This window comes from Diceros bicornis, chromosome 12 (assembly GCF_020826845.1).
Source record: "Diceros bicornis minor isolate mBicDic1 chromosome 12, mDicBic1.mat.cur, whole genome shotgun sequence".
Classification (NCBI taxonomy): Eukaryota; Metazoa; Chordata; class Mammalia; order Perissodactyla; family Rhinocerotidae; genus Diceros; species Diceros bicornis.
Window position 1 is genome coordinate 3,400,732 of NC_080751.1, and position 72,089 is coordinate 3,472,820.

At 38.5% G+C, this 72,089-nt stretch overlaps 1 protein-coding gene across 3 annotated transcripts; it reads left to right on the forward strand.

The window, feature by feature from the left end:
- Nucleotides 1-16,799: 16,799 nt before the first annotated feature.
- RNF103 (ring finger protein 103) lies at nt 16,800-44,119 on the forward strand. 3 transcript variants are annotated; one of them, XR_009221640.1, is made up of 4 exons: nt 16,801-17,903; nt 20,350-20,489; nt 33,446-33,517; nt 34,190-34,264. XR_009221640.1 is itself a non-coding variant. In XM_058550752.1 (4 exons), exons 1-4 carry the CDS (start codon nt 17,678-17,680, stop codon nt 43,678-43,680), a joined length of 2,058 nt encoding a protein of 685 aa, XP_058406735.1. In that variant the 5' UTR covers nt 16,806-17,677; the 3' UTR covers nt 43,681-44,119. The 3 variants fall into 3 exon arrangements, 2 of the variants coding, with proteins under 2 accessions (XP_058406736.1, XP_058406735.1); XM_058550752.1 differs by lacking the exon at nt 33,446-33,517 and adding an exon at nt 42,105-44,119 and having other exon boundaries at nt 16,806-17,903; nt 34,190-34,305; XM_058550753.1 differs by lacking the exons at nt 33,446-33,517; nt 34,190-34,264 and adding an exon at nt 22,046-22,239 and having other exon boundaries at nt 16,800-17,903.
- The last annotated feature ends 27,970 nt before the right edge of the window (nt 44,120-72,089 follow it).

Consider the following 72,089-nt stretch of genomic DNA (forward strand, 5'->3'; position numbering starts at 1 on the left):
AAGGGTGTTCTACATTGTGATAAATTCTTCTCTGAGCTCGGGACAAAGTGGGTTCTCCATATACACTTAGAGGCTCCTTTTTGTTCAACAACAGCAATAGCTGGAACTCAGAGAACACTTGCTGTGTACCAGACAGTCTCCTACATGCTTTTCATGGATTATTACTTTACACTCCTATCAACCTTATGAAATAGACACAAATAGTCTCTATTTTACAGATGATGACCTGAGACACAGAGAGATTAAATAATCTATGCTTCCCCCAAAGCAAAGACCAAGACAAAGACTTCTGGGTGAGTAGTTTAATTGGGAAAATGATCCTGGGGCAGAAATGAGGGATAGAGGGAGTGAAACGGGAAGAAAAGGAAACCAACACAAGGATGTGTATTGAGTTGACCAGCACTGTGGAAGACTGGTTGCTTAATCCTCTGAGAATTTTCCATCCAAGGGAGACAGAAGACAAATTTATCCATCAGCGGCCCCCAGGTCCCACTCCATTGGTCAAAGTTTGCCCCATAGTACATTAAGCACCATACTTCCAAGCTGCACATGAGTGAGAGCTGAGAGGAGTCCTGTAGACATACCACAAGGCATGTCAGAAAAGCGCCAGGACTGAAATCAAGAGGCATATGGCTTAGACAGTGTCAGGCTACACCATCTAGGCTTGCACGGCACTGGTCACCTCATCAATGGCCAAAATAAGAGGTGAGGCTGAGAGCTTTTGAAGTACACAAGAGGTACCCTGCTCAAGGTCCCACCACTAATATGCAGTGTAATATGACAGAGTGGGGATATGAATGCAAAGGCCTGTGGGAGCCCTTGCCAGGAACATGGCATTCTGGTTATGTTTCCCTCTTGCTGTTGCTGGGGAGACCGAGGGCGGGAGGTGGTAGGTGAGGGGGTGGGCAGTGGTGTGGTGACTTTAATCACCTTGTAATGTACTACAAGTGTACTACATCTGGTAGTCCCTGCTAGGCATTGCATCCCAAGTTGCCAGAGCAGCAAGATCTGCAAAGTTCACAAAAATCTACTGCAGGACCCAAAGTCCCCTGAGAGAGAGTCAGATACCTGCACCTGCAAAGCCACCTGAGGTGGGAGAGTGGACAGCAAGCACCGAGGCAGTGTGGACACTTTTACCATGACAAATGATTTTTCACACGACCCTCATGATTAGGCTGCCCCTCATTAGATCCTTTCAATACACAGGAGGTTTCTAAGTAAGCCCAGAGTCTCATGTTTTCTTCTACTTCAACTGTTCATGGGCTAGTACATGGTTTCTAGTAAAGTATTCCGCTTCCTCCCCCATCCCTTTGATTATTGTCTCCTGTCTTCCATTTTGTTTTAAATATTTTTAATTTTTTGCAGAAGCATTGACTTTGAATTCAGATAGATCTTGGTTGGAATCCCAGCTCCACTGCTTACTAGCTGTGTGACTGGCAAGTTACTTTCCTTACCTGTAAAATAAAAGCAGATCTTGTTCTAGAACCTGAAAACAGCCCCAAGTCTTGTTGGCTGTCAAAGTCCCTTACATTTATTCAACAAGTGTTTGAAGCAGGCATCTTTCTAGGTGTTGGAGATAGGGCAGTGAACAAGTCAGGCAACAGTTCTACCCTTTAGGAGTTTACATTCTAGTTGTGGGATATCAGACCAGACATATGTAAATGAGTAAATTAAAGATGGTAGTAAGTGCTACGGGAGAAAGAAAACAGGGCACTATATTAGAAAGCGACTTGAGGAAGAGGCAGGGCAGGAAGAAAGTTACTTTAGCTAGGATGGTTAGGAAAGCCCTCTCTGAGGAGGTGACACTTGAGCTGAGCCATGAAGGATGAGACTGAGCCAGCCATATGTATTAGTTATCTCTTGCTGCATAATGAATTACCCCAAAACTTAGCAGCTTAAAACTACTAACATTTATTACCTCATGGTTTCTGTGAACCAGTGATGAAGGCATGGCTTGGCTGGATGTCTCTGGCTCAGGGTCTCTCACAAGGCTAAAATCCAGGTATTAGCTGGGTCTGCAGTCAACTCAAGGCCCTTCTGGGGGAGGACTGACTTAAACCTTACCCACATGGCTGTTGGCAGGCCTCAGGTCCTTGCTGGCTGTTGGCCCGAGACATCAGTTCCTTGCCACGTGGGCCTCTGCATTGGACAGCTCCCAGTAAGTAGGCGGCTTCCCTCAGTGCAAGCCAGTGAGAGAGTGCACCCCAATGGGAACCACTTTCTTTTTGTAATCCATCACCTCTACTGCATTCTACTTGCTAAAAGCAAGTCACTAAATCCAACCCTTACTCTGGGGGGAGGATTACACAAATGTATGAATACCAGGAGGCAGTGATGATCCGGACCATCTTAGAAGCTATCTACCATGCCATGTGAAGAGCTGGGAAAGAGTGTCCAAGACAGAAGAAAGAGAAAATGCACAGGTCCTCAGTGGGGGAAACCCTAGTTACGTTTGAGGAAGTGAGAGGAAGCTAATGGAGGTAGAATGTCCTGAGTAAAGTAAAAAAATGGCAGGAGATGACGTAGTCAGAAGGCAGACCTTGCAGGGCCTGAAAAGAAGTTTCAATTTTATTCTAAGTGCAGTGGGCAGCCACTGAAGGGTTTTAAGCAAGGGAGTCAGTGATGTAATCCAACCACTTGACATTTTCCAGAGCTGTATGGTGGATGGAGCCCCACCAGGACTTGATAGAGCAGATGTGGCATGGGAAGTAAAAGAACTCTTCTGCTCCAAAGATCTCAATGGCACCCAAATCCCTATTCAACTAAGTATAAAGACCTCAGGATCCTATAAATTATTCCCCAAGCTATCCTTCCGGCCTTATCTTCCACCACGTCCTTCAACTCCTGTCAAAGTGAAGTTCCCCGACCATGTACTGTGTTTTCCTGTCTCAGAGCTTCTGCTGTTTCCTCTGCCTGGAGGGCTGTTCCCACCATCTCCGCCTGTCAAACTTGAACTCTTTTTGTCAAGATGCTTCTCACATGCCACCTCCTATGTGAAGCCTTTCCTGATTCTTTGAATCCCTGTTGTTCTTTGTTTCATTCACATTTGGAGTTTACCACGTCTTTCCTAGTATCAGTAGTTCAGGTCTAGACTGTAAATTCCTTGAGATTGGGCACTCTATTTTCCTTATTTTTGTAACCTGTGCAGTACCTTGGGCTAGAGCATATATAATCAGTGTTCAACAAATATTTGTCAACTTGAATTAAACTGGGAACTAGATGATTGCAGCACCTTTAGTTGGCTGTTAGGGCTTCCTGAGATATAACAATTTCCCTTTGGTTGACACTAAGTTTTAATTTTCCTATTACAACTGACAAACCATACAAAGTATGTTCAAGCTATACAAAGTATGTTCTTTGGCCATAATGGAATTAAATTAGATATTCATAACACAAATACTCTTAGAAAAATATCCACATATTTGCAAACTAAATAACACACTTCTAAATAACATATGGATGAAAGAGGAAGTTAAAAGGGTAATTAAAACTTATTTTGAACTGATAAAAATAAAAACAGCAAATCAAAATTTGTAAGAAGCTACTAAGGCCGTTTTGAAGGGGAAATTTATAGTATCAGACACCTATATTAGAATAGAAGAAAGGTTTCAAATCAGTGACCTTAAGACACTAGAAAAAGAAAAGCAAATTATATCCAAAGTAAGCAGAAGAAAGCAAATAATAAAGATCAAAGTATAAATCAATAAAATAGAAAGCAGAAAAACAATAGAAAAATCAATGAAACCAAAAGCTGCTTTCTTGAGAAACTCAATAAATTGATAAAACTCTTGCCAGACTTATTAGGAATAAGGAAAGAATACACAGATGACAAATATCAAGGACAAGAGAGATGACATCACTTCAGATTCTACGCAGATTAAAAAGGCAATAAGGGAGTATTATGACCAACTTTATGCCAATATATATGACAACTGAGATGAAATAGACAATTTCCTTGAATGACAAAAATTACCAAAGTTCACTCTAGAAGAAATAAATAATCTGAATAGCCCTATATCTATTTAGGAAAATGGCATAGTTCAAAACCCTCCTCCTAAGAAACTCCAGGCTGAGATGACTTCATGGGTAAATTCTATCAAACATTTAAAGAAGAAATACCAATTCTATACAAACTCTTCCAAAAATATCAAAGACAAGAGAATAATTCCCAACTTGCTCTAGGAGGCCAGGATTACCTTCAAAATGAAACAAGACAAAGACATTACAAGAGAATACTACAGACCAAAATCCCCCATGAACAAAAATTCTATACAAAATGTTAGCAAATTGAATTCAACAACATATTAAAAAGATAAAGCATCTTATGACCAAATGAGGTTTATCCTGGAAGCTGGAATGGAAAGTTGGTTTAACATTTGAAAATAAATCAATATACTTCAACATACAAAATAAAAATAAAAATCGTATGCTCATCTAAATAGATGCTGAAAAAGCATTTAACAAAATTCAACATTCATTTCTTTCTTTCTTTTTGGTGAGGAAGATTCACCCTGAGCTAACATCTGTTGTCAATCTTCCTCTATTTTGTAAATGGATCACTGCCACAGCATGGCTGACAAGTGGTGTAGGTCCATACCCAGGATCCAAACCCATGAACCCAGGCAGCTGAAGTGGAGCATGGTGAACTTAACCACTACACCCTGGGGCTGGCCCCCAAAACTTCTACTCTTTAAAAGACATACTTAGGATAAGGAAAAGACAAGACACAGATAGAAAAAGTCTTTGCAAAACAGGTGTCTAATAAAAGACTTGTATCTGGAATATATATTGTCAAAACTCAACAACAAGATAACAAACAAACTAATAAAAAACTGAGTAAAAGATTTGAACAGACAGTTTAAGATACACAGATGGCAAATAAACATAAGAAAATATGCTCAACATCATTAGTCGTTAGAAAAATGCAAATTAAAACCACAATGGGATAACACTACATAGCTATCAGAAAGGCTAAAATTAAAAAGACTTACCATACCAGGTGTTGATGAGGATGTAGAGGAACTGAAACTCTTGTGAACTTCTGGTGACAATGTCAATATTACAATCACTGTGGAACAATTTGGCAGTTTAAGAAGTTGAATATACAATATGACTGTATGATCCACCCAATCCACTCCTAGGTATTTACTCAAAAGAAAAAACAAATTTATGACCTTACAAAGACTGGTACACAAATGTTTACAGAAGCTTTATTTGTAATAGCCAAAAACTGGAAACAGCTTAACAGTCCATCATCATGTAAATGGATGAGCAAATTATGACATATTCATAAAACGGAATACAACTTAGCAATAAAAAAGAATGAACTATTGCTACATATAATAATATGAGTGAATCTTAAAATTATCATGCAGAGTGAAAGAAGCCAGCCAAAAAAGAGTACATACTGTATGATTAAACTGTAGAAAACTCAAAACAAATCTAACCTATAGCGACAGAAAGGAGATTGGTGGCTGCTTAGAGATAAAGGTATGGGAGGGAGGGATTACAAAAGTACAAGCAAAAACTTTTGAAGGAGATAGACATGTTCATTATCTTGATTGTAGGATGATTTAACGGGTGTATACACATGTAAAAATTGTACACTTTAAACGTGCAGTTTACTATAAGCTTTATATATAAACTTTAGTAAAATTTATATACATGTGAACTTTGTGTATATTGACATACAGTAAAATGTATATTAAACTTTTTTTTTTAAACGTAGGCCCAGAAGTAAAAATGTCACTTCCTGTCATGTTTCATTGGCCGGTGAAAGTCAAATGTCCACACCTAGCTCCAAAGGGGCAGGAAAGTGCAGTCTTACCACATGCCTAGAAGGAGAGAGGTGAATATTTGTGTATAGGCTTAATGCCTACCATACTCAGCAGTAAGCATGCTGGTTTTTTTAATAAATGGAACACTTGTCTCAGTTGTTACATAATAGAATTCACATTCATTTGCAGAACCACCAAACAACAGTAGATTTAGCAGCCGTTATTCAAAAGTCCTGCAAAGATTGGACTGTTTTGCTTATAATGGTGAGGAACACAGGTTAAATCAACTTGGCCAAGTTACCCAGACCTTTTCTTCCTAATTCTGAAATTAGTACTTTCTAGAATCTAAGAAAATTAATAGAACTAGGAAAAACATGAACAACCATTTGGACTAGCTCCTGTCCCCTAGCTGATTAAGTTTAATGTACATCACAGAAGAGAGATGGAGGGTCAGAGATTCCATAGCAACAAATTCCTTCTCCTGCATTTATTCTCTTCATGGTCAAGAAGTTGTTTCTCAAATCCAACTAAAAAAATTTTTTTTTCAATTTAAACAATTTTCTTTTTGTTCTGTTCTTAGCAGTCACTTTGATGAATTGGTCAGAAATATTAAAGCAAAATTTCTATGGCATAGAAAAAGGTTAGTATCCTTAACATTCAAAAAACTCTTGTACATCAGTATGGAAAAAAGACAAACATTTTACTTCCTTTTCTAGCAATATGTCAGATTGTGTTAATACAGCCCCTACCTCATCCCTAGCAGGACTTCTTTCTGAAAAATGCATAGAAATGCTGTGTATGCTATATTATTTTCCATACTTTTTATATGTACTTTTAAATATTTCTAATTTTTTTAAAGAAAAACAAGCATCTTAATTAAAAATGGTCAAAAGACACAGGCAATTCACAAAAGAAAAATATATATGAACAATAAACATAGGTGAGGATGGGGGCCAGCCCCGTGGCACACGCAGTTAAGTGCGCGGGCTCTGCTGTGGAGGCCTGGTGCGCACCGACGCACAGCTTGTCAAGCCATGCTGTGGCAGTGTCCCATATAAAGTGGAGGAAGATGGGCATGGATGTTACCCCAGGGCCAGTCTTCCTCAGCAAAAAAAGAGGAGGATTGGCAGATGTTAGCACAGGGCTGATCTTCCTCACAAAAAAAAACAAAAAAAACATAGGTGAGGAAAGAAGTAATTTATTATTCAAAAGAGCAATGTAAATCAAAATAGCAATGAGATGCCATTTCAGCTGTAAAATTGGCAAGCATTTTTAAAAATGAAAATGCCCAGTATTATCGAGAGTGTCAAACCTATATTTACAGTAGCATAATCAATTGGTACGCACTTGTTTGTTGTGTGAGAATGGTGGGACTGTGCATATTTCAAATTTTCTTTTTTTTGCTAATACGTATTTTCTAAGTTTTCTATAATAAACGTGTACTACTTTTGTAACAAAATATACCCTTAATTGAAAGCAATATTGCTATTTTAAAGTTATCTCTTACCTTTCTCTTCTCCATGCTAACCAACTGTAATTTCTTTCATCTTTCCTTACAAGGCCTATTTTCCTTCTAAAATCCGATTTATTAAGGTTTTCAGGACTTGCTTCATTTTCTCTACGTCCTTAATTCAATTGAGCTTACTTTCTGAATTATTCTACCCTAACAGGTCTAAATTTTTGAAAAATGTTTTTTTGGTTTCTCTTTTAAATAATAAAGTAATATTTGCATTGCACTTCACCTAAAGCACCCGTGAGCCAGACTGCCATTTTAAAACACGTTCGTACTGTGTTCTTTTGTCCAAAAAATAGACTTATTAAGTACCTTCTATGTACTCTGGTACTGTCCCTATGTGTCATAGCAGAGAGGTATGGGTATAAGGGTATGCGGGTAAACATATATATATGTGTCTGTCCATTTGTATAAAACATGTGCCAGGGGCCGGCCCGGTGGTGCAAGCGGTTAAGTGCACGCGCTCTGCTGCGGCGGCCCGGAGTTCGCCAGTTAGGATCCCAGGTGCACACCGACGCACCGCTTGGCAAGCCATGCTGTGGCGGTGTCCCATATAAAGTGGAGGCAGATGGGCACGGATGTTAGCCCAGGGCCAGTCTTCCTCAGCAAAAAAAACAAAGAGGAGGATTGGCAGATGTTAGCACAGGGCTGCTCTCCTCACCAAAAAAAAAAAACAAAACAAAAACATGTGCCAGTTGCTGGGTTTAGTGCCTTATAAGCTTTACTTCATTAAGTACTCACAACAATCCTAGGAGATTATTGTTATTATTTGTATTTTACAGGTAAGGCTTAGAGAGGGGCTGTAAAATGCCAGAGAAGAGCTGCTAAGAGTAGGATGCTAAGCGTTGCAGATTGCATCCAAGAAGGAAAGCAGGTTATGTACAGAAATAAAACTATACACAGGCAGCCTATGAGAAATGCCACAAATGTGATAAAAAATAAAGAATTTTCTGGACCTTCACTGATTTCAATAATTCCATCCCACACAACCGGCTTCAGGGGTGTGTGAACAGAGCGGTTGCACAGGACCCCATGTTTAGAAGGACCCTACACACTTGAAGTTTAATGCTCTGCAGTTGCCATCTTGAAATTCTAAATAATTTTTTCTTTGAGTCTGTGTTTTGTTAAGTGAAGTCTGATGAACATTGGAGTGTGTGCCAAGGGCTTGGAGACTTCAGCTCACATGCGGTCTGCCTGCTGTCAGCTCCCCTCCTCCTGGCAGCCAGCTCTCCATCTCCTTGGCAGCCAGCTTTCCATCATCTGGTGCCTGGGGCCCCGCCCAGCCTCACCCTCTCTACATCTGCCCTTCCCACTGCAAAGGGGGGCCAACCGGGTTGTGTCCGTGGTGTGGATGGGGGTAGATCCATGTTTTGCTGATGCCCTCTGCCCCTAGTGGGGCCCTGGGCTCAGGCCCAGGGAGGGTTTGGGTTGGGCACCTGCACCCCCAGGCGCTTCGTGCCAAGGCCTGGCAGCAGCTGTTCCTGCCGGGGGCCGGCAGCACCACAACTGTTTGTGGGGGGGACTTGCCAGGGACAGGCCTCTCGCTCACCGCCAATCCGGGTAATGGGCACGTCCTGGCGCTGAGGTTGCAATCCTTTCAGGGCCCACGTCTGCTGAGGGGGTCTTCAGCTGGAGAGACAGGGTCCAGGTACCTGTGGACCTGCACTTACCCTGCGGGTATCCCCTGCCTAAGAGAAAGTTACATTAAATAGCAAATTAAAAAACACCATGACAGGTCAAGAGATCCACCAAGAAAGAAAGAAAACGCTTTATACAGTGCCTTTAACGGCACTTTTTTCCTGCTTTTTGAACAAAGGGGAACATTTTTATTTTGTGCTGGATGGGAAATTATGGTATATAAATAGCCATAAGAGAGTAGCCAGGGGGCCGGCTGGTGGTGGAGCAAGTTAAGTTTGCGCGCTCTGCTTCACGGCCCAGGGTTCGCAGGTTCCAATCCCAGGCGCCGACAGATGCACCGCTTGTCAAGCCATGCTGCGGCGGCGTCCCATATAAAGTAGAGGAAGATGGGCACGGATGTTAGCCCAGGGCCGGTCTTCCTCAAGAAAAAAGAGGAGGATTGGCAACAGATGTTACCTCAGGGTTAATCTTCCTCACAAAAAAAAAAAAAAAAGGAAGAAAGAAAGTAGCCAGCCCTACTGTCCCGTGGTCAGACCATGCGTCACTGTAGTCTCAGAGGATCAGAGGAAGGAACAGTTTACTCCAGGAGGAAAGGTGACTTCTGATTTGCTTAGTCCACCCTTATTTACCTTTGTCTTCAAAGCGTTTATACAGAGTCCTACTGCTTGCTATTCCTGGTGTTGGAAGATGACAGCACTGGTCACTCTATCTGGCTGGCTGGCCAGAGCAGAAGGGCTGTTTATTACATGGATGGCGACGTACAAAGCAGAGCTGCCCCAGGGTGCAATCCTTTCAGCTGTATGGAAAGCCACTTTCTGCAGGTCTCTCTCTGGTGAAAAGAGGCTCCTCCTTTCGAAGATTTCAGCTTGAGTGCCAAATAGGTCTCTGAATACTGCTTCGAGACATCACTTAATCCTGCAGATAATAGCCTTAATACACTGGAAAAAGCAACTTGGTACCTATGCTGTGGTGACAGTCACCAGGGTCATCTCCACACAGAAAGGACAGGACAGACAGTTCTCACAATCACAGCAGGGGACATTCCTGGAGAAGGCACTCTTGGGCAAGTCTGGTTTTCTCACGGAAACAGTATAGTTAGGTAGCTACATCCCTAAGGGCTTAATATGAACTCTTCTCTTTTAATGACCATAAATACCATATTCAAATCAGCTATAAAGTATATAATTGTACACCATCTAATAGTAAGCTTTCGAAATGTAAATCAATTAGTCCGGTAATAAAGAAATAGATCATATAAATTTTCAGTTAACTTTGTTTAATTGTTTAGGAGATTCCTCAGGACAGGGACTTGTACAGGGATGGGACGTGTGGGAGGAGAAGGCCAAAAAAGGGCAGAGGAGCTACGGGCAGAGAGGGGAGAAGCCAGGGGGACAGTAGGCTTCAGGGAGTGGGATGTATGCGCTGCCTGGCATCATCTCATAAACGTGTGTGTCTGACAAAGAGCTCCCAGGAGAAATCGCAGAAGAGTGAGCTGCTCTAAGTCAGGGGCTACCCATATGAACCTTTTATTATGAGTTACTAATGAAATTAACATTTAAGGGGCCGGCCAGGTGGTGTAGCAGTTAAGTGCGCACGCTCCACTGCGGAGGCCCAGGGTTCGGATCTCAGGCGTGCAGGGACACACTGCTTGTCAAGCCTTGCTGTGGCGGCTTATATAATGGAGGAAGAAGGGCATAGATGTTAGCCCAGAGCCAGTCTTCCTCAGCAAAAAGAGAAGGACTGGTGACAGACGTTAGCTCAGGGCTGATCTTCCTCACAAAAAAAAAAAAAAAAGAAATTAACATTTATGTCCCTGAAATGAGAAATATCAAATATGTTTATATGCTAGAGACAGACTTAAAATCACTCCCTTACCTGCCTCAAATCTGTGCTTAGCTGGGTAGATCAACCAGACATAAGATGATAAACTAAACACCCAACCTATCTACATAGGACTTAGATTTCTAGCCATTTTTAAAACCATTCTAGCCATTTTAACTATTTTGTACCAAAATGTGTTCTTGATAATAGAGTAAGAGAGAAAAGTGAAGAAAATGGTGTTATTTCCTTTGCCTTTATCTGTCATTCTCCGTGCTGCCTCCAGAAGGCAAAGTAGCAAATGTGGGGATTCCTTTTCCTAGGTTCCCTGCCTACCACTCTGAGGTCCCTGCAAGTTCCACCCTTGCTCCTCTGGCTCTGTGGAATTGATCGTATCTTGGACGCAGAGAGATCTATAGTCAGAAAACAGAGGCAGAAGATAAGAACAAATCCCAGGGGCCCCAGGGCCTGCTACAGTGCAAAGGTCTCAGGGCTGTTCTCCCAGCCCGCCCCTCTCCCTGGCCACCCAATCTGGAGATGGCTGGAGGCTGTCTGTGAGGGCCAGGCCTGGAAGGGGTACATATTACCACTCCCTTCCCACTGGCCACAATTCAGTTGCTTATCCAAGCAACTGCAAGAAAGGCTAAAAGCTGTGGGCTGTCTAGATTCCCGGGAAGAGGCAATGGCATAGTGGACCTGCGGCACTGCCTCTGCCACACTAAACAGTTGGTGCCACAGAACCCGGGAAAAGTTCAGAGATTGGAAGCATGACACTTTGGAAGCCCACGGTGGTAGGTGGGGCTGAAAACTGGAGGATTTGTTAAAAGTTTCATAAAGTACAGTTAGACCCTGTGCAGTCAGGCACTTGCCCCTCTCCCACCTCAGAGGAAGATGGGAGGTTTGTCCTCTGAAGTGAACAGAGTGGCTCTGGACTTAGAAACACCCAGCACAGCTATGTGAAGGAGATGAGCAACCCCACTGAACACTGTGGTATTAAGTTCAGGCCTAATGGCTGAGACTTGATATTCCCAGCCTCCTTCGCCAAGTCAGTTCCAGGATGCTGACAGCCATACTTGAACTTTCCAGGATTCCTCTCTGAAGAAAGTAAACAGCCCAGGAGAAAAGACTTACGCATCCTGCTACAGAAATCGCTGGGCCCTGACCATTCACCCTACAGTGAGCCCCACTCGCTCTCAGAGAACTTCCAATGAGCTTTCCAGTGCCTCACATTCATGAATCTATGAACAAGGAGAGAGCCAAAAATTACCAAGTAATTAAAGAGAGCCTCTACCCTGAAGGACCAAGTCTGAAATAAACAAATAGAAAAGGAACCCAGGTCTAAGAGGCAATGCAAAGAGCAAAAGAAACTTGAGGGGGAAAACCACTGTTAACATCTTCAGAGAGATGTGAGAATGTATTGCATACATAAAACCAAAAGAACAGGATGCCATAGAAAAACACATCCCTGTGACAAGAAAGAGCTTTTGAGAAAATAGGCTGTGGACAAAATAAAGATTTCAGGAGAAGGGGTGGAAGATGAAGTTGAGGAAACCTCCCAGAAAGTAGAACAAAAGGAAAAGAGGAAAGCTGGAGAATGAAGAGAATAAAATGACGGGATCAGTTTAGGAGTTGCCACATCTCACCAATTGGAGTTCCAGAAAAGTGAGAAAATGGACAGAGGAAATTACCAAAGAATTTCTCAGAACTGCAGGTCATGAGTTGCCATATTGAAAGGGCCCTCTGGGCGCTCAGAACAATGAAGGAGAGGAGACTGTGCACTCAGGCACATCATCATAAAAGTTCAGAACACCAGGGACGAAAAGAAGAGTTGAAGAGCTTACAGAGATAACAAACAAGTCACAAGAGAAGCCAGGAGATAATGGATCGAGGCCTTCAAAATTCTGAGGGTAAATGATTTCCAACTTAGAATTCCATACTTGGCCTACCTATCATTCAAACCTGAAGGGTAACTGCAACTAACTCTTAAATGGGTCAAGAAAAAAATATGCATATACAATATAGAGAAAAGATGCAACAAAGCAAACACGGCAAAAACGTTAACAGTGACGGATTGGTGAAAGGTATAAAGGAGGTTTTGGTAATATTCTTGCAAGTCTTCTCTAAGTTTGAAAAAAAAAGAATGAGAATAGAATAAAGAAATTTTTAGACATGTAAGGTCTCCAAAGTTCATCCCCACGTCCACTTTTTTACTAAGTCGTTGCAGGATGGGACGTGTTCCAGGCAAACAAGGAAGGGAAAGAACAAAGCGTAACCATGGGATCAGGAAAACAGAATCCAACACAGAGGAGAAGTGGAGGGAAGTCCTGGGGTGACAGCAGCGCAATTGGTCTGGAGAGTAACCAGTGTAGCCTGGAGCCGGAGGACCGTGCTTTATTTCCAATAAAATATGGATTTGATAGATTAGCCTTTGAGTAGTTGTATAGTTCAGAGAGCTTGGGGATGAATAAGTGGACAGGGCCCTTAGAAAATAGAACAAACCAAAATTTGAGTTAATTATTAACTCCAGGGAAAATGAACACTTGTACCAGAAAGGAAATATAAATGATGTGGTTCAGCCATGAACAAGATTTATATGGTCATATTAATATAAAAATGAATATATAATATAATCACGTTGGGAATAAGGGGAGGGAAATGGTTTGTGAACGGAGGTATACAAGAGATCATTCCTCATCTTCCATGGCAAGAAATCAATAGATAATGTATAAAATGGAAAAGTCAAGAAAAGCAGTAGAAACCTATTATTTGGAAATACAGAGGTAAATATAAGAAAAGTGCTTAAAAGAAGGCAGTTCAATTCTTCAGTGCTTCTGAGGAATGGGCATCAGAGTGGGTAGGGATAAGCAGAGGGTCTGTTTTTTATAAGTAGCGTTTGTCTGGGACAGTCTCAGTTTATCCTTGTTTGTTTGACATAATTTTATTACCATTGCCCCTTTCGCTCTCAAAATTGTCCCAATTGGACAAAGCCTTGAAGTGTTGTTTGACTTTTTAAACTATGTATGGGTAATACTATGATGAAAATAAAATAAAAAGAGAGGGCTCTTTGGACCTTAAATAAAATAACTCTGTTTCATCTAGCTCAGCCAAAGACTTTAATTTTCTTTTCCCCTAAAATTAATTCTTTGTTTTAAATTAAATACAAGGAATACGTTTGTTTCAAAGCACTTTTTTACATTCACTACCTCATTTAATTCTTACAACTGCTTCATGTAAACATTCTGTCCCATTTTACAGATGGTAAAAATGAGGTTCAGAGAGGTCTTGTGACTTCCCAGCAAGGTGCCATAGCTAGTAGATGCTAGTCCACACTAGACCAGGCCCTCTGATGATGGTTCCCATGCTCTTGGCACAAAATCAATGATGAGGCACTGAAGCCATCCCACAAACAAAAAGAATCTAAGATGTAAAATCAACTACCCAGATTAACAGCCTAGCTGTTAGAAAAACAGATTATGAAAAACAATGAACAACTCAAATGTCCTTTTGTCAGCCTGGTCTTGTACAGAAATTCTAATTAGTCTGCCCAGGTAGGCATAGTGGAGACTGAAATCACTCTCATGGGAGGGCAGCCCACACTTCCCTTGGAGTCTCAGAGGGTGAATCCCTGCTGCTACACCTCCAGATCAGGGAGGCAGTCCTAGCCATGGTTTGATTTTTTAAAATACAATTGAAAATTATAAAAATAATTAATGATTATTTCAGAAAAATAATAAAGATAAAACACAAAATTTATGTCATCTAAGTCCTGTCACCTAAAGATGAATATGGTGAACATTGTAGTGTGATATATCTCTGTCTTTTTCTAATACAAATACAAAAATAGGATCATATCACGTAAACTTCTCAGTAACCTGCTTTTCCCCCGAAACATGGGGGAAATGTCCATAACCATATCCATAACCAATGATAACCCATCATTTCATGTCCATAACCATATGTCTATATCTTTCTTTTTGGTAGCTGCCTAATAGTTCATCATTTGGATTACTGTATTTCACCAATCCTCTGTTGCTAGATATTTGAGTTTTCTTTCTTTCTCTCTTTCTCTCTCTCTGTCTTTCTCTCTTTCTTTCTTGCTGTCTTTTTGTCTTTGTCTGTCTTTCTTTCTTCTGTCTTCTGTCTTTCTTTCTTCCTTCTTTCCTCCCTCCCTCTCTCCCTCCCTCCCTCCCTTTCTCTTCTTTCTCTCTCTCCTCCCTTCCTCCCTTCGTTCTTTCTCTCATTCTTTCTGTCTCTGGTTCTTTCTTTCTTTCATTCTTTCTGTCTCTTTCTCTCTCTCGTTCTTTCTTTCTTTCTTCTATTATTAACTTTACAGCAACAACAAAACTCTGCACACATATCTGTGTGGACATGTCCAATTACTTCCTCAGGATACTTTCTCAGTTCTCTTAGGTGAGATTACTGTGCCAAAGGGAGCCTTCTAACTCACATTGTAAATTGCCCTCCTGAAAGGTTCTACATTCCCATCAATAGAGGATGTAAATGTCCATATCCCTATACCTTGCCAACCATGTGTGTTCTTTTATCAGTGCTGTTATCTTTCCTAACAGCTAAGCCTTGAGGGAACAAGGCAAGTGGGTTGGGATAGGAGGCAGTTGAAACAAACAAGAAATGTCAAGAGTTCTTTAATCCCTCTTTCCAGTCCTGCCCACACTCTGATATTTTTCCAATTTGAAACTGTAGCCTAGCTGCCCTCTTTTATGTCGAGTTTGGGTCAGTCTTTAGTTAGAAGGAACTGTTTAATACAGTCTCCCACACTGATCTGCCAGTCATGGAAACAAAGCGGTAATTAACACACAGGAGCAGAGGCCAAGCCCTGGTCATACATTCCTACACCTCCTCCTCTGATTCTTTCTCCCCGCCTCCTGGGTCCATCCCCTCTGCGTCCTCCTCCACTAGCTGGGCACTGAAATGCCTTTGTTCACTTTTTTTTAAAGGGATACCGTTCTGAGGCTATGTTCTCACTCTCCATACTTTGCTTTCCAGTCCTCGTTTGCTCCAAGATTGAAGACCACACCCCCATTCTTTCTAAAATTTTACCCCTAGTTCAGGACATTTGACAGCTTTGCACAACGACTAAAGTTTCTCGGGTAATTCCTGGATCTTTTCCTTCCTCGTCAAGGAAGCCAGCCTTGTCTAGTTTATGTATGCAACCTCCTTCTTCCTCAAGACTGGCACAGAGATGGACATAAAGAGTATGCTCCACTGGGGTTAAATAAATACGGAATCGGATACTGCATGCTTGCCCACATTACTCATTTTATATAAATTCCTCTTGCTGGCGGTGGCCACACTCAGGGAGGGTAATGAAAGAAAACACAGGTAAACTTTGCACTGGGACATATCAACACTCAACAACCTTTGTCCTGGGAACTCAGCGCTTCAATATCTGGCTTTTAACACCCCCGAGACTGAGGTTGAGAGAAAGATTGTAACAGGCAGGGACAACTGGGCCTAGTTCTAACTCCCCTTTGGGCCAAACCTCTTCCAACACACATGTGCACAAACTACATTTTCACCTAGAGATGAAAAATCACTGTTTCCTGCGTTTCACTGTCTACCACCTCAAGCCAACTGTGCCAAAATTTTCCCAATTCACCAGACCTAGCATATACGTACTCTTTCTATTTTCACTGATTTTAAGAGGATAATCAAGTGCTTTATTTTTATAAAAAATACACAAAGTGACACAGTCCAAAATCCAACCTTGAGACAAAATCAATTACTAAACATCTGTAGGGCAAAAGGAAACAGAGCGGAGAAGGCATTGGACAGGCAACTTCGGGATTTCTCAGCAAGCGGCGTCAAGACTGCGGCTCCGCACTTCTCTCCCGCCCCCTGGCGTGCCCGCCGCATCTCCACCCCGCACGCTTTTCCCTCCGCCCGCCCGGCGCTCCCCTCCCGGCCCCGCCCCGCCGCCGACGTCAGTTGTTATGTCCCGGCTCGGGCCGCGGCCGCGTCTGATCTTCTGCTCCCGAGGCGAGGGCCGCGGACTCGCGAGGTGGCGTGGGCTTCGGGGACGGCGGCCGGGACTCGTTCGCGCCGCCCAGCCGAGCGGGGCGGGCGCTGCGTGGCCAGGAGGCGGCCGGAGAGCCGCCCCGGGAAGCCGTCTCGGGCCTCCTTTGCTTTTTTCCTCCGGGACCGTCGCCCCGCGCGCCCCACTTCCCTCTGCGGAGACAGCGACGCCCCCTCCCGGGCCTGGCCGCGGTCTGAGGCGCCGCCCGCCGGCCGGAGCGAACCTGGCTGGAGCCGCCGCCGCCGTGCCCGCCGCGCTTCTCGCGGACGCTGGGCGGCCGGCGGGGCCTGGGGCCTGCGCGTCAGGCGCGGCGCTGCGGCGGCCGCTCCTCCCCGCGCTGGGCCCCGGGCCTGGCCGGGCGGAGCGCCGCGCCCTCCTGACCCTCCGCCGCCGGCGCCCGGCCGCAGCCCGGCCGGCCCCAACCGCCTCGGCCTGCAGCCCGGGCCCCGCTTCCTTTGTGGATCTGAATTATTTCTTTGGCCTCCCCCTCCCTCTTGAGATTACGTTGCTGGAAGGCCGACCCCGTCGTCTCGTTCAGTGACCCCGGGCGGGGAAACGTGCCCCGATTTGTTCTGCCCCGCGGGCTGTCCCCGCGCCGCTCTCCTTTCGGTGTTTCATTGATGGGTTTTTTTAAGTTTTTTCCCTTTATTTTTCTCGCCTCTTGACTCGAGGCCCGGCGCGAGGCTCTGCGCCTCTGCCCCTGCTCGTCTTTTCCTCACCCCCGCACAGATCCCCCAGTCCACCTGCCTCCGGGCCGGGGATGGCCCGACAGTGACGGCGGAGGGCTGGACCACACGCCGAGACAGTGCCCTGCCCAGGCTGCGTGAACACCCGCCACCCTCTGCCCGCCTCTTTCTCGTGTTCTGAGCTCTCTGAAAAGAGAAGACGCAGGGGAAGATGTGGCTGAAGCTGTTTTTCTTGCTCCTTTATTTTCTGATCCTCTTCGTCCTGGCCAGGTTTTTTGAGGCCATTGTGTGGTATGAAACTGGCATCTTTGCCACCCAGCTGGTGGATCCGGTGGCGCTGAGCTTCAAGAAGCTGAAGACCATTCTGGAGTGCCGGGGGCTGGGATACTCGGGGCTGCCCGAGAAGAAGGATGTCCGGGAGCTGGTGGAAAAGTCAGGCGAGTATCGGGCTCCCCTAGGGTCCCCTCTACCCGGAGGAGGGGGCGACCTGTACTTCCTCGTACCTGGTGGCCCCCCAGAATCAGGCGTTACCTGCAAGGGTTAAGCAGACTACTCCGAGAGCTGCCCAGGTTTTCTACAAAAAAATATGTGCATCCGGTTTTGAGAAGGGGGCTGGAATTATTTGTAGCAGTTTTGGCGTGACTTTTTAAGGTTATTTTAAAATAACAGTTTAAGTGCAGCTTCTTAGCATTGTTTACTAAGTTGAGTGATTTTCGCAAAATTCAGGAATGTCAACCAGTTACAGACAAACTGGAAAGCATTATTTATCAGTTGAAATTCATCAGTTACAGACAAACTGGAAAGCATTATTTATCAGTTGAAATTCTTAAGAAAAACCCCAAAACGTTGTCTGTAGATAGCAGTATTTGTCACGATGGTAATAGCAAGTTACCCGGAGGGAAAAATATCGTTGGAATACTTAGTATCAAAGAAGCATTTAGGGCTAAGATTTAAATTTTAAGTAATGAGTTTAAATATAAAGTGTGCACTGTACAGTATTAGCTTTTAATACTTTAAGTTTGGTGAAAAATAAGGTGAATATTTTTGTGAATGCCTACCTTGTTTGTTTTGTTTGTGTTGAAAGAGTTTATTTGTATTTCTGTCAGGATTTTTTAAAAATCGTATCTCGGATGTCAACGTTTTTTTCCTTCTGTGTCACAGGTACTGCTGCATCAACTTAAATGGGCTGAGAAGTAGAATTGAAATAGTGTTGAGAGTATTTAACATCTTAAAGAATGCATTTTCAATAACTGTTAGTTTGAGGGTAGGATTGGGTGAGCAATATGGATAATTTTTTTCACCCCTGGACAAAGTGTATCTTTGTTTAGAGGCACTTCCTGGAAGGGGAATGTACCTTAATTTGAGAAAGGCATTCTGGGTTGCTGTAGGAAGCAGTTGAAATTGATGGTTATCTTTTTTGTTGTTTCTAGAATTACTGTCAGCTGTGTCTTTTACAAGACAAATTTTTTCTTTATTTACTACCTTATTAGCCATGTAGTGTGATAGACAAGCTTACTAACTCTGAAGTTCAGCACTCAGGAGTTTATCTGCAGGTTAAGGGGTATCAAACATATCTCACTCGTGAGGTAGAGGAGGAAACCTTCTCTGTAAAAGTGATACGTTTTTCTTTAGAGAAAACATAAAATTGTGTATTGTTGTTGCCTCTTGTTTACTGACTGGTTTATTTCTACCGCAGGGGGAGAAGAATGGAGTAAAGTAGATCTCTAATAAATAAACTCTTTAGGTTTAGAAATGAGAAGTGTCTTTACTGCCAAAGCCAAATCATTTTTCATGGTAAAATAATTTGATAACACATTTTTTTCTTTTGACTTTTATTTTGTGTTGCATTCCTTAGGGCCTAAAAATATTTGTCACGTTGAGTGTACAAGGAGTGCACGTATTTAAAGAATACAACCCACAAAAATATGACTCACATAGCACATTTTATAGCAGGGAAGTCTTGGTATAGCAATTTAACTTTATAACTTAAATATTCATTGAGAATGGTTCTGCTGCTATCCTGACACAGTGCTTGTTTTCTCGTTGTTTAATATTTAAGGCAAAAGTAAAATAATGTGACATTAGTGTTTTCCTTGACTTTTTATTTGATGATACAAGCTCTAAATTTACACAGTAAATTTGTGTGTGAATATGCAGTTTGTTCTTACAGGTAATCTTTTGTGTCTGCCTCCAAGTTGTGTAAGCCCTGTTGCTATTTTAAGCAGGTGGTGATTGCAAATTCTGTAAACCCTTTTCTGAATCTTCTAAGTAAGAAGTATGTAAATCATACTGTTTAAAAATTATCTGAAGACTGGACATGTTATATACAAAGCTAAATAATATTGGGATGGCTTTTTGGACTGGTATATGTTCAGTAGTTTCCTAATAAATTATGTGATGACCCCACTAGACTATAAGCCCCATGAGGAGATGGATTTTTGTCTGTTTTGTTCATTTTTGCCTGACATATAGTGGGTTCTTATTACATATTTACTGAATGTATGAATCTTAAATGGATGTATTCAGGTTCTACTCTTCTTTTCTTCTTCTTTTTTTTTTTTAAACATTTTATTTATTTTTTTTCCCCCAAAAGCCCCAGTAGATAGTTGTATGTCATAGCTGCACATCCTTCTAGTTGCTGTACGTGGGATGCGGCCTCAGCATGGCGGGAGAAGCCGTGCATCTGTGCGCGCCCGGGATCCGAACCCCGCCGCCAGCAGCGGAGCGCACGCACCCAACCGCTAAGCCACGGGGCCGGCCCTCTTCTTTTTTCCTATAGAGTGCAATGACGTGATTTTTAACAGTGTAAAATGGAATTAATCATTGAAGTTGGGAACGTGGGATTTTTGAAATCTCATTAGTGCTCTTTTTTCCTTTCTTCAGGTGACTTGATGGAAGGTGAGCTCTATTCTGCACTTAAGGAAGAAGAAGCAGCTGAATCTGTTTCTAGTACCAATTTCAGTGGTGAAATGCACTTCTATGAGCTTGTAGAAGACACAAAGGATGGCATCTGGTTGGTTCAGGTATCAGAAACAGTGATGGAAGTGAAATTATTTTTACCAAAATCGTATTCACCAGCTGGTGACAATTCTGTGTACTTGTGTCATGTTTCTTAGACATAACTCAGTTCTCAGAGGGAAACTCCAGTGTCCTCTTCAAGAGGTTTTGCAGACCAAGGAAGAGGAGGGTAGGGGGGAAGTGTTGGGGAAAGAGAGTTGACTGTTTTGTTTAGAATCAGCAGAAGCAAATCCATTTTAGTTAATAGATCTTAATTAAAGTAAGAAACACATATATATATTCCTTTTATTTAGTGATTTGCCCTATGGACTCAGTTTTTGTTAACTCCAGTTTTTAATTCAGTGATCCAAATAATTTTTGTATCTAAAGGAAAAACCCTAAAGTAAAAGTAAAGGAATCCTTCCATTAGGGAAATAGCCAACTTTGTGACTGTAGAGGAAGAGTTGTTGTGGGGAATGGTGGGAGGTGCTCCTTACTTTACTTATGAAATTGATGAGATTAGAATTTTAAACCCTAGCTCTTATGATAGCAAAACTGTGAGATTTAATTAGCATATTGGAATTTCAAAGCTATGAAGGGCCTTAAAATTAGTCTTTTATGCTTCCCAAAGTGTGATTTATGTACCACTCGTGGTAAATGAGTAGGCACACAGTATCATTTATGTATTTTAATGTAAATGAGAAAAATCAATATTTTATTGAACATGTAATTTCATAAATATTGCTTAGGGCAAGGCTAAAGTTATTTAAATTTTTTAAAATGTAAGTTCACTTAAGATGACATATCAAGTAAATTAGCAGCATGAATTTGGCTAAAATTATGATTATCAAACCAGGATCAATTCCCAGGTTCCCTGATTTCTTTTCCTTTTTTTTTTTTTTGTGAGGAAGATCAGCCCTGAGCTAACATCCATGCCAATCTTCCTCTTTTTGCTGAGGGAGACTGGCCCTGAGCTAACATCTATTGCCAATCCTCCTCCTTTTTTTTTTTTCCCTTTTTCTCCCCAAAGCCCCAGTAGATAGTTGGATGTCATAGTTACACATCCTTGTAGTTGCTGTATATGGGACGCCACCTCAGCATGGCTGGACAAGCATTACGTTGGTGCGCGCCTGGGATCTGAACCCAGGCCGCCAGTAGTGGAGCGCGCACTTAACCACTAAGCCACGGGGCCGACCCTTCCTGATTTCTTGTTCACTGTTCTTGTCATTTCACACTGGGGTTGGCAAAGTTTGATTCAGACTATTAAAAAAAAAATCAAAATAGCTGCTGCTTCACATTGCTGTCTGAGAACAGTGACTGCAAAATATGGTAGAAAAAGCTATGAGTTCAGAGACCTTAGTTGCAGATCTGGTCCTGTCACCGATTTGCAATATTATTGTAGACAGACAGACAGATCTGTTGCATATGGTCTTAAATAAATACATACACATCTAAGGATGGAATAATACTGTAGTCCGCTGAACTAAAGAGTTGAGGTTTGGGAATTCTTTAGATGATTGCATTGGATACCCATGACCTTTCCTTTACTTGCCAATCTCCTGTTTGATCTTTTACCTTCCAGATAATCGAAGTCAGTAATTTTTAAGTTCAGCAAAGGGAGAACGTGGGATGGTGTGGATACAGTCTGTACGTTATCCATCAAATTCTGGTTAATTATTCGGTAGAAAAATAAACTGTAGCATCTTTAAAGCTTTAATTTATAAGTAAATTGTTATTCTATTTCTTTTCGCAGGTATTTATTTCCAATGGTCTGATTGAGGAAGACTTAATTAGTTTTGATAATTTTAGTTTTATTACTAAGATTGAGTTGAATAGCCAGTCCCCCGTACTGTGTTCTGTTTCTAAATGTTTATCCACACATTGAATTATCCCATAGAGATGAACGTAAAGATGCTGAGCATCTTCCAAACTTGGGAAAGCCATGTCAAAAATCTGGAAATTCTTTTAGTATATAGGGTGCTGCCTATAGACAACAAACACATTCTGGTTCACTAATTAGTGATATATTCTTAGCTTATAAATGATCTACTATTTTTTGATGTTCTATTAAAGAGAACTATGGATTAAACTCCCTTAATATGTGACAAAATTTAAACTGTGTGTTCAGCAGATATGTGTGTGCCAGGCCCTAAAGATATACAGTAACATACACCAGGCTAAGTCTTTTCTCTCCCAGGCATCTCATGTTCTAGTTGGGAGAGGTAGGCACTCAATAAATAAATATTTAATATAACCTCAGTTAGTGGAAAGTGCTAAGAAGAGAAATAAGCAGAATAAGGAGACAGTGGCAAGGAATGCTCTAATCAGGTGACACTTGAATGAAGTACAGAGCAAATAATGATAGTATTATAAACTCTAATCACTAAATTGTTTTTCCCTGAAAATATTTTTTAAACCTTGTAGGTATTAATAGTTGACAAATGACTCCTAAGAAAAATGGAATGTATTTATGTGGTTTTCTGTGTGTTAATGGTATAGTAGAAGACACACTTAATAATTTTTCCAGTGACCTGCAAGATTTGCACTGATCACCCTTGTCTGGCTTGTGTTCCTTGGGGCAGTGGCTTACATCTGTCAAATGGGTGGCTTGGGTGGGAAGAACAATCTCTGGCACGACAGCTGAGAAGACTGAGATTGAAATCTTCCCTGGCACTCTGAACTCACCAGCTAAGCTAGCCAGCAGACGCTTTGCTTCAAGCTCTTGAAAGAAGACTGGGTGTGTGTGTGTTTGTTCTTAACTGAAAATATCTGCTAGAAACAGAAGAGAAATATTCTCTTGGTTGCTTGTCATTCTTTCAGCTCAGATCATATTTATCTAAATATTTATGTAATCTCTTGTAAAGGATAACTTTCAGGAATTCAGTTTTTAACAATTGGAATTACCATTCTTTTCTATTTATTTTAAAAGAAGCTAATTTCAGTTCGCTCTTTTTTTTTTTTTTAAATCTCTGAGGGTGCATACATCCTGACCAGTTCAATCCTCTTCACGTTGCCTTTATTTTAAGTATCCTGTGTAAGAAATATTTAAGCACGTCAAAGTTCTTTCTTCTTTTCCTCTTGGTTTTCTAATATCATTTTCTTACTCAAATAAATTGTAGTGTCCTTTTGTATTTATTGAGAAAAAATGTAGTTAGGTGGCATATAACTGATAATTAGCACTTTAGACTTCATGTATCATGTCACCGAAACGATGTCTGTATTTACTTATTTAGGGAAAATGTGACTTTAATAAATGGGTAAAAAAAAATGGTATATGACTTAGGTATCCCATCACTTTGTCAGTTCGTTATTTTTCTGGAACAGATTGGTAATCTAGGTTGATTATCTTTTTTGGTGACGCTACATGTGGAATGACACTACAAAAGGAAAAATGAATTTCTATAATTTATTTAATTCATCCTATATTCCTTATGATTTCTATCTTCTCTAACTAATGAGATACTTTCTGAGTAATAGATGTTGTCTTCAGATCTTTCGCTTCTTAATTGTTTTAAGATGTATTAGTGCTCATGAATTATGCTTACATTAGAGTATTAGGATACTCTTTTCCATGTCAAGCTTTTCAGTGATTATCCTCTGTTCTCTGTAATATGAAGTGGAAAGAACTAATTTAGTTTTCAAGGCAGCAACACATATGGGACATCTTTACCCAGAATACACTCTGTAATCCATGAAGAACCAAGTCCTGTTTTTTCCTGACAATCTTTCTAACATTCTGTTTTCCTGCTTTGTTCCTAACCTAAGCGCATATCTTGCATTAGCTATTTATTTTCCTGTGTTGTGGATTCTATGATTCTGCTGCCACCCGATCTTCTTAGCACCACAAATAGAAGACAGTTCCTTTTCTTTCAAAAGACTCTTCGAGAGGCAGATGGAACAGTGGCTAGGCTTCTGAAGTGGAAAAGTTGGCATATTTTATGGGTTTTATGGATTTATCCTTAACATTTCTATTTCTCTGTTTTGACTTTTGTTCAAAGAACTTTAAAGAAGGATGGTGATATTTTTTTCTCTACTGGCTTTGTCATGTCATAAGGAATTTTGTGTGTGTGTGTGTGTGTGTGTGTGTGTGTGTGTGTGTGTGAGGGAGATCAGCCCTGATCTCCGTGCTACATCTGTGCTAATCCTCCTCTTTTTGCTGAGGAAGACCGGCTCTGAGCTAACATCTATTGCCAATCCTCCTCCTTTTTTCCCCCAAAGCCCCCGTAGATAGTTGTATGTCATAGTTGCACATCCTTCTAGTTGCTGTATGTGGGACGCGGCCTCAGCATGGCAGGAGAAGCGGTGCATCGGTGTGTGCCCGGGATCCAAACCCGGGCCGCCAGCAGCGGAGCGTGAGCACTTAACCACTAAGCCACGGGCCGGCCCTCATAAGGAATTTAATGTCACTGGAATTGAGGTAGCAGTGAAGAGCATCATGTGATTTAAAGTAAAGCTTTGGGTCAATGTTTACTGAAGTTACTATGTTAATATATTTCCTATTTGGCTGAAAAGAGTTAATAGCTGTTTTAAAACTTGTTTATCTTTGCTCCTATACAATGGTGTTCTTCAGGGAGATTCTAACCTATTTCTTTCTTGACAGTACTCTAAAGGCGAAATACATGACAAGCCACTTTATCCTTTATTTTGTATTGGTGAAAAACTTTTATTTGTGTTTACTCATTAAGACAGCTTGTGAGGATACTGTAGAAATAATGCCATTGAGTTTTGTTTTTGTCAATCACTCATCCCCACTTTTAATAATTTTATGTAATTTGCATATATATATATTTAGGTTGGTCCATGATTTTAAAAGTAGAAACTCCCTGTTATAATAAAATATTGAGAGATGCAGAAACTATCGTAGCACAGCACTCTGGTTCTTTGAAGTTATTTGATTTAGCCTAGATGTTGTTGTATGGGGATTAACAATATTAAAAGGGATATGCCAGATGTTTTGATTAGTAATAAAGTAGGCAAAAGTGTGTGGTTTTTTCCTTATACCAATGTAACATCTATAATATGTGTGGAAGGGACTAGGCAATAACTGAAGCCCAGTTTTTCATTGTAAGTTTAACTGGACTACACAAGGTTGACATCAGAAATATGGGCACTTAGCATCACACGTCCAACTCAGTTCCCTCCAGTGGTGTGCTGGAGCCAGCTCTTACTGCTTCGAGAGGGCGATTGTTAACACCTCTTTCCAACTCCATGTTTAGAGGTGTCACATTGGTAACTTGAAATCAGCCATGTGGGAGTATTTACAACAAGGAAATCAGCAAATGATAGAAATCAGAGCTTCCTTTTTCTTCTGGAGAGCTAGTTGTTAAATATTTACCAGCAAACCACTGGTTTCATCCAACCATCCAACAAATATTTATTGAAACTGATGTGTGCCAGCTGAACCTCGTGACAAGCAGTGAGGGCACAAAGATGAATCACCTATGGTGTGTGTCATAAAACAGCTTACAGTTTGGTTTACTGGAATGTGTGGACCAGTAAAAATCTTATCCAGATGAGTTAGATGGTCCATGATGGTGCTAGCATTTTGAGAGATCTTAAAGAACTCTATTAGACAATGAAATGGAACCTAGGAAAATGGCAGTATTTCTTTTCTGAAAAAAGTGTATTTTTAAACACACTGAATTGAAAATCTTTATGTCTGACTCGGGTCAAGAATGTTGATGTGCAATTGCATATCGAGGTGTGCTATTTATGCTAATGTTTGTCGAGAAAACATTGCAGATGACAGGTTGCTGGGGAAGGGACTTTCATTACAATAGAAACCAAAAAGTTGGAGCCTTTAGAGAACCTGTATAAACACAAGTAGAAGAACGAGTTACTAAACCGTAAAAAGCTGAAAAGGTTTAGTTCAACCTAAATATTTAATGAGTACCCAAATGAGTTATAGAGGCACTATAGTGGCTGCAGGAAATACAGTGGTCAGCAAGTGTAGGGATGCCAGTTAGAGACAGATACCCTGAGAAGGGGGTGGAAAGATTTCTTCACTTCTAGCCCATGTTGCCAAGTCTGTTCCAGACTTGGAACTCAGGCTGTACTTTCATCTAGTTTTTTTTCTAGTCTCTGAAAATATTCGCCACAGAGAATTCAACATCCTTCCTGAACTGCCAAGGAATATGTCTTTCCTTTTAATAAGACCAGTGGTGTGAATGCCGCTCAGAATCATTGTGCATACTTTTGGATATGAGCTATAAGTTGGGAACTCTTACTGGTGTGACACAGTGATAATAGGCTTAGAGTATTTTGTTGTGCCATGTGACCCAGCCAGCTGAGTTATTTTGTGAAACATTTTTAGTGGTTGTCTAATTCAGCCTTGACTGAATTTAATTTATGCTGAAACTTCAGTTGAATAATATAAGTATATAGGACATTGGACAAAGCTATTTCTAATTGCATAAATATAACTACAGAGTCAAATAAAATGCTTTCATGCAGTGCCTAGGGAATTTTTCTTTTTTTTTTTTTTAATTTTTTGTTTATTGCAGTAACATTGGTTTATAACATTGTATAAATTTCAGGTGTACATCACCACACTTCTATCTCCGCACAGACTACACCGCGCCCACCACCCAAACACCAACCACAACCCATCACCATACACATGAGCCGAACCATCCCTTTCACCCTCCTCCCTCCCCCCTTCCCCTCTGATAACCACCAATCCAATCTCTGTCTCTGTGTGTTTGTTTATTGTTGTTATTATCTACTACTTAATGAAGGAAATCATACGGTATTTGACCTTCTCCCTCTGACTTATTTCACTTTTCATAATACCCTCACTGTCCATCCATGTTGTCACAAATGGCTGGATTTCATTGTTTCTTATGGCTGAGTAGTATTCCATTGTGTATATATACCACATCTTCTTTATCCATTCGTCCCTTGATGGGCACTTAGGTTGCTTCCAAGTCTTGGCTATTGTGAATAACGCTGCAGTGAACACAGGGGTGCATGTATCTTTACGCATTGGTGTTTTCAAGTTCTTTGGATAAATACCCAGCAGTGGAATAGCTGGATCATATGGTAGTTCTATCCTTGATTTTTTGAGGAATATCCATACTGTTTTCCACAGTGGCTGCACCAGTTTGCACTCCCACTCCCACCAGCAGTGTATGAGAGTTCCTTTCTCTCCACATCCTCTCCAACCAACACATGTTGTTTCCTGTCTTGTTAATTATAGCCATTCTGATGGGCGTGAGGTGATATCTCATTGTAGTTTTCATTTGCCTTTCCCTGATAGTTAATGATTTTGAACAACTTTTCACGTGTCTGTTGGCCATCTGTATATCTTCTTTGGAGACATGTCTGTTCAGGTCTTTTGCCCATTTTTTAATTGGGTTGGTAGTTTTTTTGTTATTGAGATGCATGAGTTCTTTATATATTTTGGAGATTAAGCCCTTATCAGATGTATGGTTTGCAAATATCTTCTCCCAATTGTTAGGTTGTCTTTTTCGTTTTGTTGATGGTTTCCTTTGCTGTGCAGAAGCTTTTTAGTTTGATGTAGTCCCATTTGTTTATTTTTTCTGTTGTTTCTCTTGCCCGGTCAGACATGGTGCTTGAAAAGATGTTGCTAAGACTCATGTCAAAGAGCGTACTTCCTATGTTTTCTTCTAGTAGTTTCATAGTTTCAGGTCTTACATTCAAGTCTTTAACCCATTTTGAGTTAATTTTTGTGTATGGTGTAAGGTAAGGGTCTACTTTCATTTTTTTTGCATGTGGCTATCCAGTTTTCCCAACACCATTCGTTGAAGAGACTTTCTTTTCTCCATTGTATGTTCTTGGCTCCTTTGTCGAAGATTAGCTGTCCATAGATGTGTGGATTTATTTCTGGGCTTTCAATTCTATTCCATTGATCTGTGTGTCTGTTTTTGTGCCAGTACCATGCTGTTTTGGTTAGTATAGCTTTGTAGTATATTTTGAAATCAGCGAGTGTGATACCTCCAGCTTTGTTCTTTTTTCTCAGGATTCCTTTAACTATTCGGGGTCTTTTGTTGTTCCATATAAATTTTAGGATTCTTTGTTCTATTTCTGTGAAAAATGTTGTTGGAACTTTGATAGGGATTGCATTGAATCTATAGATTGCTTTAGGAAGTATGGACATCTTAAATATGTTAATTCTTCCAATCCAAGAGCACGGAATATCTTTTCATTTCTTTGTGTCGTCTTCAATTTCTTTCAGCAATGTTTTATAGTTTTCCGTGTACAGCTCTTTCACCTCTTTGGTTAAGTTTATTCCTAGGTATTCTTTTTGTTGCAATTGTAAGTGGGATAGTATTCTTAATTTCTCTTTCTGCTACTTCGTTGTTAGTGTATAGACATGCAACTAATTTTTGTATGTTGATTTTGTATCCTGCAACTTTACCATATTCGTTTATTACTTCTAAAAGTTTTCTGGTGGATTCTTTAGGGTTCTATATATAAAATCATGTCATCTTCAAATAGTGACAGTTTCACTTCTTCCTTTCCAATTCGATCCCTTTTATTTCTTTCTCTTGCCTGATTGCTCTGGCTAGGACTTCCAGTACTATGTTAAATAGGAGTGGTGACAGTGGGCATCCTTGTCTGGTTCCCGTTCTTAGAGGGATAGCTTTCAGTTTTTCACCATTGAGGATGATATTAGCTGTGGGTTTCTCATATACGGTCTTTATTATGTTGAGGTACTTTCCTTCTATCCCCATTTTATTCAGAGTTTTTATCATAAATGGATGCTGTATCTTGTCAAATGCTTTCTCTGCATCTATTGAGATGATCATGTGATTTTTTATTCTTCATTTTATTAATGTGGTGTATCACATTGATTGATTTGCGAATGTTAAACCATCCCTGCGTACCTGGAATAAATCCCACTTGATCATGGTGTATAATCTTTTTAACGTATTGTTGTATGTGATTTGCTAGTATTTCGTTGAGGATTTTTGCTTCGATGTTCATCAGTGATATTGGCCTGTAATTTTCTTTTTTTGTGTTGTCCTTGTCTGGTTTTGGTAGAATGAGTTAGGGAGCTTCCCCCCTCCTCAATTTTTTGGAAGAGTTTGAGAAGGATAGGTATTAAGTCTTCTTTGAATGTTTGGTAGAATTCACCAGGGAAGCCGTCTGGTCCTGGACTTTTATTTTTGGGGAGGTTTTTTGATTACTGTTTCGATCTCCTTCCTGGTGATTGGTCTATTCAAATTCTCTACTTCTTCTTGATCCAGTTTTGGAAGGTTGTATGATTCTAAGAATTTATCCATTTCTTCCAGATTGTCGAATTGGTTGGCATATAGCTTTTCATAGTATTCTCTGATAATCTTTTGTATTTCTGAGGTGTCTGTTGTAATTTCTCCTTTTTCATTTCTGATTTTACTTATTTGTGCCTTCTCTCTTTTTTTCTTGGTGCATCTAGCTAAAGGTTTGTCAATTTTGTTGATCTTTTCAAAGAACCAGCTCTTGGTTTTATTAATTTTTTCTGTCGTTTTTTTGGTCTCTTATTTCATTTATTTCTGCTCTGATTTTTATTATTTCCCTTCTTCTACTGATTTTGGGCTTTGTTTGTTCTTCTTTTTCCAGTTCCTTTAGGTGCATTGTTAGATTGTTGATTTGAGATTTTTCTTGTTTGTTGAGATAGGCCTGTATTGCTATAAACTTCCCTCTTAGAACCGCTTTTGCTGTATCCCATAAATTCTGGCATGTCGTATTTTCATTTTCATTTGTCTCCAGGTATTTTTTGATTTCTTATTTGATTTCTTCGTTGACCCAGTCATTGTTCAGTAGCATTTTGTTTAATCTCCACGTATTTGTGGCTTTTCTGATTTTCTTCCTATAGTTGATTTCTAGTTTCATACCATTACGGTCAGAAAAGATGTTTGGTATTATTTCAATTTTCTTAAATTTATCGAGACTTGTTTTTTGGCCTAATATGTGATCAGTCCTGGAGAATGTTCCATGTGCATTTGAAAAGAACGTGTATTCTTCGGTTTTTGGATGGAATGCTCTGTATATATCTACTAGGTCCATCTGTTCTAGTGCGTCATTTAAGGCCAATGTTTCCTTATTGATCTTCTGTTTGGATGATCCATCCGTTGGTGTAAGTGGAGTGTTAAAGTCCCCTACTATTATTGTATTACTGTCTATTTCTGTTTTTATGTCTGTTAATAATTGCTTTATATATTTAGGTGCACCTACATTGGGTGCGTAGATATTTACAAGTGTTATATCCTCTTCTTGGATTGTTCCCTTGATCATTATGTAATGCCCTTCTTTGTCTCTTTTTACAGTTTTTGTTTTAAAGTCTATTTTGTCAGATATGAGTACTGCTACCTCAGCTTTCTTTTCATTGCTATTTGCATGGAGTATCTTTTTCCATCCCTTCACTTTCAATTTGTGAGTGTCTTTAGGTCTGAAGTGTGTCTTTTGTATGCAGCATATATATGGGTCTTGTTTTTTTATCCAATCAGCCACCCTGTGCCTTTTAATTGGAGCATTTAGTCCATTGACGTTTAAAGTAGCTATTGATAAGTATGTACTTACTGCCATTTTTAACTTTTTTTTTTCAGTGTTTTAGTAGTCCTTCTCTGTTCCTTTCTTCTCCTATACAGAATTGATGGTCTGTTTAGTTTGACCTCTGTCTGAAAGCTCTACTCTTTAACTCCCCTTCTACCTCCTTTTATGTTTTTGATATCATATCTAAGCTCTTTTTTGTGCATTTGTATCCGTTACCCTCATATCATGGAAATAGATAATTTTTCCTATTTGTGGTCTTCTCTTTTCCCCTTAAATCAGTCCCTTTAACATTTCTTGTAGCACTGGTTTCTTGGTGACAAACTCCTTTAATTTTTGCTTGTCTGGGAAATTTTTCCTACTTCCTTTCCTAGCACTGGAGCTCTGATGAGTCTGAAAGATATATGTGCGGTGATCAGGATCTTCATGGAAAGATGCCCCTAGACTTAGGGCCATACCTTACATCGATTAAAGCAGCCTTTTGAGTAACCCCTTGTTGCAATGTCTTTATAAACACAAACCTGAAATGTTTGGATTATTTGCAGCTTTGATCAGGAAATGGGAGTAAAAAGGGAGTTCTTTTAAAAAAGGACAAAGAGCAGGGATTATGTTGATATAGTTGCACAGAGACTTCTTCATCCTTCTAAGTAATCTGAAAAATAAGTTCAAGATTTCTTTGATTACTTGACGGAAGGAAGAACTACCATATTGACTCTCGAGTGGTAGGAAAAGAAAAGAAAAATGCCTGCCTTGCTTGATCTCCCTTATTTTCAGGTAAAATTTATAAAGCACTTTTGTACCATGGAAAAATGTGAAAGTTAAGGACTTACTGGGTAATATAACTGGTGTGCACCTCATCAGAAAGAGCTTTCACCTACTGAGACCATGTCCTCAAATTGCCCTCTTTCTGGTTACCTCAGCCATCTGAGCATTTGAATAATAACTCGTGTGTCCCTCAATAAGGCCATTTATTTTCATTAAAAAGTACTGTCGGGCTGGCTCCGTGGCTTAGCGGTTAAGTGCGCGCGCTCTGATGCTGGCGGCCCGGGTTCGGATCCCGGGCGCACCCCGAGGCACCGGTTCTCCGTCCAACCCAGGGCCGGGTCCCACGTACAGCAACTAGAAGGATGTGAACCTATGACATGCAACTGTCTGCTGGGGCTTTGGGGGGAAAAAAATGAACAAATAAAATCTTTAAAAAAAAAAAAAAAAAAAGTACTGTCAATGGGGCCAGCCCCGTGGTGTAGTGGTTAAGTTTACCCACTCTGCTTTGGCAGCCAAGGGTTCGTGGTTTTGGATCCCGGGTGCAGACCTGCAGCACTGGTCAGCCATGCTGTGGTAGCGAGCCACATACAAAATAGAGGAAGATGGGCACAGATGTTAGCTCAGGGACAGTCTTCCTCACCAAAAAAAAAAAAAAAGTTCTATCAAGAGCCAGCCCTGATGGCCTAGTGGTTAAAATTCAGTGCTCTCAAAGGCTTCGGTGGCCCGGGTTTGTTTCCTGGTCACGGAACCACACCATCTGTCAGTTGCCGTGCTGTGGCAGTGGCTCACATAGAAGAACTAGAAGGACTTACAACTAGAATATACAACCATGTACTGGGGCTTTGGGGAGGGGGAAAAAATGCTATCAAAACTATTTGTTTAATGCTCTAAATTTTGTGTGTGTGTATTTATTAAGCGTGAAAGTTATGTTACAAAATGTTACCTAATGCATGTATGTCTCTGTAGTTACAAAGATGGTAGCATTGATAGTATATGGCCACGGTTATTGGACAGTGATCTGTTGGCACATAAAGTAAACTTCAAGTCACTTGTCACCACTATGCACTTTCTTTCCTCCTGCTGCCTTTGAAATTTCTTAGACTTCCCAGCAGAGGGGCCACAGATGAGGTAGCTGCAGCATCTCTTGCCTCTCCCAGGGAGTTGACTATTGGCAGTCATTTCACACACCCACCTGGGATTTCACTTTCCCGGAGGCTTTGTGAACATGAAAATGGCCCTTCCTCCCAGAAAAATTAAGAGGCCCACAGAGTATTGTGTTGTAATTTTGAATTAAATAGTATCAGTAGTATAACACTCATGAAAATAAACTTGGCCTGTATACCCTGGGCTTAAAATAAATCAGATGGTTTCATGAAGACTTTTAGACACTTTTGACTTTCCTTTAAGTTTCCATTTAGTTATTTTTTGTTTTTGTTTTTTTTTTGGTGAGGAAGATTAGCCCTGAGCTAACATCTGTTGCCAGTCCTCTTTTTGCTGAGGAAGATTGGCTCTGGGCTAACATCCATGCCCATCTTCTACTTTTTTATATGTGGGATGCCTGCCACAGCATGGCTTGATAAGGAGGGCATAGGTCCACACCTGGGGTCCAAACCTGCAAACCCTGGGCCAATGAAGCAGAGCGCACAAACTTCACCACTACGCCACTGGGCCGGCCCCTGTTTTTGTTTTTAATATATAATTTTTTGTTGTTATCTTTTACTAGAAGGAAGATTAGGGAATAAGGGAAAAGATGCTAACAATTGGGCTGAGAAAGAAGTCATTACATATTTTGAAGGTTAATTTACAATTTTTTCCTTTCTCTTTTCTTTTTTAAAAAATCTTTTTCTTCTCCAAATCCTAATTATGTTTGAAAGCTGTTTGCAAATTTGAAGTAGAAGTTCAACAATGTAGAATTCATTATATTCTTTATATATGTTAGAACTTTTCATGATTGTTAAGAAAAAAGCCATAGAAGTAGTAGTATTGATTTAGTCAAAGCATAGTTTAATAGAAAACTTGTGTTTGATCCATAATTATACTTTAAAGAAATTGAAACTTGAACTTGTTTAACCCACAGGTGATAATTTTTAGTAAGCTTTATTTGCATTATTGTTTAAAATTTTCTTTTCAGAACAGAGAAATGACTCCAAGGGCCATTTTCTTCCTGTATAATTCTGGAGATTAGGCCACATGGTAGAGAATGTGGCTAGCTTTTTAATATGGTTTTGCCTCCTCTCTAACTACCACGGAGTGTGGGAGTTTAATGTACTATCTCAGTGTTTTAAGTGTTTTCCAGTTGGATAATTGATCCTTCTACAAGAATTGCAATGATAATATGATATAGTAAACAAGAATTGGGAACAGAATATCTTTTTCAAAAAAGTGAAGTTATATTATAGATATAAATGGTTGGTTTGACTCCATTTTAGGTAATTACAGTTTCTGTTTTTCTTTTTTGGGGGACTAGGTCATAGCAAACGACAGAAGTCCCTTGGTGGGTAAAATTCACTGGGAGAAAATGGTGAAAAAGGTGTCAAGATTTGGAATACGTGCAGGCACTTTCAACTGTTCCAGTGACCCCAGGTAAGTTGATTAGGCAATTCTTAGAATCTGAGTTCTGACCAGAATTTTTTTTATATAATAAAGGCAATGATATTAGAAGTCTGCTTAAACTGAAAGTTAATTATAATATTTAGCAAAGTGTTAGTTACACAGGTGCTTGACTAATAATTTTTGATAAACTGGTGGTTATTTACTTTCTCTCTGAGATCTCTTTTTCTCTCTCTATTTGATTTTTCTGTGTTCTTTCTAGTGGGGGTGACTCTTAAGAGTATGTCTTCAGTCCTTTTGGTTTTAATCTTCTTCCTAAAGAGACTTCAGCAGATTTATGGCTTTTGATGACACATTTGTACTGATCTAAATCTTCCATAATTCTGACCTCTAGTTTTCATTTTGACACTTGTTTCCATCTGCCCTACAACTATCCCTAGATATGTCCTTTTCCCTAAACCTAGTATCCAAATTCAGATTCATCCTCTTTTTCTTTAATCAACCATGTGCCCTTTCTACCTTTCCTTTTTCTATCCTGTACTATTTGATTCTTTTCCCCATTTTCTCAGACGAAAATCTCTGCAAGCATTTTTGTTTTTCTTTTTGTCATCATCTCCAGTATTTAATCTGTCATATTATTTCTTGTTTCATTATTTCATTATTTCTTCTTTAAAATGCTTTTTATTTCAATTTCTGGTGCCACCAAGTTACAACTTACATTCACTTGTTCATTTAATTATTCATTCGGTAAATATTTAATAAAAGCTTAGCATGTCCAGCATGGTCTGTTTAGTGCTGATGAAGAGGCGTATGATATGTATGTAGAAAACCCTACAGCATTAGGTAGTTTCTAATATAGGTAGATACCCCTGAGTTGCCTGTGTCCCTTCTATGTGGCCGCAATGAGAAACCCATTAGCTATAGAAAATGCTCCTCCACCACTGCTACACCTCAGATTTCCCTGCCTTTCTCCTTTAGGCTCACGTTTGCTTCAGTTCTCCTCACTATCCTTATTTTGCCCACTCATAATGTAGGGTCAGATCTGTGGCAGGAGGACCCCCTCAGAGTTGGGGGTAAGAAGGGAATTTCTTGTATCTCCTAACTCCTAACTTAGTCTCCTCCTGTACCCACAAAGCTCCCATTCTCATCTTCACCACAGAACCTTGATCATATTCCTGTGCCTTTTGTTGAAATGTCTACGATAGCCTAAGTGTTACTGTTCTTATGAAAAGGAAATCATTCTCATTTCTGTCCTTTGTTTACCAAAGACAGTGGTGTTTGGTCTGATTCTGTCATTCGCAAACAGAGTCTAAGCGAAAGATCTTTTTTTCTCTCACTGGTGATTGCAATATCAGAACAAGTGATAGTGCTGATACTCTGATATTTTTTTCAGATTATGAAAAAGTCAGTATTAATATCACTATTTTATTGAAAAATACTCAGAAATGATTTTTTAAAAATCAATGAACTAAAAATACATTTCAAGCACTATAACAAATATATTAGAAAATATTAAGTAAAAACAAATTTACAAAAATATAAAGGTTAAACATTACAGTCTTATAAGTTGTTAGATAACATTAATAAAGAGTTCAAAAATAAATTAAGCACAACATAAAATGAGGATAGTCTATTAAGCATAAAAAGCTGAAAGAAATAGTAGTTGAATTTTTTTAGTATTTGATTTCTTATAAAGCAAAGTGTATCAGAATGTCATAGTTGAGTCCAGTGGATTTTAGTGCAGATTTTTCTAGCATTTCTTTTGAAAAGCTTTTTTGGATTCTGTACTAACTGAGGAATGGTGAAGAGATGCATATAAGCTGCCTCCGTATATTTTCCTCCAAATTCTTCATCTTCATCTTCAAATAATCTCACCTTTTAATGACGGAAGAGATCTTTTTTGGGCAACTTTGCTTTTTTGTTGGTTGCAGCTATAATTTTTTGTTATTAAAACGCACTTTTATTTCATCTTCTTCAGTTTTATCACAAAGATGAAGATTTTGATGCATTTTTTATATTAGTTTCAATGTTGTTATACTCATGTTTCCTTTTATTTGGAAAGTCTTCCAATTAGAATAAGAACTGTTCTTGCCATAGAAGCTGTGCTCAGTCAGGGTTGTTTTTTTCTTCTTTTGAGGATTATGGAGGTATAGAAGAACAAAACAGGGAGATACAGTAAAGAGTGTTCAGAATGTCAATGCAGCATGTAACTGGGCAGAGAATAGTGTTATTCAGCAAGTGTTTTGATCGTATGTTGAATAATTGAGTCATCATCTTGATCTCAGATTTTTAAAAACACCAAAACTCTCTATGCCAGTTGAATAATTGAGTCATCATCTTGATCTCAGATTTTTAAAAACACCAAAACTCTCTACACCACTGTCTGTGTTGCTTTCTTTGCTGTAGTTCCTTCTCTGGGGTGGCCTTCAGGGCAGCCTCCTTTGATGTGCTGGTCTCATTTTTCAGCAGTACTTCCCTGACATGTTTCGTTCCCCTGAGAACACTGAGGACCACCACCTCCGGTCAGTGTCTGACTGTCCATGGCAGTAGTTTTAATTTCTTTCTCTGTTTAGAGAAAGAAGTTCCTAATTCAGCCCTAATTCCTCTATTCCCCAACCAAGCGATCTAGCTCAGAGGGCTTTTCCCGTCCGGTGTATTCTCGGTTCTTTTTTTTTTTTTTTTTGGAGAAAGTGGAAAGTGAGGTGGGGCGTGTATCTTCAGGGGGTTGGAGAGATGGGAGGAAGTAAAGAGCAGATGGAGGACGTTGGAATTGCAGGAGCTGAGTGGTAAACGAAGGCCAGGAGGGCTTATGGTGAGAGTATCAGGGATGGGGGCTCCTGGAATAAGCAGGGAAGGATAAGGAAGGGGAGATAGGAGAGCGGGCCAGTAAGGCCAAGGAGGCCAGTGACCTCATCTGAGAAATAGCATTATACAAACAGAAGGCAAAGCTTCTCTTTAAATGTAGCATGCCGCACCAGAAACCGGAGTACCGAGACTCACTAGCCATGTTTGCTCTCATTTGTAGTTCTTAAATTCTCTAAGAGATCCCAAAAGGTTTACTTGAAGAACTAGAGGATATTTTCATGATATTGTCATTGAATTTATTCAGACCTTTAAAAAGTTTCTTTTTTTGAATTGCCAATAAAAGTTTTTATATTGATATAAGGTAATATAACATTATTCTTAAAAAATATGTTGTTTAGTCTTTTTTCTATTTAGCAGTGTAGTTTTAAAATTGATATGATATACTTCATTTGTGTGTTGGATTTCTTTAGACCACTGTTTAGATAAATATGTATTAGTAGCCTGGTGTTTCATAAGTATTAGTTTTTTTCAAATCTGGAAAACATGATTTAATTTGAAAGATATATGATGACCTGTGGAATTTTCTTTTTCTGGGTACTCTGAAATTATATTTGGAGTGATAAACCTTAAAACTGTCACTTAGCTCTGAACTGAAAAGAAGGCAGATGCTGCTTTTGTTTTCTCACATGAGAAATGTGTGCACTAAGACTTTGCCTAGTTTACAGACTAAGGTTTTCTATCAGAAGGACTGTCATTTAATTTGTGACACAAATCAGAAGCCTAATATTCTCTGAGGTAGTTATAGAAAGATAAAGTGAATGACCAAGAGCAGAAATGTGTCATCACAAGTATCATATGCAGTTAGAAAATTAAAGCTACTTAAAGATATTTAAGATGTAAATAAGGCAGTTGTCTATATGCATTTGACTTTTTGCTTTTGGAGGGAGGGTAAAAGTAGAATTCGTGTCAATGAATTATTATTTTGCATTAGACAAAAGCAATGTTAAGGAATAGAACATATTTTGTAGGAAATACTTCAGCATCTATTTGTAGGAATATATAATTCTCAAACCATTTCAGTTAAAGCAATATTGATATTAATGGAATCTATTTTGTTAAGGAAGTGAATCAACTCAACAAGAAGCTGAGTCATAGTCTGTGATTCTGAGTCACCCAGTTAGTTTCCTAGAGTCATTAATTACTAACCTTGTCTTTGTGACATGACATGTTGTCTTCACTTATCTTAAATTATATGACAAAATTCCTGAGATAAAATTAATTGAATTATCATTATAAAACCAGATGCCATATGTATCAAAACTTTCCTCTCTCTTAATCTGATCATATAAATGTGTGATATGCTTATTTAATTTGATAAAATATAATGCATGCTTACTAAGTAAAGCATAACATATATGATTTTTACACCAATATTCTGAATAGCAAAATAAGAAATTAAACATTTATTACCATCCATTTACAAATCTATAACGAACAAAATGTATCCATATGATAGATTTTCTTTTTTCTAACTTTATCGAAGTAAATTTACATATCATAAAATTCCACATGGTAGGTTTTTGGGAAAAAATCCTTTTTTTTTTTTTTTTATTGATGTTTTAATGGTTTCTAACATTGTGAAATTTTGGGTTGTACATTTTTGTTTGTCCATCACCATATATATGACTCCCTTCACCCCTTGTGCCCACCCCCCACCCCCACTGCCCCTGGTAACCACAGTCCAGTTTTCTCTGTCCATGTGTTGGTTTATATTCCACATATGAGTGAGATCATACAGTGTTTGTCTTTCTCTTTCTGGCTTATTTCACTTAACATAATACGCTCCAGGCCCATCCATGTTGTTGCAAATGGGACGATTTTGTCTTTTTTTATGGCTGAGTAGTATTCCATTGTATATATATACCACAGTTTCTTAATCCAGTCGTCAGTCGAGGGACACTTAGGTTGCTTCCACTTCTTGGCTATGGTGAATAATGCTGCAATGAACATAGGGGTGCATAAGCCTCTTTGGATTGTTGATTTCAGGTTCGTTGGATAGATTCCCAGCAGTGGGATGGCTGGATCATAGGGCATCTCTATTTTTAATTCTTTGAGGAATCTCCATACCGTTTTCCATAGAGGCTGCACCAATTTGCATTCCCACCAGCTGTGTATGAGGGTTCCTGTTTCTCCACATCCTCTCCAACATTTGTTGTTTTTTGTCTTGGTGATTATAGCCATTCTAACGGGTGTGAGGTGGTATCTTAGCGTTGTTTTGATTTGCATTTCCCTGATGATTAGTGATGTTGAGCATCTTTTCATGTGCCTATTGGCCATCTGTATATCTTCCTTGGAGAAGTGTCTGTTCATTTCCTCTGCCCATTTTTTGATCGGGTTGTTTGTTTTTGTTGTTGTTCAGTTGTGTGAGTTTTTTATATATTATGGAGATCAACCCCTTGTCAGATGTATGTTTTGCAAATATTCTCTCCCAGCTGGTTGGTTGTCTGTTCATCTTGATTCTGGTTTCATTTGTCTTATAAAAGCTCTTTAATCTGATAAAGTCCCACTTGTTTATTTTTTCTTTAGTTTCCCTAGTCTGGGTAGGCATGTCATCCGAAAAGATTCCTTTAAAACCAATGTCAAATAGTGTGTTGCCTATATTTTCTTCTATGAGTTTTATAGTTTCAGGTCTCACCTTCAGGTGTTTGATCCATTTTGAGTTAATTTTTGTGTATGGCAATAGCACGTGGTCCACTTTCATTCTTTTGCATGTGGCTGTCCAGTTTTCCCAACACCATTTATTGAAGAGACTTTCCTTTCTCCATTGTATGTTCTTAGCACCTTTGTCGAAAATTAGCTGTCCGTATATGTGTGGTTTTATTTCTGGGCTTTCAATTCTGTTCCATTGATCTGTGTGTCTGTTTTTGTACCAGTACCATGCTGTTTTGATTACTATTGCTTTGTAGTATGTTTTGAGGTCAGGGATTGTGATGCCTCCTGCTTTATTCTTTTTTCTTAGGATTTCTTTAGCTATTCGGGGTCTTTTGTTGCCCCATATAAATTTTAGTATTCTTTTTTCTATTTCTGTGAAGAATGTCATTGGGATTCTGATTGGGATTGCATTGAGTCTGTAGATTGCTTTAGGTAATATAGACATTTTAACTGTGTTTATTCTTCCAATCCACGTGCATGGGATATCTTTCCATTTCTTTATGTCATCTTGGATTTCTTTCAATAATGTCTTATAGTTCTCATTGTATAGGTCCTTCACCTCCTTGGTAAGATTTATTCCTAGGTATTTTATTCTTTTTGATGCAATTGTAAATGGTATTATCTTTTTGAGCTCTCTTTCTGTTAGTTCATTATTAGCATACAGAAATGCAACTGATTTTTGTAGATTGATTTTGTACCCTGCAACTTTGCTGTAGTTGTTGATTGTTTCTAATAGTTTTCCAACAGATTCTTTAGCGTTTTCTATATATACAGTCATGTCATCTGCAAATAGTGAGAGTTTCACTTCTTCATTACCTATTTGGATTCCTTTTATTCCTTTTTCTTGCCTAATTGCTCTGGCCAAAACCTCCAGTACTATGTTGAACAGGAGTGGTGAGAGTGGGCAGCCCTGCCTCATTCCTGTTTTTTTTTTTAAAAAAAGGGAAAATGTTTCACTTATCTCTCCCCTGTAATACAACAGCTGGTTTTATTTTTCAGTATTTCCTTTCATTTGTCATCTAGTTTTTTTAGGGGGTGGGGGATGTAACAAATATAACAAGAACCTGTCTATTTCCAAAAGGATTGGAGTTATGAGCCTACTGGATAAAGCTAAACAAATGAGTTCATTTTAGTTAAATTCTTCTATGCTTACTCTGTTGGAAAATGGAGGTCATCTTTGGACTGAATCTCATCTTAATCTGAAAACTTTGTTTTCTCTATGTTAGATACTCCTTTTCATGGTGTTCGTTAGAGAGAGATGAGAGAATACAAAAAAAATATGGGACTTGCTGTTTTCTAGATTAGCCTTTGTGCAGATTACTTTGTAGCAGTGCCTATGTGCATCAGGCATTGTGGTGGGTGCTTGGGTTAATAAGTGGGTACAGCATGGCTCCTACTGTCAAGGAGCTTGTATTCAAGTGAGGGACTCAGCATGTAGGATAATCTTTCTTTCTCTCTTCTTTGCCCAGCTGAATCTAACCATCCTTTAAGACCTAGTTCAATTCCCAGACGTTTCATCAAATCTTCACCAGTTCAAACTCCCAATGATATTCCCTTTTTTGAACTTCTTTTACATTATTTAGTAATAGAATATATACAGTTTTATATTTCTTATCAAATAAGTTTTATTTCCTGAATAGGATTTTAAATTCCTTGTGAACAGGAATTATTTTCCTATTATCTTTTGGATCTTATTAGCAGTATAGTGTGGTAATGAGTACATAATAGATGCTGAAGTATTTGCTGATTCCCTTGACTTAAAGGCTTTCAAGCTACACTTTTCCTTCTTTCTTTCTTTTATTTATTTATTTTTTTGTGTGAGGAAGATCAGCCCTGAGCTAACATCCATGCCAATCCTCCTCTTTTTGCTGAGGAAGACTGGCCCTGAGCTAACATCCGTGCCCATCTTCCTCCACTTTATGTGGGACACCGCCACAGCATGGCCTGACAAGCGGTGCGTCGGTGCGCGCCTCAGATCCGAACCTGGGCCGCCAGCAGTGGATCTCGCGTGCTTAACCGCTACGCCACGGGGCCGGCCCCTACACTTTTCTTTAAAAAAAAAAAAAAAAGGAAAGAAACATAAAAATATGAAACAAAAATACTACAAAAAAGAGGGCTTGCTTTTCCTTTTGTACAACTGCCAAGTATTGGTGCTACTTTTGATTATTTGGAGGAAATTTGGTTTTGGGGAGAGAATATCGTTCAAGTGCTAAAGAAATTTGTAGGGGAAGACAAATTGTTTGTGCAACAGTGAAGATGAGCAAGCTAGCTCATCTAGCAGCCTAGCTGTTTACTTACAGTTTCCTCTCTTATAGATACTGCAGGAGAAGAGGCTGGGTACGATCCACACTCATTATGTCGGTTCCACAAACGAGTACTTCTAAAGGGAAAGTCATGCTTAAAGAATACAGTGGACGCAAGGTTGAAGTAGAGCACATTTTTAAGTGGATAACTGCTCATGCAGCTTCTCGGATCAAAACCATTTATAATGCTGAACATTTGAAAGAAGAATGGAATAAAAGTGATCAATATTGGGTAAAAATATACCTATTTGCAAACCTTGACCAACCCCCAGCTTTCTTCTCTGCACTAAGTATAAAGTTTACTGGAAGAGTTGAGTTTATTTTTGTTAACGTGGAAAATTGGGACAACAAGAGTTACATGACAGATATTGGTGTATATAACATGCCATCATACATACTTAGAACTCCTGAAGGAATTTACAGATATGGAAACCATGCAGGCGAATTTATATCCCTTCAGGCCATGGATTCATTTTTGCGCTCATTGCAACCTGAAGTCAACGATCTGTTTGTTTTGAGCTTGGTTCTAGTGAATCTTATGGCTTGGATGGACTTATTTATCACACAAGGAGCAACCATAAAGCGATTTGTGGTTCTCATAAGCACTTTAGGGACATATAATTCTCTCTTAATTATTTCCTGGCTACCTGTGTTGGGCTTTTTACAGCTCCCTTACTTAGATAGCTTTTATGAATATAGCTTAAAATTGTTGAGATATTCCAATACTACCACCCTGGCTTCATGGGTGAGGGCAGACTGGATGTTCTATTCTTCCCACCCGGCCCTGTTTCTCAGTACATACCTTGGACATGGTTTACTAATTGATTACTTTGAGAAGAAGAGACGGCGCAACAACAACAATGATGAAGTCAATGCCAATAACTTAGAATGGTTATCAAGTCTGTGGGACTGGTATACCAGCTACCTCTTCCACCCGATTGCTTCTTTTCAGAACTTTCCTGTAGAATCTGATTGGGATGAAGACCCTGATTTATTCTTGGAGCGGTTAGCTTTCCCTGATCTTTGGCTTCACCCTCTGATACCAACTGATTATATAAAAAACTTGCCAATGTGGCGATTTAAATGCCTTGGAGTCCAGTCTGAAGAGGAAATGTTGGAGGGTTCTCAAGATATTGAAAATGACTCAGACAGTGAGAGCACAGACACTTTTAGCAGTGAGAAGGAAGTATTTGAAGATAAACAAAGCATAGTTCACAATTCTCCAGGAAGGGCAAGTCACTGTGATGCTGAGGCTTGTTCATGTGCCAATAAATATTGTCAGACCAGCCCATATGAAAGGAAGGGGAGGTCATATGGATCATACAACACTAATGAAGATATGGAACCTGATTGGTTAACTTGGCCTGCAGATATGCTGCACTGTACTGAATGTGTTGTTTGCCTAGAGAATTTTGAAAATGGGTGTTTGCTAATGGGGTTGCCTTGTGGTCATGTGTTCCATCAGAATTGCATTGTGATGTGGTTGGCTGGGGGCCGACACTGTTGCCCTGTTTGCCGGTGGCCTTCTTATAAAAAAAAGCAGCCATATGCACAACACCAGCCCTTGTCAGATGATGTCCCATCTTAACCATGTGCAATTTGTCCTTTATGAGCTTTGAGTATCTTACAGCTTGCCTTTTTAATGTTAGTCACAATGTTTTTGTGGTTTGAAGTTTAGTTTAATGTTAATGCAGTGACAGGAGATAGACATTATGCTAATGTTGATGACAATTATTTGGTTGCCGTGTGTGTCAATTGAATGCATACTTAATTGTAAAAGTTTTTATTTACAACCTTGGAAATTCAGATGTTAATGTTTTTTGTAAGCACAAAAGAAGTATGATAGAAATTTATCATAGCAAGACTTTACAAGGTAGGATCAAAGTGTAATGGAATTGAGGCTGTTTCTTATCCTAAATGTTTCCTCCCTTTTTACAATCTCTGTCCAGCACCTCTTGGTTAAATAATGTATGCTCTGAGACATGAAATTAAAATAGACCTATGAAATAAATTATTTTAAAACGAGATTACAGCTTTTCCAGTGTTAAATTGTTTTTGATAAGGTGGCTGAATGCTATAGGTGCTTTGCTGGTTTGTTAATTTCACAAGCAAGTCAAACATGCTTCTTGACTCAGGTGGAAAAAAAAAGACCAAGTATGTTGCTGACACTAGCCAGAGGTGATGTTAGTCTGCCTTTAACTTGGTTAGCTTTGATGGGAAGGAATTTCATGGTGGGCTTTTTTTAAGTATTAAATCATTTATGAGTATTTAATATCTTTAAATAAAATCAACTATAGCATATTAGCCACACATAGATTATTTTATATGTTTTTCCTGACTTTTTATTTTGAAAGATTTCAAAACTACAGAAAAGTTGGAAACATAGTACAGTGAACATCCATTTCTCTGTCTAATTCACCAAGTGTTTACATTTTGTTACATTATCTATCCTCTCCCTGTGTGTGTATTTATCTTTTTTCTTTCTTTTCTGGTTTTTTTTTTTTTTGCTAATCCCCATGTAAATAAATTCAGTCATTATGATGCTTTTTTACACCTAAATATATCACCATGTATATCCTAAGAATAAGGACTTTTTTTTTACATAACTACCATACTGTTATCACACCCAAGAAATTTAACATTGATTCAATATCTAATATAAAATCCATACTTCCCAATTGCTCCCAAAATATCCTTTATATCTTTATACTTTTTTTTTTTTTTTTTTTGGTGAGGAAGATTAGCCCTGAGCTAACATCTGTTGCCAATCCTCCTCTTTTTGCTGAGGAAGACTGGCCCTGGGCTAACATCTGTGCCCATCTTCCTCTACTTTATATGTGGGATGCCTGCCTCAACATGGCTTGACAAGTGGTGCATCAGTCCACGCCAGCGATCTGAACCTGAAAACCCTGGGCTGCCAAAGCAGAGCACACAAACAACCACTACACCAACGGGCCGTTGTGTTTTTATTGTGAACTCAGGCAAGGTTCATGCTTTGAGTTTAGTCTCTTTCCTTTCACCCTTTTCTCTAGAGCAATTGCCCTGCTGTTTTTTTTTTTTTTACGTCTTTTCTGATACTAACGATTTTGAAGAGTACAGGCTAGTTGGCTTATAGAATGTTCCACATACTGGAGTTGTCTGAGTGTTTCTTCGTGATTAGATTTAAATTAAAGAATGTTGCCTAGATGTTATGCACTTCCCATTTGTGTGACATCAGGAGGCACGTGATGTGAGTTTGTCCCATTGTTCCTGGTGCTCGATTTGGTTCAAGTAACATCTGCCTTACCTTCCGTCATAAGATGCTTTTTCACTTTATAATTAAGAAGGAACTTGTGAGGCCAAGTGAATATCCTGTTCTTCAACAACCTTTCACCCAGTAGTTTTAACATCAATTGATGATTATTAGCCTGAATTAAATAGGAGTTGTAACATGGGGATTCTCTAATTCTGTCTTTCATTTTACATTTATTAGCTGGCAGTTTTTTGTGAAGAAGACATTTCCATTTTCCTTTCATACTTTCAGTATTCCTGTGGACTCACAGATTCTTTTTATATTCAATGTGTTAAAATTCATTATTCTTTTTGATGCTCAAATCATCCCAAATTTGGTAAATGGGACCCCCTCTAAGCCAGCTCTTAAGCACTTCCTTGCTTTTTAACAGAAGGTGTTCCAGGCTCACTTTGTATTTTCCCTGGCCCAGCTCTGTAATCAGCCATTACTTCAAAGTTTCATGGTGGACTTTTAAAATCTTTTATTGACTGCCCCCAAAAAGGTAAGAAAATAAGCTTTTCTTATTCTGAATTGCTGCTGGGTTATTAGCAGAAACATTGTTTTTCTTCATGGTGCACTGAGCCTCATTTTCATACACTAGTGGAAAATAGTAAGGACTAGCACTTACTTAGTATCGATATTTGGGAGCTTTTTAAAATTTTTAAATAAAAATGCAAACACTGCTCCTTGTGCTTTAATTTTCCTTTGGAAAAAAATTAATCATGTTATTGGAAATGTTAGTGTTTCCCAGAGTTCTACCATTGGTCCACCGCTCTTCTCTCGCACATTTTCAGTGAATTTCCCAAGTCTACATGTCCAGGCCAAGGCCCCTCCCCAGATCCTCGGGTTTATGCACAGCTATCTGCAGAACAGCTCCTTCTGGATGTTTTTAAGTACTTAGTAAGCCTAAAACAGCTTTTCATTCTCTCTTCCCATCCCCGGTCCTCCTCCTATTGTCCTGATTTCAGTAATGTGTCGTGTACATATAATGTCCATTATGAAATGTACATACAAGTATAGACATTTTAAAATAAACTTTCTCCTCCAGCATCCCAGAGCACACCACACTTTGGAGAATACTAACCTAGAAGATAGACCAATCTTCTTAACAGTGGCCCTCAAGGCCCTTCCTAGTCTGTTCCTGGCCCACCTCTTAGGCACATCGTGACACTCAGTACTGCTTGTCTCTCCAGGCCCATGCTCTCGTTTTTCTCAGCTTGGTGCTTTGCTATCCCTTCTGCCTGGTGTTCTCACCCCTTCCTCTCTGCTTTGTCTGGGTAGATCCCACTTTCTCTACAAATTCTACACCTTCCTACCCATCTTCTTCCCCACCAGGCTTATAAAGAGACAAAGATATCTTTGCAATGCAAGCTCAGGCAGCTGTCACCTTAAGTCAAGTGATCAAACTTAGCATCACCAACAATGGAGCCAACTGATATATACCCTTCTAATCCCAGTGATAGCTTGTACACACCTGTCATACTTAGCTGCATTGTGTTAAAACTATGCATGCATCTTTTTCAAGTGAATTCATTTAAGGTACGAACTGTGCTTTGTTCATCTAAATATCCACGGTGCATGGCGTAAAATAGACATAATACATTTTGAATGTTACACATGCAATAAAAATGTTATAATGAGGTTGGAGGGAAAATAATTGCCTGAGGTTCAGGTCTCCAGGGAAGCTTGACTCATCCCTTAGTTGTTAGGCATAGCAAATAACGCTTTTGGCAGATTTTCCTGGAGGTGGAGAATTAAAGGAAATATTCAAGGTTGATGGACTCTAAGTTTTAACTTTAAAAAAAAATGTTTGACTTCTTAGAGCAACCTATTGAATTTAATGAACTAAAGATTCCAAGTATGTAGGCTTTGTACTTACTGAACTCTATGGTTAATTATCAAGTAGAACACATGATTGTGTAGGGGAGGAAGGCATATTCCTTTACCCTCTAGGTTCCTCTGGCTGGTCTAAGAATTAAACTGAAATGAGACAGAATAACAGGAGAAAATCAAACATTTAATTACATGTATACATGGGAGAAACCCAGAAAAACTGAGTAACTCACCAAAAGGGCCAAAGCCAGCACCTTAAATAGCATCTGCAGCTCAAGACAAAGGAGGATGTTGGGAGTAGTGGTTTTGGAGTTCAAAGGGGAGGGAGGCAATTCACATGGAGACGGAAAAGCAAATGTTTGGTACACAAACGTCTGCCGTACCTCGCAAAGACAATGAGACATGGAGAGGACTTAGATCACATGGGCCTTGCTGGGTCCTCCCTGTCCCCCACACCTAGCTCACATTACACTATGGTCATCTATGGTGATAGCCCCTTCCTGGAACAGGCCTTCTGTCTTAAATCCTTTTAGGCAGTTAGAGGAAAGGTCAAAATTTCTTTTTGAGTCTTTTGTTCTTAAAAAATCAAGCCAAAGAGACACACTTTGGGGTGGGAAATTCTGATCCCCCACAATTGTGTTTTGCTCAAACATTTTTCTGCTGTCTTCTCTATTGTATAAGTCTTTTCTTTAAGGATGATAAGCTCCTTGAGGGCAGGAGTAATGCTATAATTTGTTATATCCTTAACATATTAGACCCAGAGTAGACATTCAGTAAGTAATTGTTGGCTTGAATTTTAAATATCTATTTTAATTTTACCCTTTACCAAACTTTTTACCACCCATAAAGTGTAGGTAGAAAAGATAAAACAAAAGAGATTATATTTTTAGTACACATTGGTACTAAGATATCAATATTTATGGCCTGCTCCAAGACAAAAATCTTAATTTTTTTCCAGGAGTCACATACTTCTTTTCATCTCTTCTTTAGATTATTTGGGACCATGGAAGATTATTCATGTAATCTTTGTCCTTGCTCCTGCATTTTTCCCCTTGGCCACTTTATTATTCCTTAAAACTCTACCAAAGGGACAAAAGGTAGAGAGAGGTGAAGTGTTAGATCCTTTTTGCTATTGGATCTGATTAAAAATTTAGAGAAGAAAAAATGGAAATTTAATTGTTAAAATGATATTTTTGAATCATCTATTTTAACCATTCTGTTCTTGTTCTTTGTTGTCAATAATTTAAGTATATTGATTTATGATCAATTTAGGCAATTTCTTTGCTTAGTTTTTTGTACCATTTTCTCACCAAAAGTTTTTATTGTTTCATGTATAGTAGATCATTTTACTTCCTAATATCCCTGTGCAACAGGCTGAAAAGGAAGAATTCTCACTTAATAGATGATCAGGACTCAGGGAAAACAGGATACAGATGTGACTAGGACACAGGTTTCAAATTCAAATGTCTTCAAGGCCCAGGGAAACAGAGTTTGAATAGGGAGTGGTGGGTATAACTGTGTATGTGCTCCACTTAAAGGCATTCAAATATATTTTTAAAATGTGTCAGCCAATCAAAGCTGGTGGTGGCCCCTTTGTAAACTCTGGATAACTTTCTATCAATCTTGTTCAGGACTCTTCCTACCATATTTTCACTTAGAAATCAGTATGTTTATGGAGAAGACAACACAGGAAACTGCTTTTTGTCAAAATTATATTATCCTTTTGCTGGTGTTAACTGCATACTTGTTCTTGTCAAGTTCTCTTAGTTTAGGGATAATGGGATAATAGGCTCTTTACATTATATGTTAAACAAATGGTGCTTGAATATTCTTATTTATAGTCTGTGTTTTAAAACACCCTGTTAGTATTGGCATAGGGGATACCTAACTGAATTTATGGCATATTTATCTAATAATTAACAACAAAAGTAAGCTTAAAAATAGAGATGCACCCAAAGAGATGTCAAAGTTCAGGTACTAGATGTCTTTTTGTTTGTTTGGATTTTTAATTTGTTTTTTCCCAACCTTATTGAGATATAATTGGCATATAACATTGTATAAGTTTAAGGTGTACAATGTGTTGATGTGATACATTTATATATTGCAATATGATTACCACGGTAGCATTAGCTAATACTTTCAACATGTCAATTATTTCTTAATTATTTCTTATAATTATTTCTTTTTTGTGGTGAGAACATTTAAGATCTACTCTCTTAGCAACTTTCAAGTATATAATACAATATTGTTAACCATAATCACAATGCTGTGCATTAGATCCCCAAAACTTACTCATCTTCTAACTGAAAGTTGGTACTCTTTGGCCAACATCTCCCCATTTCCCCCCTCTGGTAACCATCATTCTACCCTTTGTTTCTATGAGTTTGGCTTTTTTTGGATTCCACACATAAGTGACATCATACAGAATTTGTCTTGCTCTGTCTGACTTATTTTACTTAGCAAAATGCCCTCAAGGCCCATCCGTGTTGTCGCAAATGGCGGGATATCCTTCTTTCTCATGGCTGAATAATATTCCATTGTATGTATATATACTTCATCTTCTTTATCCATTCATCCATTGATAGACACTTAGTGTTTCTCATAAGCATCTACTTAATGAGGAGCCATGCAGATGCTTACTGAGAGTGAATTTATTCTTACTTTACATTGAATTTGAATGAGCTTGGTGATCTAGCTTCCCAGTCTATAGAATAGAAGCTGCATGTGTAAAGACTATGAAGTCAAAGTGGCCAGGCAAAGAAGTCATAGTTACAATAGTTTGATGATAAGGGGTAGAAGGTATTAAAAAAAAGAACAAAATAAAAAACAGTAGTTGGTGGCCAGGTAGTACAGTGGCAAATAATTTCCTGAGAGAATATCACCATCTTGCCAAGAATGATTCTGTGTCATCAAGAAGAACATTTTACCAGTACCATTTGCACAAGAAGTCAGGAAAATTCATTTTATGATATTCAGAAGAGTTAACTTTAAAACAGTTCAACAAAGTGAAAAGTTTCCATTTCCTGGAAAACTCATTTAAGGGGATGGGTGCGAAAGACAGAACTCTTGTTCCTTGATTCCGTTATAAAAGGTTCATGCCTAACAGTCTCACCAGTTTTGCCATAAACCATGCCGTCAGTTGTATAATAGAAAAATGATTTTTATATACAGTGTATATTTAGTCAGTGTCACTACTGTTGGTAAAATTCTGCAAGCTCTCTTCATTTGGGAATGTACTTTGAGAACATCCTCTATTCGTTGATGAAGCTGAGTCTGGTGATATGTTTCCACATAGGTAATTTAATTGGAGTTTTATGAGGTCCTTTCACATAGACAAAGTAGTAGGGTTTCAGACACAGCAAAAGAGAAGTTAGAACGCTAATATTTACAGGGCTGCTTTTGTTTTTATTGTTTAAATGCTCTCCATTTCATTTTAATTTCTGAGCCAAGTGGCAACAAAATGCCTCAAGCTGACTCCCAGCTTTGTTGCCAGAGGCTTGTTTAGAAGACATCTCTTAAAATGCCAAACACAGCAGTAAAAAAGTATTAAAAACAGTATTGTCCAAATTATTTGTTAGTATTGAATATGGTGGACTGTGACCAATCTTGATGTATATTGCTTTGCTTTAAAAGCAACTTGCTTTGTTTGATGAGAAAAAAAAATATGGTTCTGACAGTTTTCCTGTTTAAAATAATAGAATCTGAGTGTCAGAAGCAAAAGTGACGCCATTTTGTCCCATCTTCTGCCTTAATTTAGATTGCTGATGTCCCTGTTGTGAATGAAGAGGCACATACATCATCTAACAAAAGGCATGCTACATTTGAAAAAACTGTAAACAGTCCACCTGCCAGGATCCACAGAAAAGCATGCAGTTGGCTGGCAGTATAGCAACAGCAGGTGCCAAAAGCCCAGATTTGGACTCTTAGTTGGACACTTCCCATGTCACCATCTTTGGGAAGGAGAATGAATCAGGAGTTCATCTGTTGAAAAAGCTAGTCCTAATATAACCTATGCGCTCTGAAATATAGTATGACATTTACATTTGTTCATCAAAATGGCATATATTTAACCAGGATTTTCATTTAGAGAGAAACCTGTGAACTACAAGGTATTAAAGACCATCCTCATGAGTTCAGCGCCAAACTCCTTCCATTACCCTGAATATCTCCAAAATTGAGAATAGGGGACATGAGGGCAGCTTTCTTCTGCTTCAGCCAAGCATTTTCTCTGCTGTTACTGAATGAGGGCAGATTTACACAGACTCTGCTGTATTTTCATAGCTATGGAAATCACCAAAGCAAAAGACATATTATGGCATAATAAGACTGGGTTATACAGAAATTGGAGAAAGGACCCTTTACAATTTCAAAGTTTTCTAAGGGCTGAAAAAGACTGCAATAATCCATTCACTTACATTCCTTTAACTCTAAGGAGGAATGTATCTAATTAACACATTCTGGGAAAATATATGTGTTTTATTTAGAATCTGGTAATCAGAGACCTAGAGTTTGTTCAAACAGCTTGGAGTTTTAGTCAAGGAGACTGTGGTGTTAACTATAAGTTGCTTGTTTATCTGAAAATTATTCCATAGTCTGAGTGTAGTACTGGTGTTTTCTGAAATAATATTCCTATAGGGTGAACCATAGGTGGGAATTGGAAAGGCTTTTGATGCCTTATGTATTAATCAGCTAACAGGGAGAGGAGTAGGACAGGAAAAGGATGGAACAAATGGACAGTACTGTCACCATCTACTCCTTCATTAACCACTTTCAGCCATCTAGGGAAAATATATTCTTTCTTCCCTTCAGTTCAAGTTTTCACTAAAGGGCAATGAATCTCCATAAAAGTATATAAATATTAAGTGTGCAGGATATTAATTTATTACAAACTCAACACATTCATGTAACCCATCACCCAGATCAAGAAACAGAGCAATTGTCACATCCCAGAAACCTCCCCTGGTTCCTTCCTTGTCACTATTTCCACCATCCTCTCCAAATATAATCTCTATGATAACTTCTAAAATCATAGACTAGTTTTGCCTCTTTCTGAATGCTATATAAATGGAATCGTACAGTATGTAGTATTTTGTATACAATTTCTTTCATTTAAAATTGTGTTTGTGATATTACCTAAAGCAATCTACAAATTCAATGCAATCCCAATCAGAATCCCAATGATATACTTCATGGAAATAGAACAAAGAATCCTAAAATTTACATGGAACAACACAAGACCCCAAATAGCCAAAGCAATCCCGAGAAAAAAGAACAAAGTTGGAGGCATCACAATCCTTGACTTCAAAATATACCACAAATCTATAGTAATCAAAACAGCATGGTACTGGCACAAAAACAGACACACAGATCAATGGAACAGAGTTGAAAGCCCAGAAATAAAACCACACATCTACAGAAAGCTAACCTTCAACAAAGGAGCCAAGAACATACAGTGGAGAAAGGAAAGTCTCCTCAATAAACGATGTTGGGAAAACCGGACAGCCACGTGCAGAAGAATGAAAGTAGACCATTATCTTACACCATACACAAAAATTAACTCAAAATGGATTAAAGACTTGAATGTAAGACCTGAAACCATAAAACTCCTAGAAGAAAATATAGGCAGTACGCTCTTGGACATCAGTCTTAGCAGCATGTTTTCAAATACCATGTCTACTCAGGCAAGGGAAACAAAAGAAAAAATAAACAAATCGGACTACATCAGACTGAAAACCTTCTGCAAGGCAAAGGAAACCATGAATAAAATGAAAAGACAACCCACCAACCAGGAGAAAATATTTGCAAATCATATATCTGACAAGGCGTTAATTTCCAAATTATATAAAGAACTCATTCAACTCAAGAACAAAAAAACCAAACAACCCAATCAAAAAATGGGCAGAGGATTTGAACAGACATTTTTCCAAAGAAGATATACAGATGGCCAACGGGCACAAGAAAAGATATTCAACGTCACTAATTATTAGGGAAATGCAAATCAAAACTACAATGAACTGTCACCTTACACCTGTCAGAATGGCTATAATTAACAAGACAAAAAATAACGAATGTTGGAGAGGATGTAGAGAAAAAGGAACCCTCATACACTGCTGGTGGGAATGCAAACTGGTGCAGCCATATGGAAAAAAGTATGGAGAGTTCTCAAAAAATGAAAAATAGAAATACCATATGAGCCAGCTATCCCACTACTGGGTATTTATCCAAAGAACATGAAATCAGTAATACAAAGAGATCTATGCACCCCTATGTTCGTTGCAGCATTATTCACAATAGCTAAGAAGTGGAAGCAACCCAAGTGCCCATCAACTGATGAATGGATAAAGAAGATGTGGTGTGTATATACAATGGAATACTACTCAGCCATAAAAAGGACAAAATCGTCCCCTTTGCAACAACATGGATGGACCTTGAGGATATTATGTTAAGTGAAATAAGCCAGACAGAGAAAGACAAACACCATATGATTTCACTCATATGTGGAAGATAACACGTAGATAAAGAGAACAGATTAGTGGTTACCAGAGGGGAAGGAGGTGGGGGTAGTGGGTGAAAGGGGTAAAGGGGCACATATATATGGTGATGGATAAAAACTAGACTATTGGTGGTGAGCACGATGCAGTCTATACAGAAACTGATATATAATAATGTACACCTGAAATTACACAATGTCATAAACCAATATGACCTCAATAAAATAATTTAAAAAAGAATCTATCCCCTAGAATAAAATATATACATAAAATTTTAAAAGTTTAAAAAATACAAAAATAAAATAGTTTGTGAGGTTCATTTCTATTGTGTGTAGCAGTAGTTTGTGCATTTTCATTACATAGTATTGTATTGTATGAACATACCACAATTTATCCATTCTACTGTGGTAGACATTTAGCTTATTTCCAGTTTTTGGCAATTAACGCTATGAACATTCTTGTATATGACTTTGGTCCACATTTCTGTTGAGGGTGGAATTTCTGGGCTATTGAGTATGCCTATGTTCAGCTTTGGTAGACACTGACAGTTTTCTAAAATGGTTGTACCAATTTACACCTCCCCAGCAGTACGTGAGAGTCCCAGTCGTTCCCATTCTTACTAAAATTCCATGTTATAATTTGTTTTTTTCATTTTTTAAAATTCTGGTAGTTCTATAGAGATATCTCTTTCTGGTTTTAATTTGTATTTCTCCACTGACTAATGAGGCTGAGACCCTTGTCACATGTTTATTGGCTATTTGAATTACCTCTTTTGTGAAGTCCTTCTTCAAATCTTTTGCCCATTTTTCTATTGGGTTGCTGTCTATCTTTTTCATATTGAATTGTAGGAGTTCTTTATATATTCTTGATATAAGTCCTTTGTCAAATATGTGTATTGCAGATATTTTCTCCCAGTCTGTGGCTTTCCTTTTGGGGAGAAGGAGGGATTTTTTTAAACCATTTTTTTCCCTTGGAAAACTTCAATCATATACAAAAGTAGAGAGAGTGATATAATGAATCCCCATGTACCCAATTTCAACAACTGTCAGTTCATGACCAATCATGTTTCCCCACTAAAAATCACCCTCTTCTAATCTGTCCTTTTGTTTCCATCATTAATCCTTTTGGTCTGTATTACTTCATTAACATTCATTCATTTATTATTCATATATTGATTGGATCAATTCCAATTGAATTAATAATTAAATCCAACAAATGCACTTTTGTACTTATATTACCTGAGCTCTCTGCATATGGTGACTCTATTGACCGCTCCCTCCTTAAAATTCCACTCCTTTACACTTCTCTGGTACTACTCCACCTGGTTTTGCTCCTACTTCTCTGATCCTTCCTTCCTAATTTCCTTCCTGGGATCTTCTTCCTCCCTTGCTCCTTCAGAGTTATTGTTCCCCCAGAATTCTGCTCCGCTTCGCAATTTATTTGAGTCATTTCATCAATATTCATGTCCTTGACTCTTACTTGTATGCTGATGGCTTCTGAGTCCGAATCTCCAGTCCAGAACACACTATTCAATACCAGATCCCTATATAGAGTTATCTGCTGGGCATTTCACTTGGATGACCCACAAGCATCTATGGCAGACTTGTTGATTGTTGTCCTCCCCACCTGCTGCCAGCAACCTATTCTCCCATTTTTCCATTATACTAGAATTGTAGCTGAACAAATACCCAGCTACCAACTATATTTCTCAGACCACATTGTAGTTAGGTGTGACCAATGGGACTAATTTTTGCCAAAACAATGTAAGCAAAAGTGATGCATGCCACTTCTAGATCTTTTTTTTTTAATATATAATTTTATTTATTTATTTTTCCCCCAAAGCCCCAGTAGATAGTTGTATGCCACAGCTGCACATCCTTCCAATCGCTGTACATGGGACGCAGCCTCAGCATGGCCATAGAAGCTGGCGCATGGGTGTGTGCTGGGGATCTGAACTCGGGCCGCCAGCAGTGGAGCGCGTGCACTTAACTGCTAAGCCAGGGGGCCGGCCCCGGCCGGCCCCCCGCCCCACTTCTGGATCTTGACTTAAAACATCAGTTATGTGTGTTACCACTTTCTCTTTTCTACTCTCAACCTGTCAGATATGATGACAACTGATGCAGCCTTGAAAGTTAGGTGTGACCAGTACACAGGACTGCCTTACCAGCCTGGGTCCCTGCGAGACCTCACAGAGCAGAGCTACCTGACTACAGAGATTACTAGACTGTTCCACAAAACAAATAAACTTATATGTAATTTAAGTCATTGCATTTTGGGGTCTCTCTGTTATAGCAGATTAGCCTTTAACAATTACAGCATCTCAGTCACATCATATCCAAAGTTATTAATCATCCTTCTACCTAAATATCCTGTGTCTATAGTTGCAGTGTAAGTAAAGGCTCTGTAGTTACCTAGTTATTTTTCCTCTCTCAACCCCTACATTCAATTTTCCTAAGTGCAGTTCAAACTACTTCTTAAAAATGACTCAGAATTTCTACTTCTGGCCATGGCAGAGTAACTGGTACTGAACTAACCTTCTTGCAATAACTATCAAACCAGACAAAAATACGTGAGAAATTATTTTCAGGCAGTGGACAACAGGCAGTACAAGACTGAGATCCCTGAGAGAATGAAAACAACAGGCTAAGCCCCATGATTACCCAGCTCTCTGTGTAGGGCAATTTCCTGACTGCAGTGCACAGAGCTTGAGTTCAAGCAAAGCACAGTGGTCCCACTGAGATTCAACCATGATGTTGCATGTATCTACAGTTCATTGTTTTTTATTGCTGATTAGTATATTATTATATGAATATACCAAAATTTATGTATTCATTTGGTGGCTGATGGACATTGGTTTCCAGTTTTTCCTATTATGAGTAAAGCTGCTTTGAATATTATTATACATGTCTTTCAGTGGACATAAACACTTATTTATGTTGAGTATATAACAAAGGATGGAATTGCTGTATCATAAAGTTTATACATGTTTAGCTGTAGTAGATAGTGCTAAAGAATTTTCCAAACTTGTTGTACCAATGTACATTCTAACCAGCAGTGCGTGAGTCCTCGTTGCTCTGTATTATTTTCCAACACTTGATATTATCAGTGCTTTTAAAATTAACCATTCTTGTGGGAATGTAGTGGTATTTCATTATGGTTTTAATTTTTAGCTCTCTGATAGATAATGATGTTGATCGTCTTTTCATACTCTCGTCAGCAATTTGAATATCCTTTTTTGTGAAGTGTCTATTCATGTATTTTGCTCATTTAAAAAATTGGGGTGAGTCTTTTGTTGTCAATTTGTAAGAGTCCTTTATATATCCTGGATATGAGTGTTTTTATTTTGGAAATATGGAACAGTTTGTGCCTTCTCTTTTTACTTTCTTAGTGGTATCTTTTGATGAATAGAAGTTCTTAATGTTAAAGTTCAATTTAATGATTTTTTTTTACAGCTGTTTAAAATTGTGTCCTGTTTAAGTCATCTTTTCCTACCTCAAAGTCATAAAGATATTTTCCTATGTTTTATTCTAGAAGGTTTGGTTTTTTACCATCGTATTTCAGTCTGTGATTCATCTCAAATGAATTTTTGTGTGTGGTGTGAGGAAGGGATCAAAGTTTATTTTCTTTTTTTCCTTGGATGTCTAAATTGACCTAGCAAAACTTACTGGAAAAAATTTCATTTTCCCCACTGAACTGTGGTCCTATTTATTATGAATCAGGTGACAGTGTTATATATAGTTCTACTACTGGGTTTTCTATTCTGTTCTGTTAGTCTTTATAATAATTTCACACCAATACCACACCATTTTAATTATTAGAATTTTATAACACTGTTGATATTAGGTAGCATAGATCCTCCAATTTTAGTATTTCACATTTCCACATAAAATTTGAAAATTAGCTTATCAAAATCTACCACAAAAAGTTCTTCTGGGATTTTAATTGGGATTGCATTAAATCTATAGATTACTTGGGGAACGAATTGATATCTTTACTGTATTGAGTTCCATTCCATGAATATGTTATTCTCTCCATTTATTTAGATCCTCTTTAATTTCTATCAGCAGTGTTTTGTAGTTGTCTGTAAAGGGCTGTTGTACATTTTCATTCAATTTATTCTTAGATATTTGATTTGTTTTCATGCTATTGTAAATGAATGTGTTTTACAAATTTTATTTTTTTGATTGTAGATTGTATATAGATTATATTTTTGTATATTAGCCTTATTTGGCAAGAATTGTGTAAACTTGTATATCCATGTGGGGAGCACTGACATCTTTACTATGTTGTGTTTCCAATCCATGAACATTGTATGTGTCCCCATTTTATTTAGGTCTTCTTTGATTTCTTTCATGATTCTTTCAGTGTTGTGTAATTTTCAGCAGGAAAGTACTGTACATGTTTTGTTAGATTTATACCTAAGTATTTTTTTTTTTTTTGTGAGGAAGATCAGCCCTGTGCTAACATCTGCCAATCCTCCTCTTTTTTTGCTGAGGAAGACTGGCCTTGGGCTAATATCCGTGCCCATCTTCCTCCACTTTATATGGGATGCCGCCACAGCATGGCTTGCCAAGCAGTGCATCAGTGCACGCCCGGGATCTGAACCGGCAAACCCTGGGCTGCCACAGCGGTGTGCGTGCACTTAACCACTTGCGCCACCGGGCCAGCCCCCCTAAGTATTTCATTTTTGAGTGATTGTAAATGGCATTATATTTTTAATTTTGGTGTCCACATGTTCATTGCTAGTATATAGAAATATCATATAAAATGCTCTTTTTTGACATTTGTCTTTTATTCTGGGGCCTTGCTGAACTCACTTTTTTTAAATTTATTTTTATTTTTATTTTTTTGCTAAGGAAGATTAACCCTGAGCTAACATCTGTTGCCAGTCTTCCTCTTTTTTTTTTTTTTTTTTTTTTTTTTGCTTAAGGAAGATTAACCCTGAGCTAACATCTGTGCCAATCTTCCTCTATTTTTTGTATGTGGGTCGCTGCCACAGCATGGCTGATGAGTGGTGTAGGTCCACGCCTGGAATCCAAACCCGTGAACTTGGACCACTGAAGCAGAGCATGCTGCACTTAACTACTATACCATGGGGCTGGCCCCTGAACTCACTTTTAGTTCTAGGAGTTTTTTGGTAGATTTCTGGAAATTTCTACGTAGACAATCATGTCATCTGCAAATAGCAATTTAATTTCTTCCTTTATGATCTGTATGTCTTTTATTTCCTTTCCTTATCTTATTCCAGTGGCTAAAAGTTCCAGCGCTATGTTGAATAAGAGTGGTGAAAGTGTATATTGCAATCATGGGGGAAAGTATTCAGTCTTTCACCAGTAAATTTAATGTTAGCTACAGGTTTTTTGTAGATGATCTTTATCAAGTTGAGAAGGTTTCCCTCTTTCTATTTTTTGAGAGTTATTTATTTATTTAGTTTATCATAAATGGTATTGAATTGTGTCAAATTCTTTTTCTGCATTGAGTGATATGGTCATGTAATTTTTCTTGTTTAGCCTGTTAATATGGTGGATTACACTGATTAATTTTCAAATACTGAACCAGCCCTGCATCCCTGGAATAAATCCCACTTTATCGTGGTGTTTAATTCTTTTTACATATTACTGAATTCTACTTGCTATATTTTGTTAAGAATTTTAATGTCTATATTCATAAGGGATATTAGTCTGTAGTTTTCCTATTTTATACTGTTTTGGTCTGGTTTTGATCTCAGGGTAATAGCTGCATAAAATGAATTGGAAAGTGTTTGCTCTCTTCTATTTTCTGGAAGATATTTTGTATACAGTAATACCTTGTTTTATTACACTTCACCTTATTGCGCTTTGTAGATATTGCATTTCTTACAAATTGAAGGTTTGTGGCAACCCTCTGTCAAGGAAGTCTATTGGCACCACTTTTCCAACAGCATTTGCTCACTTCATGTCTCTGTGTCACATTTTGGTAATTCTCACAATGTTTCAAACTTTTTCATCATTATTATATTTGTTATGATGATCTGTGATTGGTGATCTTTGATGTTATTATTGTAATTGTTTTGGGGTGCCACAAACTGTGCCCATATAAGATGGTGAACTTAAGTGATAAATGTTGTGTGTGTTCTGACTGCGCCACCAACCAGCCATTCCCCCATCTCTCTTTGGGACTCCCTGTTCTCTGAGACACGACAATATTGAAATTAGGCCAATTAATAACCATACAATACCCTGTAAGTGTTCAAGTGAAAGGAAGAGTCACATGTCTCTCACTTTAAATCAAAAGCTAGAAATGATTAAGCTTAGTGAGGAAGGCATGTCAAAAACTGAGATAGGACAAAAGCTAGGCCTCTTGCACCAAACAGTTAGCCAGGTTGTGAATGCAAAGGAAAAATTCTCAAAGGAAATTAAAAGTGTTATTCCAGTGAACACATGAATGATAAGAAAGTGAAACAGCCTAATTGTTGATATGGAGAAAGTTTTAGTGGTTTGAACAGAAGATCAAACCAGCCTCAACATCCCCTTAAACAAAGCCTAATCCAGAACAAGGCTGTAATTCTCTTCAATTCTATAAAGGCTGAGAGAGGTGAGGAAGCTGCAGAAGAAAAGTTTGAAGCTAGCAGAGGTTGGTTCATGAGGTTTAAGGAAAGAAGCCATCTCCATAACATAAAAGTGCAAGTTGAAGCAGCAAGTGCTGATGTAGAAGCTGCAGCAAGTTATTCAGATCTAGCTAAGATAATTAATGAAGGTGGCTATACTAAACAACAGATTTTCAATGTAGACAAAAGAGCCTTGTATTGGAAGAAGACACCATCTAGGACTTTCATAGCTAGAGAGAAGTCATTGCCTGGCTTCAAAGCTTCAAAGGACAGGCTGACTTTCTTTTTAGGGGCTAATTCAGCTGGTGATTTTAAGTTGAAGCCAATGCTCATTTACCATTCCAAAAATCCGAGGGCCCTTAAGAATTATGCTAAATGTACTCTGCCTGTGCTCTATAAATGGAACAACAAAGCCTGGACAACAGCACATCTGTTTACAACATGGTTTACTAAATATTTTAAGCCTGCTGTTGAGACCTACTGCTCAGAAAAAAATATTCCTTTCAAAATATTACTGCTCGTTAAGAATGCACCTGGTCACCCAAGAGCTCTGATGGAGATGTACAACGAGATTAATGTTGTTTTCATGCCTGCTAACACAACATCAATTCTGCAGCCCATGGATTAAGGAGTAATTTTGACTTTCAAGTCTTTTTATTTAAGAAATACATTTTGTAAGGCTATAGCTGCCATAGATAGTGATTCCTCTGGTTGATCTGGGAAAAGTAAATTGAAAACGTTCTGGAAAGGATTCACCACTTTGGATGACATTAAGAACATCCATGATTCATGGGAAGAAGTCATAATATTAACATTAACAGGAGTTTGGAAGAAGTTGATTTCAACTCTCATGGATGACTTTGAGGGGTTCAAGACTTTGGTGGAGAAAGTAACTGCAGATGTAGTGGAAATAGCAAGAGAACTAGAATTATGAGTGGAGCCTGAAGATGTGACTGAATTGCTGGAATCCAATAATAAAACTTTAATGGATGAAGAGTTACTTCTTACGGATGAGCAAAGAAAGTGATTTCTTGAGATGGAGTCTACTCCTAGTGAAGATGCTGTGAAGATTGTTGAGATGACAACAAAGGATTTAGAATATGACATAAACTTAGTTGGTAAAGCAGTGGCAGGGTTTGAGAGGATTGACTCCAATTTTAAAAGAAGTTCTACTGTGGGTAAAATGCTATGAAATAGCACCACATGCTACAAAGAAATCATTCGTGAAAGGAAGAGTCAATCATTGTGGCAAACTTCATTGTTGTCTTATATTAAATTATTGCCACAGCCACCCCAACCTTCAGCAACCACCACCCTGATCAGTCAGCAGCCATCAACATTAAGGCAAGACCCTCCACCAGCAACAAGATTACAACTTGCTGAAGGCTCAGATGATGGTTACCGTTTTTTAGCAATAAGGTATTTTTTATTAAGGTATGTATAATGTTTTTTAGACATAATGTTATTGCACACTTAATAGACTATAGTATAGTGTAAATATAACTTTTACATGCCCTGGGAAACCAAAAAATTCATGTGACTCACTTTATTGCTATATTTGTTTTTTGTGGTAGTCTGGATCCAAACCCACTGTATCTCCAAGGTATGCCTGTAGTTGGTGTTAATTATTCTATAAATGTTTGGTAGAATTCTCTAGTTGAACCATCTGAGCCTGGAGATTTCTTTTTTGAGAGAAATCTTTTTTTTTTTTTTTTTTTGCTGGGAAAGATTTGCCCTGAGCTAACATCCATTGCCAATCTTCCTCCTTTTTTTTTTTGCTTGAGGAAGATTAGCCCTGAGCTAACATCTGTGCCAATCTTCCTCTATTTTGTATGTGGGTCACTGCCACAGCATGGCTGATGAGTGGTGTAGGTCCATGCCCAGGTTCTGAACCTGTGAACCTGGGCCACTGAAGCGGAGCATGCTGAACTCAACCACTACGCCATGGGGCCTGCCCTGGAAGAAATCTTTTTCTATCAATTTTTTGTATTTACTTGTTTATTGTTTTAAATTATGAAGCAATTTCCTTAATTGAATATCATCTATCTTAATACCTATCATGTTATCAATTATGTCTATCATATTACCCATTTCATAATGGGTGAATTGTGGTAGTTTTTTTTTTCAGGAAATGGGTCCATTTCATCCTTTATTATCTCTTTGGTATCTGCAGGGTCTGAAGTGATATTCTGTTTCATTCTTGATATTGGTAATATGTGTCCTCTCTTATTCTTTGTCAGTTTTTCTAAAGGTCTGTCAATTTTATTTGTATATTTAATGAACCAGCTCTTTGTTTCATTAATTTTCTCTATTGCTTTCCTGTTTTCAATTTTATTGATTTCTACTTTTATCTTTATTATCTCCTTCCTTCTGCTTGCTTTGGGCTTATTTTGCTCTTCTTTTTTTATGTTCTTGAGGTGGAAAATTAGATTACTGATCCAAAGCATTTCCACTTTTCTAATGTATACATTTAGTGCTATAAATTTTCCTCTCAATATTGATTGTGTCCCACAAACATTGATATGTTGTATATTCATTTTCATCCAGTTCAATGTATTTTTTTATTTCCCTTGAAACTTTCTCTTTGATCCATTGATTAGAAGTGTGTTGTTTAGGTTTAAAGTGTTTGGAGGATTTTTCTGTTATTGATTTCTAGTTTGATTCCATTGTGGCCAAGGAACATTCTTGGTATGATTTAAATTTTTTTCAATTTCTTGAGGTTTATTTTATGGCCCAGGATGTGGTCTATCTTGATATATGTTCTGTAGGCACTTGAAAAGAATGTGAATTCTGTTGTTGGGTGGAGTGTTCTATAAATTGCAAATAGATTCTGTTGCTTGATGGTGTTCTATATCCTTGCTGATTTTCTTAGTTGTTCTATCAATTGTTGAGAGATTGGTGTTGAAGTTTCCAACTCTAATTATGGATTTATCTATTTCTTCATTTCAGTTCTATCATTTTTTTATTTCACAATATTTTCAGTTCTGTTGTTGGTGTATACACATTTAGGATTGCTATGTGTTCTTGGTGGATTGACACTTTTATGATGTGTCTTTGTTTCTGATGAATTTCTTTTCTCTTAAGTTTACTTTAACTGATATTAATATAACCACTCCTTTCCTTTGACTAATGTTTGCATGATATATCTTTTTCTATCCTTTTACTTTTATCTGGCCTATATCATAATATTTGAAGTGAGTTTATTGTACACAACATATAGTTGTGTTATGTTTTTTAATCCATTTTGTCAATTTCTGTTAATTATTGTATTTAGACCATTTACATTTAATGTAATTATTGATATGTTAGGGCTAAGTTTGCCTTTTATATTTTATTTTCCGTTTGTTCTCTCTGTTTTCTTTTCTTGCCTTCCTGTGGGTTACTTAAACATTTTTTAGAATTCCATTTTGATATATCTATAGTGTTTTTTACCCAGCTTTATTGAAATATAAATCACATATTATATGACTCACATGTTAAAATGTACAATTCAATGACTATTAGTATATTTGCAAAGTTGTGCAGCCATCACCACTATTTAATTCCAGAACATTTTCATCACCCCAAAAAGAAAGTCCATACCTATTAGCAATCAAATCCCATTCTGCATTCTGCCTGTCCCCTGGAAACCACTAATCTACATACTCTGTCTATAGATTTGCCTATTCTATACAATAATATGTGTCCTTTGGATTTGGTTTCTTTCACTTGGCATAGTGTTTTCAATTTTTCATCCATATTGTAGCATGTATCAGTACTTCATTCTTTCTTATGACTGAATAATATTCCATTATATTGATATACCACACTTTATTTATCCATTTATCAGTTGGTAGACTTTGGTTATTTCCACTTTTTGACTATTATGAATAATGCTGCTAGGAATATCTGTGTACAAGTTTTTGTGTGGACGTATATCTTCATTTTTGGTTATGTATACCTAGAGTGGAATTGCTGGATCATATGGTATCTCTATGTTTATCTTCTTGAGGAATTGCCAAACTGCTTTCCAAAGTTACTGCACCATTTTACATTCCCACTGTCAGTGTATGAGGCTTTCAATTTCTCTGTGTCCTCAATAACACTTGTTATTATCTTTTTTATTATAGCCATCCTAGTGAGTGTGAAGTGGTATCTCATTGTAGTGTTGACTTTCATTACCCTGGTGGATAACATCTATGATATTTTTTAGTGTATTTCTTTGTATAGTTTTTCAGTTGTTGCTCTAGGTATTATGTTATATATACATAACTTATCATAGCTACTAGTGTCATCATTTTACCAGTACAAGTGAAGTATATAAACCTTACCTCCCTTTAGGTCCCTTTTTCCTCCCCCATTTATAATATAATTATCTTAAGTATTTCCTCTATGTACATTTAGAACCACATTAGAGGGTGTTATAATTTTTGTTTCAACAATCTAACACATCCTTAGAAAACTCAAGAGGAGAGTAAAAGGCTATTATATTTATTCATATTTTTACCTGTTTTGTTCTTTCTTGCCTCCTAGTGTTTCTAGATGCTTTATTTTATTGCTTCTTTTCTGTTTAGAGACCACCCTTTCTTTTAGGGTAGTTTTCTGGTGACAAATTCTCTTAGTTTTCCTTCATCTGAGAATGTCTTGATTTCCCCTTAATCCCTGAACAATATTATCGTGGGATATAAGATTCTAGATTGACAGTTCTTTTCTTCTAGCACTTGAAAATATTGTGCTACTTCCTTCTATCTTCTATGGTTTTTGATGAGAAATCTAGTGTTACTTGAATAGTTTTTCCCATACAGATAAGATGTCATTTTCCCTGACTGCTTTCAAGATTTTTTCTCTGTTTTTAGTTTTCAGAAGTTTAATTATCATGCATTGTGGGTGTATTTCTTTGGATTTATCTTCTTTGGGGGTTTGCTCAACCTCTTGAGTCTGTGGGTTTATGTCTCTTGCCAACTTGGAGAAGTTTTCAGTCATTGTTCTTTTTCTTTAGCCATTATTTCTTTTTTTTTTTTTTTTTTTTTTTTTTTTTTTTTTTTTTGTGAGGAGATCAGCCCTGTGCTAACATCCGCCAATCCTCCTCTTTTTTTGCTGAGGAAGACGGCCCTGGGCTAACATCTGTGCCCATCTTCCTCCACTTTATATGGGATGCCGCCACAGCATGGCTTGCCAAGCAGTACGTCGGTGTGCGCCCGGGATCTGAACCAGCGAACCCCGGGCCGCCGCAGTGGAGCGCGTGCACTTAACCGCTTGCGCCACTGGGCCGGCCCCTAGCCATTATTTCTTTAAGCACTTTTTCTGTCCTGCCCTCTTTCTCTTCTCCTTCCATAACTGATGACACAAATGCTACATCTTTTGTTATAGTCCCACAAGTCTCTGAAGCTGTGTTCATTTTTTTTTTCATCTATTTTCTCTCTGTTGTTCAGACCGAGTAATATCTATTGTCCTATCTTCCATTTCACTGGAAGTGAAATTTTGTCTCATCCATTCTATCCTTGAGCCTATCCAATGAGCTTTTTATTGTTTTTTAATTTTTAAAAGTTTGTCTTTGTGAGGAAGATTAGCACTGAGCTAACATCTGTTGCCAATCCTCCTCTTTTTGCTGAGGAAGGATGGCCCTGGGCTAACATCCATGCCCATCTTCCTCTACTTTATATGTGGGATGCCTGCCACAGCATGGCTTGACAAGCACTGTGTTGATCCGTGCCCAGGACCCAAAACTGCAAACCTGGGCTGCCGAAGCGTAGCACGCAAACTTAACTGCTATACCACCAGGCTGGCCCCTTATTTCGGTTTTTGAATTTTTCAATTCTAAAATTTCTCTTTGGTTCTTCTTTACAGCTTCCATTTCTTTGCTGAGAATTTTTTTTCATTTGTTTCAACCATGTTTTAAATTGCTTGTTGAAACATTTTTTTAAATCAAGACTGGTTAAAAATCTTTTTTTTTTTTTTTTTGGTGAAGAAGATCAGCACTGAGCTAACATCCATGCCAATCCTCCTCTTTTTGCTGAGGAAGACCAGCCCTGAGCTAACATCTATTGCCAATTCTCCTCCTTTTCCCCCCTTTTTCTCCCCAAAGCCCCAGCAGATAGTTGTATGTCATAGTTGCACATCCTTCTAGTTGCTGTATGTGGGACACCACCTCAGCATGGCCAGACAAGCGGTGTGTCGGTGTGCACCAGGGATCCGAACCCGGGCCACCAGTAGCGGAGCGGCACCCTTAACTGCCAAGCCATGGAGCTGGCCCCTGTTTAAAAATCTTTATTTGATAATTTTACCATCTGTGTCATCTCAATCTTGGCATCTATATTAGTTTACCAGGGCTGCCATAATAAATTAGCGTAAACTAGGTGGCTTAAAACAACAGAAATTTATTCTCTCACAGTTCTTGAGGCTAGAAGTCTGAAATCAAGGTGTTGGCAGCACCATCCTTCCTCTGAAGGCTCTGGGGAGTAATCCTTCCTTGCCTCTTCTAGCTTCTGATAATTGTAGACAATCTTTGGTGTTCCTTGGCTTATAGATACATCACTCCAATCTCTGCCTCTCTCTCCACATAGTTTTCTCTCCCATGGAAATCTCCATGGAGATTTCTCTCCATGGTTTTCATGGGAAATCTGTGTCCAAATTTCCCTCTTCTTATAAGGACACCAGTTCATCTTAAATTTGATTTATCTGCAAAGACACTATTTTCAATAAGGTCATATTCACAGGATCCAGGTGGACATGAATTTTGGGGAGCTATGGTTCAACCCAGTTAAAGCACATATTTATTATCTTTTTTCATTTAGTTTGAGATCTTCCTGTTTCTTGGTATGAGTGATTTCCATTTGAAACCTGGACATTTCATATTATGTTCTGAGATTCTGCCTCTTATTTAAACCTCTGTTTCTGCTGGCTTTCTCTGACATTGCTTTGGTAGGAAAAACGCAGGTGCCACCTCATTACTTATATGTGGAGGTAGAAGTTCAAGCTCTCTACTCAGCCTCCAGTGAGACCTGGGAGGAGCGCCTCTTTAGTGCTGGGCAGAGGTGAGCATTCCAGCTCTCCATGTGGTCTCCACGGACATTATGGTGGGGGTGGTCTCATAATCACTGGGTGATGGTAAAAGTGCTGAGTCTTCATGAGGCCTCTTCTGACACCATCTCAGTGGGGAGGGAGAGGGTTGCTTTATAACTACCAGGTGTGGTGGGAGTCCCGGCTCCCCAATTTCCATTAAAATTTCTTCCTTGACTTATGTATTATTTGGAATTTTTTTTTTTTTTTGGTGAGGAAGATCAGCCCTGAGCTAACACCTGATGCCAATCCTCCTCTCTCTTTTTTTTTTTTTTGCTAAAGAAGGTTGGCCCTGAGCTAACATCTGTGCCCATCTTCCTCCACTTTATATGGGACGCCATCACAGCATAGCTTTGACAAGCAGTGCGTCAGTGCACACCTGGGATCTGAACCCGTGACCCTCGGGCCAGCGAAGCGGAGAGCGCACACTTAACTGCTTGCGCCACCGGGCCGGCCCTGGAAACATGGTTTTTTTACATTTCCAAACAAATGATTTTTGGTTTTCTTTCTTGTCATTGATTTTTAACCCAGTTGAAATGTGGTCATATAATGTGATGTGTATCAAAATTATTTCTTCACTTGCTTTACATTCTAGTACATAGTCAATTTTGGTAAATATTCCATATGTGGTGACTTATCCTCTGCTTTTTGTGTACACAATATGACAATTAGATCATGTGTCTTGTTTTCTCGTCTTCTCTATCTTTATCAAATGTTTGTCTTCTTGATCTATCAATTACTGAAAGAAAAGTTAAAATTTCCCTATATGATGATGAGTTTATATATTTCTCCTTGAAATTCTGTCAGTTTTTGCTTTTTTTTTTTTTTTTTTGAGACTGTATGATTAGCCTCCTGGTAAATTGAAATTTTTATCATTATGTAATAAACTTCTTTATCCCTAAAAAGTTATTTTACCAAAAAATCTATTTTGTCTGATAATAACATAGCTATAACAGCTTTATTTTGGTTGCCTGGTAAATACGTTTTTCCAAGTCTTTCTTTTAATCTTTCTGTATCCTATGTTGTAGTTGTGTCTCTATTAAACAGCTTAAAACTAGGTGTAAAAAAATCCAGTTTGAAATCTCCATCTTTTTACTGGTGAGTTTAATCCATTTGATTATGAATATTGATGTATCTTTATTTCTAACCATTGTCTTTTGTGTCTTCTACTTTTCCTGACTTTTCTATGTCCCTCTTCCTACCTTATTTAGATTAATAGTCTTAATTCAATTTTTTCCTCTACCATTTTGGAAGTACTAATTTTTATTTTTATCCTTAAAATTCTAACAAACTTTTAAAACTATTTAAAATCTAAAGTTATTCAATATCTTTACTCCTTCACAGAGAATATTAGATCAAGTGTGTCTTGTTTTCAGTACCTCATTGCTGTGCGGAAATAAGGGAAGGTGTATGAATCCTGTGATCATTTTAACTCTGATTTCTCACCCATTTTTTCACATTATTGTTGTGGAATGTTTTAGTTTTACTTTTTTAAACTCCCCAAATTCATCATTATTATTGTCATTTATTCAATCAACTTTTTTTTGTGTGTGTGTGTGAGGAAGATCAGCCCTGAGCTAACATCCATGCCAATCCTCCTCTTTTTTGCTGAGGAAGACATGCCTTGGGCTAACATCCATGCCCCTCTTCCTCCACGTTTTTTTTTTCAATTTTTCCCCCAAAGCCCCAGTAGATAGTTGTATGTCATAGCTGCACATCCTTCTAGTTGCTGTATTCCTCCACTTTTTTATATGGGATGCCACCACAGCATGGCCTGACAAGCAGTGCATCGGTGCTCGCCCGGGATCCGAACCCAGGCCGCCAGCAGCAGATTGCGCGCACTTAACCAGTACGCCATGGGGCTGGTCCCTCAATCAACTTTTTTTAGACTAACCACATGTTCATTAAATTGTTTGTCATGATTTCTTCTTATATCGAAGGCCTTCCTTCTGAGATTATTATTATTTCTAAAGCTCATTCTTTAGAATTTTGTTTAGTGTTGATTTGTTGGTTTGTGGATTTTTTTAGTCTATTAGTTATTTTTCCCCTTTATTTTGCCCTCATTTGGGGATGATAATTTAGCAGGGATGATATTTGGGATGATAATTATAAGTTAATAGTTTTTCTTTCTTAGCACTGTGAAGATCTTCTTGCACTTTCTTTCATCTTCTATTGTGGCTATTGTGAACGGTGCTGTCAGTCTGACTATTGTCCACTTGTATGTAACCTATCTTTTCTCTCTGGTTAGTTTTAAGATCTTCTCTGTGTCTTGATATTTTGCACTGCCACTATAATGTGTAGCTGTTTTTGTTTATCCTGCCTGTGATTTATGTATTTCTTGAATCTTAAGAGTAGTATCTTTAATAAATTGGGAAAATTCTCAGCTATTATCCTTTCAAAATTTTTTCTCTCCCGTTTTCTCATTTCAATCTTTCTGGAACTTCAAGTCAACATATAATGGATATGCACATTCTAACATCATGTCTCATCTTCTTTCTTTTTTTTTTTTTTTGTGAGGAAGATCAGCCCAGAGCTAACATCCATGCCAATCCTCCTCTTTTTGCTGAGGAAGACGGGCTCTGAGCTAACATCTATTGCCAATCCTCCTCATTCTTTTCCCCAAAGCCCCAGCAGATAGTTGTATGTCATAGTTGCACATCCTTCTAGTTGCTGTATGTGGGACGCGGCCTCAGCATGGCCGGAGAAGCGGTGCGTCGGTGCGCGCCCGGGATCCAAACCCAGGCCGCCAGTAGTGGAGCGCACTAACTTAACCACTAAGCCACGGGGCCAGCCCTCATCTTCTTTCTTATATACTCATATCTTTTCTTTCCAAGGCCGGCCCTCATCTTCTTTCTTATACACTCATATCTTTTCTTTCCAAGGCATTTTGGGTGATTCAGATCTATCTTCCTATTCACTTATTCTTTCTTCAGTTCTGTTAAATCTGCTGCTTAACTTATTCACTGAGGTTTATTCAATGACTAAGCTTTTTATTTCCATTATTGTATTTTTCCATGTCTAGAAATTCTTTCTTTTTCATTTTTTATGGTCTCTTGTTCTTTTCTAGTCCCTCTTTTATTTCTGTGAACATTTTAAGTGTAACTTTATTCTGCATTTGACAATTCTAATATCTGAAATGTTTTAGAGTATAATTATGAGTCTTTGTAAATTTACTCCTGACAATAGATGTTTGTCTCCTTGTGCATTTGGTAATTTTTGTTTATCTTAATCTGTAGGAATACCACAGTGCCTGGATTTGGGTTATGTTCCTTTAAAATAAGCATACAATGCTTCTGCCAAGTACCCATGATGTTATCAACCTAGCAACAGTTTAAATTAATATCTAGGCTTGGGATTTCCAACACCTTGGAAGTAGTCTAAATTTAAACCTGCATGAAGACAGCCTTATAATTATGGTTTCTTAAAGAAGCCTTCTACTTTTGTCACCAGAGCTGCAGCCTGAAACAAACATTTTCTTCTTGGCCCCCTTTGCTGGCAGATGGATTGTTTTTCCTAGCATGTCCTTTCACTGACAGTGAGGTCTTCAAGGCTCCTAGCTTCAGGGGTTCTCAATTTTGCCCAGCAAAAGGCCTTGCCTCCTGTTCCTCTGCCCAAATATTAAAACCAAGCATACTATGATTCTTCTTACATGAAGTTCAAGAAGAGGCAAAACTAATCTATGGAGATAGAAGTCAGAATGAGTGTTGTCTTTGGGGGTTATTGACTGGAAATAGGCATGATGGAGCCTTCTACAATTTTGGAAATGTTTTAAATATTGATCTCCATAGTGGTTTTACAGGTATATACATATGTAAAAATTCATCAGATCATACACTAAAGATCTGTGCACTTTACTGTCTATAAGCTACATCCTATTTTTTTTAAAGTAAACAAGCAAAGTTCTAGGTTTCTGTTACTGGCAGATATTACTGATCTTGCTTACTTTTTTTGAGAGATCAACCATGCACATAAAAAAGTTCTGGTTGTATTTTATCAAGATTCGCTCTGTGTCTGTAGCATGTTTTTCAGAATATTCAGTCCACCATAATGTTGAATGTGTGAGTCACATGCTACTCTTCCAATTCTGATACTGTTTTTGGAGACTTTAGTAAAGCATCACTTAACTATTCCAGCTGGATTTTTTTTTAAGTTTAGGCTTTGTCTCTGCTGTGCTGTGGGGAAATAAGGAAAGGCATGTGAATGTCCCATGAGAGGAGCTTTAGTGGTGGGAATGGTGCTCTAGAAGGCCAATATGGGGTGGCTGTGATGATTACTGTGATTCCTCAGGGAAGGTATGTCTTGCAAGCTAGAGACAGGCCTCAGATATCTCCTTACCCCTCATGAGTGGAAACTGTCCCTATTATGTCCCTTCTCATGGAGGAGAGAAGTTTATTTTGAAAAGATTCAGCTAACCAGTCTCCCTCCACCCTCTATTACCTTCTTTCTTCTCTCAAGTCGGGGACCCATGTGTATAAATGAGGGCTGTTATGGGTTGAATTGTACCCCTTCAAAAAAATATGTTGAAGTACTAACTCCCAGTACCTCAGAATGTGATTTTATTTGGAAATAAGGTCATTGCAGAGGTAATTAGTTAAGATGAGGTCATACTGGATTTAGAGTGGGCCCTTAATCCAATATGACTGGTGTGCTTATAAGAAGAGAAGGAAAAACACAGAGGGGAGAACATTGCTATGGACTGAATTGTGTCCTCTCAAAATTCACATGTTGAAGCCCTAACTCCTAATGTGACGGTATTTGGAGACAGGGCCTTTGGGAGA

Excerpts from the sequence above, each read along its gene's own strand:
- RNF103 (XM_058550752.1), top strand. The coding sequence starts at position 17,678 with ATGTGGCTGAAGCTGTTTTTCTTGCTCCTTTATTTTCTGATCCTCTTC. Across the intron at positions 17,904-20,349 it reads GGAGCTGGTGGAAAAGTCAG|GTGACTTGATGGAAGGTGAG; the intron begins GCGAGTATCGGG and ends TCCTTTCTTCAG. Across the intron at positions 34,306-42,104 it reads AACTGTTCCAGTGACCCCAG|ATACTGCAGGAGAAGAGGCT; the intron begins GTAAGTTGATTA and ends CCTCTCTTATAG.